The sequence below is a fragment of the Emydura macquarii genome, unplaced genomic scaffold, assembly GCF_026122565.2.
Source record: "Emydura macquarii macquarii isolate MOO-44397 ecotype Brisbane River unplaced genomic scaffold, CSIRO-AGI_Emac_v2 contig_1146, whole genome shotgun sequence".
Lineage (NCBI taxonomy): Eukaryota > Metazoa > Chordata > Testudines > Chelidae > Emydura > Emydura macquarii.
In genome coordinates, this window is record NW_027131283.1 from 18,310,545 (window position 1) to 18,382,633 (window position 72,089).

Below are 72,089 nucleotides of genomic sequence, written 5' to 3' on the forward strand. Positions count from 1 at the left end.
ATGATTAGCTGTATATTTGGCACTCTTGTCATCTCCTCTCTCCCAGCCTCCAATAGGGCTTCTCCCTTCTAAAAACCATACCGTGCTATATTTTAAGGGGAATCATCCACTCTATTCAGTGCCACATGCATTAGCCCATTTTACATTTCCTGTCCTCCAAGGCCCTGTGTTATGGCAGCCTTCCTTCTCAGGTGGGTTAGATAGAATCCCTTTAGATCTTAACAAGGGCACTAGCAGGTTGCCTGGAGGGGCCATTGCAGAGACTGCCATGTAAACGTCTTGGGAGAGAAGTAAGAATGAGTACAGAATAGATTATAATAATTGAGCATAGAGACCCGAAGGGGAGAGCAGAACAAGAAATACTTTAAAAGGTAGTTGGAAAGATAGCAAAAACTTTTTTTTTTTTTTTTTTTTTGGGGGGGGGGGGGGGGGGTATAACAGCAACAAAAAAAAAAGTAGTTTCCAAAATACATAAATGGAACACTCATAACTTGTGAAATCACCAAATGCCCTTGCTGGAACTGCAAAATATTTAAGTAAGAGGTATTTGATTAAGTTGGTAGGCTTCGAATTTTTCAAACACCTTGTGAAGTTAAGGCTAATTTGCATACATTTTATTGCAATTTCAATATGTGGAAAAAACCTAAAGCTGTACTACAGGTACAGCTTTTTAAAAAAAAAAAATTAAACAAATTCATGAATTCAGCTCCAAACATTCAACAGTAGTTCATTAGCAAAACAACATTCAATGATGGATTTTACTCATTGCTAAAGGTAAGATTTTGGCACTGTTTTTAGTAAAAGTCATGGACAGGTTGTAGGCAATAAACAAAAATTCATGAAAGCCTGTGACTTTTATTAAAATAATGGGGGGGGATGACTGATAGGGAATGCCTGAGGGGCAGGGAATGAGACCCCCACACCGCACTGCGGCAGGGGGCAGGATCCAGCACCCACTGCCCACAGTGCCTGACACTTCTGGGGCCAGCAGTTCACAGCTCTGGGATCCCCCCCCACTGCCTTTGGTGGCTCAGAGCTCTATGGCTGGGAGGTATGGGCATCACTCACCACCCACAATGGCTGGGAGTAGTGAGGCCCCCCCCAGCTGACAGCTCCTGCCCTGTAGCCAGGGGCTGAGGCGGAAAATTTCATGAAGGTCTCTGGAAGTGATGGAATCCGTGACAATCTTATCCTTACTCATTGCTTTTTTCTAAACTCACTACTACAAGACCCAGTGCAGACTGGTAGTAAGTAAAGAATTTTAATGTCAGTTTTCCAGAGCCACAAGAGAAACCCTATCACTTGAGACATTTAGAAGTACACAAGACAAAGCTGTGGAGAAGAAGGGCACAGGGATATATGAGTTATCCCATTACATCATTTTTGTCTCCAACTTCTAGGATTCCATGAAAGTATTTTTCATCCTCTTCACTGGTTTTTTCCTCCCACCCCTATCCTGTATAAACCTTTATCAAGCTGACACTTAGATGGTTAATTTTCCTAAATAGAAACATTCATCAGTATTACTCAAGTAAGGTGATGATAACTTTGTCATCTTTTCCTTGCCAAAGCATTTCACCTTCAAACTGAACCAGCCCATATTTTCTTGCTCTCAGCAGGATTCCCACTACTTTATTGGAAATAGTCACATATGTTTCAAACAGCTGTTGGAATGTCACTCTTACATTTCCATCTTCTCCTTTCTCCCCAATATTTCTCATGATCAAGCATAGCTCTTCCACTTCCTTTCCCACATGTTTGTGGGCATCTTTCCCTCTTTGCTCTGTTTTAGACCCTTCAGGGGGTCTCCCATAGATGGAATCTCCTCTCTGGGCACGCACATTCTTAGTCACAGGCCTGCTATCATTGCTGAATGGATTATGTCTCTGATATTCAATGCGATCCTCTGCCCAGCTCTGCCAGCTTCTCCTCAGGTCATCTATAGCAGTGAGTTGGGTTCTGGTGGCTCCAGCACTACACCCTTTGTTTTCCTCCATCTCTCAAGAATATTTTGTGGCATCAAAGTAGGAGTCAAAGCAATGCACTGCTGGAACAGCAGCTTCCTATATGTACTCTCAGCTGTGGAGGAAAATAACACTTTACATACATATAGCTCTTATTTAAAGATCCTTGAGTGCTTATATAAAACATAACAATAATAAAAGATGAAATAATGTTTCTGGGTCTTTTCATCTTCTTACAAATCCTTTCATGTCTTGTAAGAGATCTATCCCCCAAATTCCCCTACCTCTGCTTCTTTCAAATGAACAACGGTATGAACTGAAAATCATGGTCCTGACTCAAGCAAAAGTCCTGTTGATTTCTATGGGAGTTTTGCCTGAGTTAGGGCTGGAGGCTGAGGCCAATGAATACAGTAAAAATCTGAGTATTTCATTATGTCTGCTCCCAACTCAACAACAATCAAGAACATAAAAGAAACCTAGTTAAACAATTGAAGTCACTAAAATAATGCAGGTCCACAAGTTAAACAAATTAAACTTTTGAGTCTGTTACAAGACATACATTTCCTTCAGTTTCCACACAGGTGTGCCATATATCTCAGCAGGCTTGGAATCAATACAATATAGCCTTTGTGAAATACAAATGTACTATAACACTTACTCACTTTTTCATGCAATTACACCTTTTAAAAAGCGTCTCCTTTTTTTTTATTTTGCAGCGCAGACCATACCCCCAAACAATCTGTTCTGACTCTGGTGCTCTTGACCAGTTCAACGCAGCGCCCTGCTGACGGACAACGAAACAAACCAGTCATCAAGCAACAGCCCACCAATCCGTGCTAAGAGGTGGGGATTGTATCTCTTCTACTTATACAGTTTTAAGGTGGACAAAAGCAGCCATGCTCACAACATTCCCAGAGCTGATGTTAGTTACTATTTATAGATAACATTAGCCCCTGAGCTGTGGTATGCTATCCACTGATCCACAGTGTAATCAGAGGGGGTTCAGTGGTCACACAGACTGAAAATGAAAGTGAATCCCAACAAATTATGGTGTTATCAACTACAACTCTGCACTTCAACTAATATTAATGTAAGACTAGAGTAGATGGCACTCCCTTAATAGGATTGTGCTGTACAGCAAAGCCTCAGATGGCTTCTGAGGAAAATGTGCATTGCAGCACTGCAGTCAAAAAGTTTTGCATGGTGGGAAATGACATTGCAATCTGACATTTCCCCACCCCATACAGGGACGTGGGCTGTCCTAGATATCATTGAAAAGAAAAGAAAAAAAAGACATGGAACTAGCTCATGTGCAGCAGTAATTATTTGATGTACAGAAAGATCATTTGTAGTTGTCCCATTTATAGAGAGGGATCTGTTAGCACTGTATTACAGCCTTTTCTTTATACCAGCCTTATACTTTGGCTATTAAAATTAACTTACTATGTCCATACCATACAAGAGAAAAGCTGTTGGTGATTCCCCCGCAGATGGGGTTAGAGCTGGTAGGTTAATTACTGTTTTTAATTTACAGTAACACAAAACCTGATCAGTTTGATAACTAAATGCATGGAAGGATGTTTTGTATGGTCTCTTATAACTTAAAAGTTAAAATTTCATGGCCATTTGTCCATGAGTGGACTGCAGTGTTGCTTCTACTTAACTCTGATATAGAAATACTTCATTAATAATAAATTAGAATAGCATTCCCAAATTGCTCCAGTGCCTTGTAATGTGGAAACTTCAATATCAATTATAATGAATTTCTGCTCATAATGTATTTCTGAGTGGAAAAAGAATGACCTCACTAAAACATTTTCACAATAAATTGTTTTGGAATTATGTGGGGGGGATTTTTTTTTAATAACACAATGGTTGTGAAATATAATTTAGAAAAACAACAGTATTAGTTCAGTCACTGTTCAGCAGAAATGCTTCGAGGATTTCTCCATTTCCGTTCAAACTCGTGATCATTATATGATCCCATGACACTTGCTACAAAAGAAGGGGTATTAATTCCAGTGTTCTGGTCAAATTCCAATTTGGGTAATTACATACTGCTTACCTAAAATTCCCCCTGTAGGCTGAAATGAGGGATTGTTCTTCATTTCCCCTCCTAAAAACAATTATGTAATGTTGTTGGTTTAATATGGCTGTCATATTCCACCCCCAAAACAGCTACTTTTCAGTAGTACTGTGAGGAAATGTTTATATATAAAATGTAATATGTTTCTGTTATGTTAAAGTGGTTTGGATTCTTTCAGGATCAAGCATTCTGTATAAATCATAGCTATTAGATGTGTAGTCACAATCAGAGTTGAGTTGCACATTCATTACAGAGACTCATATTGTGCTTTTGCTTGGAATCCACAGTCAGACAAGTTGAAAATATGAAAACAAGATGTTATGAGATAATACTAACATGACCTGTGTATGTGTTCACATGCATGCAGCTGGTACATATTTTAAAAATACAATAGAACTATAAAAGCTTTTCTAGTGCTGTTTACATGAGGTGTTAAAAATTTTAAATCTCCCCCCAAAACAAGATTGGTTAATGTTTGTTCAGTCTCCTAACCCCTGTTTAGAAAACAGTATGACTGGAATACAGTGAAGTATTCAGAGGTCCTGACAACAGAAGGCAACACACTCCAAAAATGAGAAGCATGTGAAGAGAAAATCATCACTTCAAAGAGCTTAATTTTAAACAATGGGACAGGAAACTCCTACTTACATGATGCCAAGACAGAGACTAAATGGCTAAAAAAAATCTCAAACTGGTCGGATTGGAAAAATAACAGTGGTGACCTTCTGCTCAATCTCTTCCTGCAATCCCAAATTTTTTCACCAACCCCAGATTAGCTGGATGTTTCTGCTGAAATCATTAGCAGTGAAATAGTTAATAACATTGAAAAACAATGTGTTAATATTCAGTTTCAGCATTAAGATATTGAGACAAAGGCAACAGCTGACATTTCTCAAAGTTCTGTCTGTAGACTCAAACAGACAGTAATGCATCAGTTCAAGTTTGGAATATTTTCTTTGAGATTATAAGGGCTAGACCAGTGGTTCCCAGCCTGTGGCCTGGGGGCCAAAAGTGGCCCACGGGGTCTTTCTAAATGGTCCGCCACTCCCCTCCTGCTGGCTGCAGAAGGGATCTGCTGCCTAAAGACTCAGGTGAAGCACATTGCCGCGGGGCTATAAAACTGGTGCAGATTGCTTGCTACAGCCAAGAAGGTAGATCAGTGCTCCTCTCCCCTGGCTGTTGCAGGTAACAGGGCAAAGTGCTCCTCCTGGGTCCCTAGGTGCTGGTGTTAGAGTCAGAGGGAGGGGAGCACTGATTTCCCATCCCCCTGGTTGCGGAAGGAAGCCACTGCCTAGGGATCCAGTTGGAGGGCACAGGGCTACAGGAGGCATGCAGTTTCCTTGCTGTAGCCAGGGGCACGGGAGGTCAGTAAGGAGGCTGCCTCCTTGTTGAACTCCTTCTGTATGGCTGCAGTGGGGGTGGGCGATGCTGCTGGTGAAGCAGCCAGGGTCTACCATGCTTGAGGAGGGGCAGGAGTCTAAAAATCAGTGCCCTCGGGTTTGGTCTGCATTTAGCAGGCCACCCACCGTGATGTAGCTGCCAGGCCATGTGTTTCAGTTTGTAGTGAAGGTCACTGATCTACACTAGTGCTTTGTCTGTGAGTGTGTGACATACGGTGAGTAGTTTGTAAATGAAAAATAATGAATGTAAAAATGAGCAGTCGCATCAAAATATTTACTTTAAATATGTAGTGATTTGTAGTGCTTAATGGTGTATATGTCAATACATTTTTTGAGTTGATAGACTGGTGGCCCTTCAGGGTTGCAAAAATTATATTTGTGGCCCTCGAGCCAAAAAGGTTAGGAACCACTGGGCTGGACATTTTTAAAATGAAAGTTTGAATTTTGCAGAAACCAGTGAGGTAACCAGAGAAGTTCTAGTCTGGTGTATCAGCCAACACCAGCTCTATCCACCCCCTGAACACAAATATATAAAGAATGCAGTCCATGGAGTGATTACAAGTCATGAGCAAGATCTTAACATCTACAGGGAAGGCTATCATAATCCAACAAAAAAGCTGCAAAACATGAGTTAAGTACTGAGTCTGCCTAGTGCTAATAAAAGGCTTAGTAAAATCTGGATAAACTGAAACTTTCAGTCAGCAAAACAGACACACCAGCCGGTAGGGAATTACAGTAATCACATATAGATGTTGAAGGGGAGAACCCCCACAAAGGAGGACAAATCTTCAAGAAAAATACAGAAAGCATATCTGCCTTTTTTTGTCCACTGGGTCTTCATAGCAGTCACAGTCCTGAGTATCTCTCCATTTTTTCCATCTCCATTCACTTCCCATCTTCACAACTCTATGTAATGGCTACAGTCCTCTTTGGTGTGGAAAAATGGATGCAACTCCCTTCAGAAACTGTTGATGCCATCCGGTCTATCTTCTAAATTGTGCCACTCCTCAGTCAGCTGGAGGGGTCAATTTTGAGCAATGTGAGGTACTCCTGCCCTTCAAAGGGGCAAACTTCTTGCCCCCAGGAGTATTTCCAACTGCTAAGGTAGTATAATTTTGTAACATTTGCAGGAAGATTTGTTGATGGGGGGAGGGTGGAGGGAGAAGGCAAAGGGGGCAATTGCCAAGGGGTCTGGTGATTTTAAAAGGGCCCAGATCCTGGACAAGACTAGCTCCCCATCCCCCCTCTTCTGCCCGTGGCTCCCACCCACAGTCCACCCCCACTCTGGCCCCTCCCTGCTTGACCCACTCGCTGCATCCTTCCCAACCAGCCCACTTCCCTGTTTGGCTCTACTCCTCTCTTCCACACCCCTCCTTCCCTGCTTGGCCTACTCCCTGCCACATCCCTCCTCCCTGCAAGTCCCACCACCACTCACCATGTCTGTCCCCACTCAACCCTCCACCATCGCTCGCTGTGTCCCACCTCTCCTCCCCCCCCACCACTGCTCATCCTGTCCCTCCCCATTCAGCCCCCCTGCCATCACTTGCTGCTTGGGGGATGGGGGAGTGTGGAAAAGAGGATGGGACCGAAAAATGGGTGGAGAGGGACACACTGGTGAGGGGTCAGGCCTGGGGCGGACTGGGAGCAGGGCCTAGGGCAGACTGCAAGTGGGGCTGCAGGCGGAAGACGCGCTATGGGACTGTTTTGCCCTGGGGCCTGGAATTCCTGTTGGCAGGCCTGTTTCCACGCCATGCCATTGAAGTGAGTGGCGCTGTACAAAGCATTTAAAGACAGTGCCATCCACAAAGAGCTTAAACTTTGTTTATACTAGGATATCTTTACAAATATTTCTCACCATTGCTTGTAACACTTGTTTGAGGGCACTGGTGTTAGCAATGCTGGGAGCCCTAGCATAGATTGTTTGCTGGTTCTGACAGCTGTTATCAGCAGAGCATCAATTAAATCTGCTCAATGCAAGTCTAATTGACCTAGTGCTGAAAACAGCTGTCAGAATCAGAAAACTGCAAATGGGTGGGACGTTTCTGTAACAATTCCCTTGGGTACAAAGGGCTTAAGAGAGATAGACATGACTTCCATAGAATGTGAAATGGAGGCCAGAAACGGAAGCCAGGTCTCTTGCACTGCCAGAGCACTCACTACCTATGGACCACAGATGCTGCCAAAACTATCTTGCTTCTAAAAGCCTTTTATTTCCTGGCAAGTCAGAACTGGAGTGGAGAACAATACATATATATAAAGCATTTTCCATACTCAATGTATTTTACAAAACAATAGATAGTGGTAGTAAAACAACAACAGAGGCGAGCTTAACAGCAAGTGCTCTAGCGCACTGGTTCTCAAACTAGGGGTCTATGTGGAGGTCACGAGCTGTGAGCCCCAACCCCAGCCAGGCTCGGGGTTCTGAGCTCCGACCCCAGTCAGGTGCAGGGCTGTGAGTCTCCCTGCTTCCTCCCAGCGGAGGAACATGGGGGGAGGGCAAGCAGTGATACACAAATACCGCTCCCCCCCTACGGAGTTGTGTGAGGGAGAGCAAGGAGCTATGCCAGGAGTCCTTGCATCCAAGTCACTTTCCCCACCTGGGCTGTGCTGCGAGCATCAGGAACTGCCGCTCTCTGCCCTCCCATTATGCAGCACAGGTGGGGAAAGTGACCTGGATGCTAGGACCCCTGGCATTACTCCTCACTCCCCCCACACAGCCAGCTATGGGTGTGCAGCGGAGCAGAGTTTGAGGAGGGAGCGAGCAAGCAGCAATACCAGCCTTTCGGTGCATGCAGGTCAGTTTTCTCAGGTGAGAGTGGGCACAGGGATGTGTGTGCAGGGGTTGGGGCAAACAGGGCACAGTGCAGGGGTTACGGGTGAAAGAGGAGTAGGGAGCCCATGGGGGCAGGGGCAATTGGTGGGGGCATCCACAGGCTTGCTGATTGAAAGGGGTCACCCATACAAAAAGTTTGAGGACCACTGCTCTAACGTAACCTTGGACATTACAACCTGTTTCCCTGAGATGGGGAGAGAGCGCTCTCGGCCAGGGCACTAGGGATATCCCACAGCTTTTTGAAAATGGCAATTGGATCTTTAGGGCCTACTTGGATAACCAACCAGGAATAAAAAGAGGGATCTCAGCTACATACGTTGCCTTGTACAGCCGGCAGGCGCTCGGGGGCACAGCCCATCTTTTTGTTCTGTGTTTGTACATTGCCTGGCACGCTGGGGACCCGGCTGTGACTGGGCCTCCTCGCTGCTGCCACAAGACAAGAAAAACCTCTTTTCTGAAGCTCCCTTTCCCAGTGCTGCCCTGCATCCAAGGGGATGCCCCTTCGTGGCACAGCGCCGCCTTGCAGGCCCCCCGCCCTCAGCTCCCTCCATGACTTTCTTTGCAGGCAAGACAAGAGTACTCCAAGTAGCACCCCTCTTCTGGGGGAGTCAATGTATTAAGTCCTTCTGAATGCCACTGCCTTCGGCCCTTCCTGCCTCAGGCCTCCAACGTCACCCTCATCCCAGCAGGGCTTCAAGTGCCTAGTCCCCCCGCCGGGCCAGCCAGCGAGCGCCTCTCTGCAGAGCCTTTTCCACCAGCCTCCTCCTGCCCTGGGCACTGCTCGGGGGGGGGGAGGGCTGCCCGGGCCCCTTGGGGCTGTGCACGCCGCCTCCCCAATGGGCTGTGCCACGCTGCACACGTTCGAACAGGCTCCCCGGTCACAAGCCCGCCCCACAGCGCCGCCCCCCCCCCCCCCCCCGTCAGCTGAGGGGTGGTTCGAGCCTAGGCCAGGGGCAGCTCCTGGGTTAACACCTGCCCCTCCCCCAGCTTGTCAGTGCGCCCCTAGCAGTTCGCACCCCTGACTGTGGCGTCACGGGACGCGAACGGTCCCTTCCAGTGGGGGCCGGGGCTGGCCCCTCCTGCTCGCGCTCCCGTCAGATTTCCATTGTGACGTTGGCCGCAGCGGTGAGCCCGTAACGGGCCCAAGCGAGGGGCCAGACTCGCCCCGCGGAGGGTGGCAGGCACCAGCCTGGCCCGGCCAGGAGACGCTTCCGCTTCTTCAGCCTGCAGCCGCCGCCTCACCCCAACCACAGTCAGACACTGGCGGCGCATTGGCTCCGGCTCCGGCTCCGCCCCCGCCCTGGCGGCGCATGCGGGGCTGAGCGGGGCAGGCGGGGGCTCCTCCTCCTCCTCCTCCTGTGTTGTCCCGCAGCCGCGCGCGCGCGCCAGCCGACGCCGGGGCCATGGCGCGCGGGCCGTTACCGCGCTACCTGCTGCTGCTGGCGCAGAAGAACCTGGAGTTCCGGCTGCCGGTGAGAGGCGGAGCAGCCCCGGCTGGGCGGCACGTGCCTCCGCGGGGGCAGCCGGTCCCTGCTGCATCCCCCGTGCGGGCGGGCGGCGGGCGGCTTGCAAAGCGCAGCCCGGCCCTGGGGGCCCGCTCCCTCCTTTGCAGGCGGCCCCGGCCCCGCTCACAGGGGCTGCCCCTCTCTCTTCCCCCTGCCCTGTGGCGGGGAGGGACGGAGGGTTGCTGTGGCTCTCTTTGCGGACTGCGCCGTCCCTCCCGGCCTGGCCTCGAGCTGGCTTGTCTGCGCGGCGGTGGCTGTGGGCGGCTGGCCCCACAAGCTGGCCCCACTTTTCTGTATGTTAGTGGAGGGAATCGTCCCAGCTCTGCCCTGCCCTCAAATGAGGGTGGCCAGATGTCCCGATTTCATAGCAACAGCCCCGGTATGGAGGGTTTTTCTTAGATAGGTGCCTGTTACCCCTCCTCACCCCCCACACTCCTGGCCGGTCTTTCACACTCCCTACGTGGTCACCCTAGCATTAAACCTGAACCGAGCAACCAGGTCTATACATCCATCAGTGGTTATTAGCCAAGATGGTCAGGGACACAGCCCCATGCCCTTGGGTGTCCCTAAACCTCTGACTACCAGATGCTGGGACTCAATAACTGCCCTGTTTCATTCATTCCCTTTGAAGCACCTGGCACCAGCCACTGTCCGAGACAGGATGCTGGGCTGGATGGATCATTGGTCTCACCCAGCATGGTTGTTCTTATGTTCAAACAAACATGGAGTAGTTACAGGACTACAGATGTACCATTTCTATTGAGGTCTTGTCCCTAGAGGCATAACTGGTTGCAAAAGCTGAGCTCCAGGATTTACTCTCCTATAGTAAATTGGATTTAATTATCCTACTGAATACTTTTCCCAGATGTTTTATTGATGGGTGGTAGCTATCTAGTGGCATCTTTCAGGCATAAAAGTTCTGCAGAGTTGTTTCTTGTAAAATTTTTATGTCTGATCTGGAACTCTCTAACATGGTGTTTGAGGCCCAAGTATGTATAATTTAGTATGTACTCAATTTCTATGTCTCTATAATAAAACTTTAGTTTGTTTTAAGTCTTCAGAAATCCAGGGTGGTCCGCATAGAGCCTATGCATTGTAGCATGTTTCTATCTATTGAATGTTACTTTAGGGACCATTTTGCATAGTTGATAGTATGACATCCAGATGTTTTTAAAATTACATTTTAGTTTCATGGGAGTTCTGTATTTCAGGACTATTTCATCAAAGTTGATAGATCATTGATTATATATGCATTGAAAAGGGTTGGGCTAGGGTTACAGCCCTAATTTTTTCTCCTTACTTGCATAAGTCTTTCTGTTTGTATATTCATTTTTCCCAGGCATTTGATTGGACTGAAATATGGATACTTTTTTCTATGTATTTAAACTTCAGTCCAGGCTGCCCAATTGAATCAAAAGCTCTTTCAAATATATTAAACGAACAAATTTTTCTTTTTGAATGTTTGTTAATGAGTGTCTGTAGGGTAAAGTTTTGGTTAGATCATTTCTTAGAATCCATGAGGATTCCAGTTTAATTCTGGATTATTTTGTTTTTCGTCATTATCTATATTTTTAAAGATGCTAAAGGATAGTTTGGTAATGTTACTGCCATTGCAAATCTCCCTGTAGTTGGTAAGGTTGAAAGTATCTCCACTCATATATGTTGGGCTAACTAGTGTACCTGGCTATGTCTCAAGGAGATGTTCAAATTGGAAGCTTAAAACAAATAACTTCAGAAGGGTTATTTTTGCTACAGTGTTACAGTATTTTAATGATGTTAGCAGGCTGTGTCAGTTCTTAGGTTTGAGTTTCTGAAGGTTTTGCTTCAGTTCCTGTATTGTTTTAAGGAAGGACTGTGGATCTATCTCCTCTTTTACCAATGTAAAGCCATCTGTCCTTGCTACCACTCTTGAACTGAGAGACTATGTGAGAGAGGGCTGGGGGCTCAGCTATGGTAGGTTTGAATTCTGTATTTGTATTGTTGTTACCATTATTTATTATTGATAGGGGAAAAGGGGTGAGATTTATATAGTCAAATTTTAGACACTAAATAGGCAAAGCAACAAAAACAGATCATGTCCAGCTGTCTTACGGGATATGTCTACACAGGGGTAAAAAACCTGCTGCTGTCTCAAGTCAGCTGACTCAAGCTTGTGGGGGTTGGACTACAGGGCTGAAAAATCATTGTGTAGACATTTGAGCTCAGGCTGGTGCCCAAGCTCTGAAACTGTGCGAGGGTGGTGGTCCCAGAGCTCAGGCTCCAGCCTGAACGTGGACATTTGCATAGTGATTTTTAGCCCCATGAGCTGGAGTCAGCTGACCCAGGCCGGTCATGGCTGTGCTATGGGTCTTTTATCCCTGTGTAGACATATCCATAGATGCATATAAAAAGAGGGAGAGAAAAAAATATACATAAGAGTGTATTTTTAGTTCTACTGAATATATCTCCATTGGCTGTTTCAGGACACAGAATGTCTTGTCTTCTCTTCAAACTTCTGTACGAGGTAGGACTTTTAGAGATGATTAAGGCCACTTTGAAGTGTGGAAAGCAGCTAGCACACTGTGGGCACTATTGGAAACAAATAATTGTAAACTGTCCTTTTAACATTTTTAGGAAATGTCACCAACCCGTGTGTAATATCTATTCACTACGATGATCATAATGAAAGAACTAATGGCATTTTATTCACCATGTGCAAGCTGGCAAGTAACTCACTTTTGGAAAACTCTAGCATCCTCTTAATTGCTACGGAAAATAGAAGGGGAAAATGGTCACAATAGCAGTCTTATTAAAACAGCATTATCCAGTGATTTTTGGTAATACTGAATGAATGACTTCTTTCTCTTTTTTTTTTCATCCCCATGTAGTTCTCAGTCCATAATAAAAAGTAGGCATAAGTGTTTATAAGGACAATCTGCTGAGCATATAGGTAATCATCTGTTAAAAATGAATGGGAAGTTCATCCTTTCAGGATATTTATTGATATGTATAGATCTCCAAGAAAAGTATCTTGAGAAACAGCAAAAACATCTGAGATTGAAAGTCTATTCTAGTTCATTTTTCTCTTGGTCCTTAGTACTTAGTGGTTGCTCTGGCATCCATAATCTTCTTGCTTCAGTTTACAGTCTCTACTTTCAGTTACTATGGAAAATGCATTCAAGCTATCAAGATCACTATAAGCAGAAAGAATGGATGAATGCCTTAAGAGGAACTTGCCTCACTAATAATGCCCTTGAATGTTTCTCTATCTAGGCCCATCACCCAACATTTATTTATAAGAGGAAACTATTATAGTGAGTGCACAGCCTTGTTAAATATTAGCAATTTCAAAGAGAGGGAAGTATAAAAATGTAGAAAACTGGAGCTTGATAAATCTGTTAGGCAAATTTATGAACCTAGTCCCATTGTGCATTGGATAACTAATCAATGGGTTACTATTACCAGAGAGTACTTTTAGGGCTATAGTGTCTTACAAAAATTGGCTCGTTCACAAATGGAATATTTAAGTACAGTTTAAGTAGTCAGTTGCTACCACAATCACAGATTTTTCTGCTCTCTTAAGATTTCTAATAGCTGGGTCCTGCTATAAATTGATATTGGACATAAGAACTATCACATCATTGTTGAAGTCTCTCTGAAATGGTGTTTCTAATGTAGTATAAAGTTATCCTCTATTGTAGATGTAGTATCTGAAATTATGGTATGGGAATAGTACTTCTGTTTTCTAAAAAATGTTTTGTCATACGTTTTCATTGTAGGAGATAAAGTCCTTGCTCTCACTTTGTGGTGGACAATTCAGCAGTCAACAAGAAATTCGTATAAACGTAAGTTGAGGCGAAATGTTTTACTTGTAAATATGTATATGGACTACTTATGATAAATTGATTTGACTCTCGTATATTCATTTTGAGTAGCTGATTACATTTTAAAAATGCTTGGAGAAGAGGGCATTTTCCAAAAACTGTCTTTGGTGAAGTTTGCGGAGGCCTTACACTCAACTTCATGGCATTTCTGTGTGTGTTTGTATGTCTGTAACGCAAAAACTTTTGAGATCTGCATCCAGTGAATCCCAAAATTTTAGGGAATGCTCTAAACATCAGTGGTCAGAATGCTATTGATTTTGTGGAGAATTAGAAGACCAAAAGGTGGAAAATGTAGGACATGTGGTGCCACTGCTATAGTTAGCACAGCCACAGCTTCAGGCATCTGCAATTTTCTGTAGATCACACAACTGTTGATGGCAACCATTAACACCTGCCAGCATAACAGTACTCCTGTGCTTCCTCCCAGTAGAGTTTTAACATGTTGACACCCTAAATGACTTCTCTCCCAGACAAATAATAGTATGGGGGGAAGAATGGGGAACCTTGCTATAAAGGACATAGGGGGACACACACAGCCCCTGACAGGGAAGAGGAAACTGAGAGACCCAGGAATAAGGGGAGGAGGGGATGGGGAGGGGGCACACAGAACCCCCTAGTGGTGGAAATTGGGAGAACCTCGTATTGGAAATGGGGAACACAGAACCCCTGCCATGTGGGTATGGAGGTGCATACAAAGCTGCTGGCATTGAGTGGGGGGGAGAAACTGGTATGCAGGGGAGGGAAATAAGGGGTGTCACAGAGTCTGGAGCGGCTCACAACCATGAGCACCAACCAAAGGGCAAACTTTCAAAAAGCAGGGCAGAAACCGCAAACTAGTTTTATGTTCTATAATTAGATTTTACCAGTCCAGTAATAAGCATGAACTAAAGCAATATAACATTCTTACCACAGAGTCACAGAGAGTCCCCTGGGGCATTCCAGTCTGTCTTGTCACCTAGGCAAGATGGACTATGTGATAGATGATCATTTTACACCAGAAATCACAATAATATTCAGGTTACTCCCAGTCCCAAAGGACCAGTTACTTACCCCAAGTAATTTAGAATCGGATCTCAAAGACAACACCTGTAGCCAATCCTGTAATAAATTTACTGAAGATTTATTAACTGAGAAAAGAAATAAGAATTATTTACAGATTAAAACAGGAAACATATACACACAAATGAGTTAGTCTTAGATTTTAAAATGGTAATATAAGATTCTATAGGGCTGACCTATGCCAAGCAGCATGCGGATCTCTTGCTTGTGTTTAGGAATCTTTGCCTCTGAGAGTCCAGACAGTATAAAGAGACCCAGTTTATCCTTCTCAGAGATTTTTATCCCCTCCTCACCTCAGAATCCAAGCTGATGGGATGAATTCATGCACAGGCCTCCCCTTTCTGGAAGGAGTGAAGAATGCAGTTTACAAGGTCTCTGTCCTTTGCTACACACTGCCTCATTTGCCTTCAGTAGGCCATCTTCTTAATTAATGCTGCTTTTCCTATTTGGTGAGTTACACAATTACAAAGGTTTACTATGCAACCACTCAGTATAAATTGATACCATGGGATACAGATATTATAAGTAGTATTAATAGATGTGGCATCCTATAAGCATTCCATAAAGTCTAAACACATTCTTGAAACACTAATATCTATTTTAACTATGCTAACCCACAGGTAAGACAGACTGGATTCTACCTGTGCATTTGTCAGTGTTCAGTGAGGTTCAGTTATTATTATACTCTGCATGAGCTGGCACCTGATCTGCCAGCATTTGGGGGAGGAGCACACAAACCCCTGGCAGAGTGGACTTGCAGGGCGTCCCTGGAATTGAGGGATGAGAGGGTAAAACACAGGGAGCTTGTAGGGTGGAATGGAGGGATGCAAGGATGGTGCAGTGAGCTTGGCATACACAAGCTACGACGTGTGCAACCCCTTGATTAGTTCCTACTGTCTTTCAAAAATAAATCTTAATGCAGCATTTTGTTGCTACAATGTCTATTTTCTACACCTTCATGTAATGTCTCAAGATCGAATTGTGGAAGGGTTTGTCTCCTTAGTTGCTGTTCATGTTATTGACTATAATCTTAAAAGAAATAGCACCATCTACAGGAAGTCTGTTGCTTCTTTCTAAAGCACGTGAACCATGAGAATAGTTAGCCTCTGCAGTAGCTGGAGTCCTGTTTGGATTTGGTGTTTTGTCACTAAATCTAATGTGTAATCTTATCTAGAAAAGTGAAGCTATTAAATTTTAGTCTTAGCAGTTACTCAAAGCAAATCAAACCTTAGAAGTGGAAAATAGGTAAATAGGTGCATAGACAAGTGGAAAAGAGGTAAATGTACATAGGCAACTGTCAGGTTATACTTGTGTGGGATTCTTTGAGGAAGGATGAATAAACAAATGGACAATCTGTTATTTTGCCACTTGCTAATCAGAGTCTGCATGCGGACATGCATTCCAGCTACTCCTGTTTGACCTCAAACTGAATATTACATCCTCATATTTATATAACAGTTACGTCAGAGCCAGAAAAAGAGATGTTCTGGTACCTTTGGTTGTGTATTGTAATTTTATGAAGATAATCTTGATTGCATAGTGCATCTTGTGATATCCTCTTCTTAGCACTGGGATTTCTTTTACTGTCTTTTTATTTCAGTCTCCATTTTGGATTCTCAATATTCCTTCAGAGGAGATGGCAAGAGAACTAATGAAACGGACAGTATGTGCAAAGTAAGAGTTGCAAATTATAATGTACAGCAAGGCAATGTGTTCAACTATTTTATGGCAAATATGGAATCTTATTCTTTAAATTTCACTGTTGAAACTTTGAAAATGTGTACACATTGTTGAAATCAACTCTGACTGGTTGAAAATAATCCCAGTCTTTATTTTTTAGTTTCAAGTTTCTTTAGCAGTCTTATCCTGTGTTCTACATTGCAGAGTACAGTACGTATTTCTTCATGCTAACAACTTTGTGGCAAAGTTGTTTGGACAGTTTGGTTGATTTGCATCATGTTAAATTAGTGACATTTTCAAAGGTGAAACGGGAGAGACTTTTAAATCCATTTGGGTATATTTAATTTTTTTACATCATTTGTAAGTGACAGTAGATTCTGTGGTGATACATAAGAGTTAAAAACTGAATTTAAAAAAGAAGGGGTGAGGAGTAGCTGCTTCCTGTCTTCAGCCTACCACTCCTGAGTGCTGAATCCTATGGAGCTGCAGCAGAGATTCTTCCAGTGGGTCCTAGGGAGTGGGAAGTGTTCCAGGGAGCTAGTCCTCTCCTCCCCTAAGATGTGGTCGTCTTGTTTTGGCTCTGGTGGTGGGTGCAGAGGGGAGGATACAGCCCTACGTGCTTTACAAACTGCAGAAGGGTGAGTCCATTATATGTCACTTTGCAGACCAGACTCAATGGTATGGGGGCTGAAAAGGAGCCTGGTTTTTTTGACTATCAATTGCATCATATATTGAGTTTTATCTATGCTGGGCTAAAAGTCCACTCATGCAAATGAGCCTTTATATGGAAAAATATAGTTGTATTTCCTCTGGGAATAGATTGTGCTTTACTTCAAACAACAATGGGAAAAGAAACTGAGCAGGTAAGGTGTTTTCAGCAAAATGTTTTTTTGAAATTCACCTAAGTGATAATGATCTTTTATAAGGGGTGCTTTCAACAAATGTATTTCTAATATTTAAAAAAAAAAAAAAAAAGAAGAAGAATTAAGAATATCCCTTAGAAAGAATGAATCTGGTATAGCTGTTCATTGTATTTTTTTCACCCATCGTGCCAAAACCCATTAGTTTTAGTATAAGGTTGTTGGTTGTTTTCCAGGTTGCTAGCAATGAAAGTGTTTAAGTACTCTGAAGCACTATTAAAAAAAATGATAACCGGCAATAAAAACACAAATTACATGGTCTTTGCCAACAGATAGATAAGTAGGTAAGATGTGGGCCTAATGACTTTTTATAAATATCCCTCTAACATTAAATCAAAAAACAAAGATTAATATTCAGTTCTGCTTAATGCAGTTTATACTATCAGCTTTTACTCTATGAGAATTTTAAAATCTCACAGTAGATAGAGAAGCAGATGCTGTGAGAAGAAATAGCAGACTGTTTAAAAAAAAAAGTCCTATTTTCCAGGGGAAATGCAGATTACAAATTTATCTTTAAATAACACTTTCAGGAACTGAATACATTAATAAAATGACTTATTCTGAGTGGCTTTTGTTGTTACTTAATAAAATATAGCTCATTTGCATGTCAGTTTGAGTGGACTAGAATCTTTGAGCACTTTGAAGAATTTCCTTAAAATGTCAGATCCTCATCTTTGAAAACAAAGTGCTGCGCCGTGACTAATCCTCAGACATTTCATAAGAATTTTTAACATTTGGTGACTGCAAATGCACCATAAGAACATATAGAAATATATATGTTATTAAGGCTCCTGGTATTGAAAAAGGGATTTCTTACATGAAAAGGCCACTGGAATAGGATATTTGAATGTTGGGAGAAAGGCCAAAATATGGTGTATTACTGTGCCTGTTCCAAAGTAGTTGTCAGGGTAAGGTGTCAACTCACATAGCTTCCAGGAGGATTTTTTCCCCTTAAAACTGACAGTATAGAAAGCAAAGGAAATTCATAAAAAATTGATGGTGGTGATGCTTGTGATCAGTCTCAAAATGGCATAAGACAGAACATGTTAAAAATGAGACAGAACTTCTGATGGTAGCTGGTCCCTTATACCTTGGGCATTGCAGCACAGTATGATGATGCTCAGGAGCAGTGAAATGATACCTAAACACTTTGAAATAGGTAAAGAACAGAATTTCAGCCTGAACGCTCCTTCTTAACTTTTTAAAGATGAGTGAATTTTTGTTGGTGAATCATACCTGATAGCATGGTAGTAATTAACATCGTTAAGTGAAGGATATTTTTTAAAGATCCCATAACATAGGCACTAAAATTTGCATCTCCAGCATGTCATGCAAGAGAAGGAAAGCATCACTGAGACCCCAATTAAAAAAACAAAACAAAACCCTATTCAGGGCAGCACTTAACCATGTACTTAAGTGCTTTCCTGAATCAGGGCCTGAATATGTTGAGTAAGAAAACTCAATGTGTGAAATAGGGTGTTTATTTTTTAAGGTATCTTTTCACTGACGTCAATCTAATAATCATGGAATTTCCAGGTCTATATTTGAATTGTGGGGTCAGGGAAAATCTGCAGAGGAGCTGTACACATCTCTGAAGAACTACCCAATGGAGAAAATGGTATGTATATAAAAATCTAGGTGATTAATTTCACAGTTACACAGGGTAGCATTGCAATTTGTATTAACCAGAAGGTTTTTTTCTTTATTTTAGGTTCCATATCTACATTCAAACTCAACGTACAAAATATGTATTCATGCATTTAACAAAACACTGACACAAGAGGAGAAAATTAAAAGGATAGATGTAAGTGGATTTAAAACAAAATCGTATATGCGACTTCATGTATTCATACGAGTACTACAGTGTTAATACATTTACACTTATGCTGGGATTTTCAAAAGGGTGTAAGGGAGTTAGTCACTCTAATCTTGTTTGAAAGTGAATGGGAGCTGTCTGCCTAACTCACTTAGAATCCATTGAAAATCCCACTGTTTGTACTTTTCCCAATAAATCTCACTTAAAACTATTTTATGAAGAAAACCAAGTGTGACTGTACCTATTTTACAGATGGGGAAACTGAGGCACAGAGGTGTTAAGACCAAAATGTTCAAACTTGGATGGCTAAAGTTAGTCAATGGATTTGTGGACACAGTACCTTTGGAAATCTGGCCACTTACTCAGATGCCTTTACTTTAGCTATTTGTGTTTGGAAAACATTGACTTAAGTGGCTTACCCAAGGTGATACAATGAGTTAGCTGCAGAGCTGGGAGGAGTCTTTTGATTCCTGATCCTGTGCACAATCTGCTGGACCATGCTGTCTCCTTTAACTAGAATAGTGTTTTAATCAAGAAGAGTTGCTAAATGAATGCTAATTTTTGTATATTCCCATGGTCTGTTAGAGAAATAGTGACTACTTTGCTATGGAAAATGTTTTGCAGTCTTTATTTTATACATCTTGCAGAAATTTTCACTGTTAATGGTGATTCTTATTTTTTGTGGTGATGGGTTGCAGTGAGGAAGTTTGAGCAAAATTCCTTCAACTGTTTTTCACATACAAGGGAGTTGGAGGAGAATCCTTTTTTCCTCATTGTGGCTAGAATATTTTTTTAAGTGGCTTCTTGAAAAATGGCTGAATTTTGAAACTAGACACTTTGTGTAGCCATATTCCTTACTGAGAACTGGTACCTTTGGCTTGACTTGAAAAAAAAGTTTTAATTTGAAAATTCCATATTTAATATTCATAGTAGATCTCTTTTAAAAGTGAGCAGTACATATGTAATAATAAACACAATGGCTCCTGACCTATGCTAAATCCAAAACCGTTCAGATTTAGAAAGAAGCTAAAGAGTGCAATCTCAATCTTTTGTTCCCTTCCTGCTTTTCTGGTAACTTTTATTGTCTTATTAAAAGATGAGTTTTGTTTTTCTTGTCCTGATTATTTAAAAATTTGTCCCAGGAAGTCGAGAATTAATTTTTCCAACTTATATAGGCTCTGGAATTTCTGCCATTTGATGGGAAAGTGAATTTAAAAAAGCCAGAACATATCTTTTGGATTCTGGAAGATTATGGAATGGATCCTAACAACATTCCTGAAGAGCCTCTTCATTCATATTTTGGTAGATGGGTGAGTGGTAAAACTATATCACATTTTAGTAATTAGCATAATCAGAAAAGCCATGTTCTAACATCATTTACACTTTCTTTTTTTAGAAATTAAATTAAGAAAATTTAAAACAGAATTTATCATACCTTTATTTTTTAAAGCTTTTTTTTAAAAAAAATTGCTAGTTGTTTATGCCACTATATACTGTGTAGTGCAATGATTGCGCAGAATTCTGGGAATCCTTATTGTGAGTAAGAAAAGGCAGGTTAATTCATCAGTCCAAACAAAAATGAAAAGATGAAGGTGTCTATGAAAAGAGATTAGACATTGGGGCCCAGTGAATTGTTGTGCTACTGTACATCTCCTTTACAGAAACTGTGCCATTTACAGATGAGGTGTAAACCTGATGAATCTGTTTACTGGGTAGTTCTCTAACATAGGGACAAGTCTCTGCAAGGTGCAGTATTGGCTTAATAGTACTACACAGCCTCCCTGCATTATTCCCAGAGTAAAGGGCAGTGTGTGGTGGGAGATGGCTGAAGCACCATTCTCTCTAGCTATTCCGGGCTCTCTGAACAACTTCTTGAACCTATAAGCAGCTGGATCCAAATTAGGGCATCTCTGAGGCTGTTCTAATCTGCCCTAAGGACTCAAAGTGACCTTGGATGACACCTAAGTAGGAGGAAACAAAGAACGGTAAAGATATTGTTCTCTCCACCCATTTCCCTTGGGTACTGTGCTTGCAACTTGGGACCTCAGAAGTTGTTGACTCCGTGTAGCTCAGAAGTTGATGTTTGTAGAGCAGAACGTTGCAAGTGTCAGACATTGACACCCATCTACACTATGTGGGAAGTACTGCCATTTTTAAAAAACTGGTTGGGACGTGCTCATGTGATCCATTTACAATAAATGTGATTGATTTGTGTTCATGCAGTTGCATCTTTCAAAATATGTCCATGTTTCAATCACATTTACATGTCCATATTCCACTGTGCTGCCTACCTAACTGTATTTGTATCAGTGCATCCTGAGAAAAACTAATCTAGTCTCTTGTACTGCTTCAGTAAAGATAGAGCATCCAGAGATCATGCTCACAGGTAAGACCAACAGCACATGGGGGAAATGCATTCTGGGATGTCCTAGTGAAAGACAACTAGAAGGCAGGAAGACCAGCCAAACTGTTTATGTAAACATTGATATCTGGACAAGACTCCTAACCAAGTATTAAGATCTGGTTACAAGAAGACAATTGTGATAGCCTGAGCTACTAGCAAGAGTGATACTTGATTCTGTCAGTTATCAAGAGTGTTGTCCACCTCTGTCACTAATGTAGAGAGGGTCTTGAGTTGCTGCAATGCGGTGAAAGGCCTAAAGTTATTGTTCTCCCATCTATGCTGGTTTTTAAATAATATTTAAACATAGTAGAATCAAAAACAGGTTTCTTTGGTTTGGCCAGCCAGTTTGTATTGGATCAAATAGTGCTGGCACGGTGGTAGAATAATGTTCTAATATGGTTTGACTCTGTCCATGATTGTTCGGTCCAAACCGTGTTAGAAACAGGATGATTGAAATTCCCATTAAAAGTGTGTGCTATTTTTCAGCAAGTTCTGGTTTGAAGAAAGTTTGCTTTTAACATGCTGAAAAACCGGTGTAGATAGGACCTTAATATAGAACTAAAGTGGCCTATGTTTGTAGCCATGCATTTTCATACATTAATACCTTTGAATTTCTTTTAAATTTAACTTCTGAATTTTCTCGATGTAACAGGGTGGCTTGCCCCTAAAGGGTATGTCTGCATTGCAGCTGGGAGCAAGCCTCCCATTCTAGGACTACAGACTTTTGTGTTGGTGGTGCTCACACTAGTGCATTAAAATTAGCTGTGTAGACATTGCGACTGGGGCTGGAGCTTGGCTAAGCCTTCCCCCAGGCTTCAGCCTGAGCTGCAACGTCTACAAAGCTATTTTGAGCTTGCTAACACAAGTCTGTGGAGGCTCACTCCCAGATGCAGTGCAGACAGACTTTTGAGTGCCAGAGGCCTGGGTCCATCCGTCCCTAGTTTCTAAGGAGGCACATCTGAACAGGGACCAGCTGATTCCCCTGTAAAAAGTAACAGTAAATGGAAATGGGAGTGGGGGGGAGGCTAAGAGAATTTCAGGGACTGACCGAGAAAGGAGGCTATCTGGCAGTGGCTTTTGGAGATACCTGAGCACAGGTGCCAACTTTTATTTTTGCTGGTGGGGGGTAGAGTTCTGGAGGAGGGCTGGGGAGGACATGTGACTGGACACGTGACTCGTCACATGATTTATGTGTCTCGCAGTAGGCCCCCCCCCACCCATGGCTGTCATGCTCTCCCCCACTCCCTGTCACACTTACCGGCGGGATGTATGTGTGTGGCTCTGTCCTCCTCCCTTTTCCCTCCCCTTGCATGTTTGGCTGTTCTCCCTGGCAGCCGGGCGGGGAGCTGCTTCCAACCCTGGCCTTCCCAGCCACTGCTCTGCAGCGTGGCGGCTGCCTGCGTGGGCTTGGCTGGGGGAGGCGGCTTTCCCTTCCTGTCCTGGGCTGGCTGCTGGTACAGGGGCCCAAGTGAACTGGAAACTTGCTGGGGAGGGGGGAGGAGGAGGTGGCGGCTGTGGTTCACTTGGCCCCTGCCTCCGGCAGCCAGCCTGGACGGAGAGTAGGGGAGGCTGCTTCCCCTCGATGGGCTCTCTCAGAGCAGCGTCCCAGCCGGCCTGGGGGGTGGGGAGGAGAGGGGCTGCTGTGGGATGCGGGCTCCAGGGGTGCTGCGCTGGCCTGTGTTCTGGCCGGGGCAGGCTGGCAAGAGTGGGGGGCAGGGCCTTGGGGGAAGCGGGGGGCTAGCCTCTCAAAGGGAAGGGATCCCCAGGGGAGTTGCACGTGCTGCATAGAGCAGAGCATAGCAGCGTCCCTCCCAGCCGGAAGTGGCCAGTCCCATGGCCACCTCTGCTCCTGGCATAGCCCGGTGAGTGTTAAGCACCCATTAATTTTTTCTGATGGAGGGGGAGAAGCTGTTCACAGCCCATTAGCTGATAGGCTGTGAAGCACCATCCCTGAAGGGTGCCTGATAGCTAGCCAGGCCAGCCCCTGTGGGTGCTGAGCACCCCCTTTTTTTTCTGGTGGGTGCTTGGGCACCCTGACACCCAGATAACTCGACAACTATGTACCTGAGTGCAAAGACTAAGGCCAGCAGGGTAATTGCTTCATAGTTTTTGTATTTTTATTTTTGGTTTGTTGTTTGGGAGGTGAGGGAGGGAAAGCCTTGCCAAAAGAACCTGCAAGACCAAGCTGTTTTGAGTTTGGTTGGGGAACCCTGCAAAGGAGGGAGGAATATTGAAAGCAGAGGCCTGCAGGGTGAACTCAGGCCACGAGAGGGTGCCCTGAAGGCAGCTGACACTACAGCAAGTGGTAATTGCAACTTCCCTGTAATGTTTTTTTAACCCAAAGTTATTGATGTATAATATCCTCAACCTAAAGTCTGTCTTGATATAGTTTTTGTCTGGGAATTGTACTAATAGGCCAACTCTGATAGAAAAATCTCATTTTTATTTTTTCAGTGGATTCAACTCAGGTGGCATATTATTCAATAAAGAATGCCTGATTTTCTGTGTGTGCTGTAGTGTAATTAAGGCTGTGTATTGGTCTACTTACCAGTTATAACCAAGGACACCACACTGACTTTTTTCTAAATGTTTCTACAGATTGCGGATGGGCAAAGGGAGCTTATTGAGTCATACAGTGTAAAAAGGAGGCATTTTATTGGGAACACAAGCATGGATGCCTGCTTGTCTTTCATCATGGCAAACCATGGGAGAGTAAAAGCAAATGATGTCGTGTTTGATCCATTTGTTGGAACAGGTATTTTTTTTTTCTACTGCTGAAAAAAAATGGAAAATTGGGTATTGCTTGCTTTATAGATATATTGTGTGTGAAAATAAGTTCTTTAGGGGAGGGACTATCTTTTTGTACAGTGCCTAGCACAGTGAAGTTCTGGTTCATGGTTGAGACTCCAGATCCATGACTAGATGCTATCACAGTACAAATAACCAAGCAGTTAATTTTTTAATTATTTTTATTTCCCAAAGTCCTGTAGGGCAAGTGTTTATAACTGCAGAAGTACTAGGTAGGTTTGCTGAAAATGTAGAACAAAGTATCTTCTCAATTCTTTATTTACCTTGAGTAAAATTTTTAAAAGTGCCTAAATCCCATTTCATAAGTCCTTTAACTGCTTAGGAGCCGAAGTCACACTGACTTTCAATGGGACTTAGGTTCCTAAATGACATGAAACTTGCAGTTAGATTCCTAAGGTCACTGTAGGAACTTTTAAGAATGTTGAAGGAGAGTTGTTAGGATGATATTGAAGGGAGGAGAGCACCACCAGCTGCACACATTAGTATGGCAAATATGGGAGCATATTCTTTGAGTGGAAATAATAATCTCTTCCATGTGTCCTAGGGGAACGTGATGACAAAATTGTGCACTGCTTTCTCTGGCTGAGTTTTTTGCTGACAAGTCAGTAGGGGGAGCTTTTATTCCATTTATTGAATCACTTGTGAGGCATGCAAGTACTTTTTCTTGCACCTTGTTTGAATTTAAAAGGGAAAGCCTATGTTTCAGGATTTGCCATTTAAGTGCATAAGAGTAGATTTAGTCAAGGTAATTATTTCTTCAAAGGATAATAGATGAAGGAGGGCAGTGGATGTTTCTTACCTGGATTTCACTAAGCTTTGGTCAGGTGTCTAGAAGGATATAGGGGAACAAGAAATAATATAAAGGTATCTGTGCTAATGTAGTGGGGAGGGGAAGGAGTGTGCGTTTAATTTGGCAGGAAGTGTACAGAGAGTTAATGGCAGTAAGTCCTCATGGAGAAGTTGAGAATGGGGAGGAATAGGCCCTACAGTGCTGGGACTGATTCTCTTTAATATGTGTAAATGTGACTTGAAAAATATACTGATTGTATGACATCAGTGTTTTCAGATGATAGAAAGAGTTTGTTTATTTCTTGTTTTGTACTTTGATACAGTTCATGTGCAAACTCAGATTTTTCATTCCACACTATAATATCTTCAGAAATATCTCCCTTTTTTGTGTGCTTTTTTTCGTCACAGATTGGTAGTACTTTTTGAAAGGTCAAGGAAATTCATCTAGGCTTCTGTTCTGCTTCTCTCTGCAGATTCACTTAATTACAATATTTGTGTTTAAATAAAAAATAAACAAGTTACAAAGCAACTTTTTAGTGGAATTCATTCTCTTAGGAAATCAAACTTGGAGAGAGAATTGGGCGAGGGGGGGGAAAGTTAGATAGAAGGGAAAGAATTCATGTAGTAATGGTGGAAATACAGAAGTTAAAGACAGTGTTATGTTATCATCAATTTTGTTTTCCCTGTGATTGTTTTAACGTGAGTATTTGATATAATAGCCCAAAACCATATATAAATGTTTGAATTACAAAGATGTATTTTGATAACATTGGACACTCACTATATGAAGTCTTGGAATTAAAGATATTTACATTCGTGGGTGATCTCTGACAGTAATATATATGCTGTCAGGGAGTGCTTGGTAGTATATGTGCGCACACTAAAATTCATTTTGCTCCGTGGGTGTCTGTTTCACTTACACCTAGTCTCTTATTGGGGATCCCTAAATTGTAGATTCTTGGACTCAAGCCTGTAGGAGCCCTCCTGGTTTCTTGAAAGGCAAGAAAATAGTATTGCATCATTAGAAATTAACAGTATCTTAGGAGTGGTGCAGTGAATATGGGTTTGGGGAGAGTGACATATAAAAGACTCCAGAACTTTGAAGAAATGCAGTGTTTATTTCTAGTCAGATTTCTTTCTTAAGTCAGATAGTTGGCTTTATTTTTCCCTCCTGTTTTTTCCCTTCTTTTATGCTAAAAAGGGAAATGAACAGTTTAGCAAAACTCTACTTACCTGAGGCAAATAGCCTTTTTTTGCTGGGAAATGGGGGGTGAAATGAGTAAAGTCCTAGCTTTTTCACAATGGTATATGAGTGAACAGTTAGACTTTGTTCTTGAGATGAGAAACTTTCTTGACAAGGCCTAATTAAGAGATTTAACTCCTTTTTTTGTATTGCAGAATTTACATGTACTCAGGCACAATGTATGGACACTCCAGCTGTGTGAACTTTTCTAATATTTTTTTCTCAAGGTTGTGCAGGAACAGGTCAGAGTGCTTCTGTGAAACTGGAAGGAGAAATGGAGTCTTTTATATGAACACCATACATTGTCCTAGACCTAGACAACTCGCTTCTGTTGTGTAGGGCATATAGTTATTGCCATTGAAAAACACTTGTCCTGCTTTCATTTAGCAAATGGAAGCTGCTGTATAACTTGTAAGTCCTAGGGTTGTGGGCTTTTTTGTGCCTCATTCAGGAGGACAGTAGATTAACAAAACTCCAAGGGGGATAGCCACCATCACTTCCCTACAGAGGAGAAGGGGGAACAGCCTGTAGATGTCTAGAGTTCTTAAATGTTCTTATCTTTCATTGGGATTAATGTGCCGCCATCATTCAGCTGAATTTTTTTCAAGGCTTAGTTGGGTTCTCTGATGTTGCGTTAACTCACTGTGTACCTGTTTTACATAGCATGTCAAGAGGCAGACCAAATTAAGATGTTTATCTCTTTTATACACATTGTTATAAAACATGTTTGATCTGTGTGAGGTAAAACAAGAGACTTATTGAGTGGTCAGTTCATGTTTCCTAACTTCCTTTTTTGCAATAAAAAAAAATGTATTAGATGGACAAAGTACTTTTTCTTGCTCTCTTTATAGGACTGAGTGGTATATCATACTTGGGGACAGGGCTAGCTAAATAGGTCTTGACTCTCTGAAAGCACTGCCCATCTGTTATAAGGGATTACAGTTGAAAAGGGAAATGGGTGACTCCTCTAGTGTGAGTAACCTTGTTTTTCCCTGATCCAATTAACAAGAAAAAGTGGAGGACAATTATTTTTTTCTCCTCATTTTTACTTGATTTGAATTTATTAGTTTATAAGTGGAAGTTTTTTTTAAAAAGATGCTCTGAAATGGCATATTTAGCATGCATATTTAATGTGTATTAAGAACACATAGATGGTGATGGGTAACATTTGTTGAATATAGCTGTATGAAACTCTTCAGATTATGGCTAAAGTGAAAATCGGTATTATAATCACAAAGGGCCAGATTGTGAACCCCTTATTCACACTGGTGAGCTGTTGACTCTCATGGAACTGTCCAACTCGCTAAAAACGAGATTACCTGTATTCATAACCACTCATCAGTGTGATTCACAGGTTCACAGTCTGGTCGATGGTGTATAAGGCCTTATGCTATTATGTTAGGCTTACTCTCATGGACATCTTCTTAATAATAATCTAAACCCAACAATGCAATTTCTCTTTGTAATTACAGTCCTTCTCTTTGTTTTGGAAGCTGTTCAGGGCAGACAATCCATTTTATGTATCATTCAGCTGTAGCATGATTTCAAGGGCAAATCATACTTGAGGTTTTTTACTAAACTAGCGGATCACAACAGTAAGGGGAAACAAATACTTAGTTTTTGTTGTGTGTATATAAGTAAATTAAGTGCACCACTGACATAGTAAAACATGAAATTGTATACACCCAGGAAAAATGCTAACTGTCCACAGTCATATCCATCACAATAACTGAGAAAATAAACTGTCTTCATTCTGGTCACACCTAGATACCTTTAAAGATACACTGTCAACTTAAAATCTAATTATAAAAATGAGTTAGAAATTATTTCAGGTACTGAATTTGACACTGTCAGTTGTGCTTTTTACATTACCTTTTCCTAATATTTTAGTTTCTCTCCCTTGTTGCTGTGGTGAAGCATTCCCACAAACAGGGACATTAAATGTACACCCAATGCTGTGAAATGGACAAAGTAAACTAGAAAAAACTGAGAACAATATTTTTCCTACTCTAATATTTTACTTTAAGTAACCTTAGGGATAAATTGTAACAATAGAAAGTTTTAAAAAACTATCAGATAGAAGTGATTTTTAAACTGATATCCCTTTAATTGTCTTATGGTAGCCAGAGAGAAGAAGACAAACCAGCTCTTCCTTCCTGGTGTGGACCATATCCTTGGGGGTGGGTGGAGGGGTGTTTATAGGGGTGATGTACAGTAGGACTCCATCTCTTTTTAGAAACTTTCTCCACACTTTCAGGCATATCACCAGTACCTCTTGAGCTGCAGGGGAACACTGCTACCTTTGACTGTTTCAGTTTAAACCCCTCGCTGAATCCCAGATGTTCAGCCTGCTAGTTTACAGAATCATAGAAATGTGAGACTGGATGGGACTTTGAGAAGTCATCAAGTCCAGCCCCTGCACTGTGGTAGGATCAAGCAAACGTAGATAATCCCGGACAGATGTTTATCCAACCTGTTTTTAAAAACTTCCGAAGGGGGTGAATTCCACAACCTCCCTTGGAAGCCTATTTTAGGACTTAACTACTCTTCTAGTTAGAAATTTTTTCTTAAAATCAAACCTGAATCTCCCTTGCGGCAGATTAAGCCCATTATTTCTTGTTCTACTTTCATTGGACATGGAGAACAATTGATCAGTCCTCTTTATAACAGCCCTTATACTGGAAAACTGTTATTAGGTCCTTCCTCAGTCGTCTTTTTGCAAGACTAAACATGACCAGTTATTTTTAATCTTTCCTCATAGGTCAGGTTTTCTAAACATTTGATCATTTTTGTAGCTCTCCTCTGTATTCACAAATTTGTCCATATCTTTCTTGAAGTGTGGTGCCCAGAATTGGACTCACTACTCCAGCTGAAGCCTCACTAGTGCCAAGCAGAGCAAGACAGTTACCTCCCGTGTCTTACATGACACTCCTGTTAATAAACCCCAAAATGATATTAACCTTTTTTACAGTCACATTGTTGATTCATATTCAGTTTGTGATCCACTGTGACCTCCAGATCCTTTTCAGCAGAACTATCACCTAGCCAGTTACTTCCCATTTTGTAATTGTGCATTTGATTCTTTCATTCCTACACGAAGTACTTTGCACTTGTTTATTGAATTTCATCTAGTTGATTTCAAACCAATTCTCCAATTTGTCAGGGTCATTTTGAATTCTAATCCTGTCCTCCAAAATGCTTGCAACATCTCCCATCTTGGTATCCTCTGCAATTTTTATAAGCATGTTCTCCATTCAATTATCCAAGTCATCTTGGCTACTGCAGAGTGTCATCTTGTGAAGATGGCCCACATCTGATGGTTTTCATTCCATCACATTTTAAGGCAATACATTTCAGTATATAGGAGTGGATCCCTGCCTTGCAGAAAGGGGACCCTTGTGAGCAGACCCTATAATCAGCCTCCAAAGTTAAACTAAGGTACAATGAGGAGAATAAAAGGGAAAATAGTTTTGGCGTAGAGGGGACCTCACAGTAATACTATATCTAGCTATAACTAGAAATGGGCAACTGCCATCTGACTCTAACCCAGACTGATACATGTGTTTTCAGACTTCTCATGTTGCTCAAAACAGATTCTGAGGTAGCAGTATATATGACAGCAGACAATACACTTTATCTTTTCTTTGCAGGTGGCCTTCTTATATCCTCAGCACATTTTGGAGCATACGTATGTGGTACTGATATAGATTATAACACTGTCCATGGATTAGGTATGTTGTATATTTTCTTTCTGGACAACTTAATTCTAACTCTTCAGTATTTAAGTATCTTTTACAGCAAATACTAGCAGATCAGGGTATCAAAGCATTCCTCTTCACAAGGTTTGTTTAGTGAAACAACTGTGATTTACTAAATTCTTTATGGATATATTCTGGCTAGGCAGTATTCTGAATATTAAGGATCAATAAGATATAAACATGAGTTTTTTTTTTTTAATGTTTAAAGTTTTCTAATACATATAACTAGTTTAACTGCAAATCTGACAGACCATCTGAGTGATGTCATCTGGAGTTGCAGTGCCTTGTATGGTTCAGTTTAGTGATAGGATTAGCAGGTAGATTAGTTTGGTTAATCGTGATTCCCCAGAGCCAGTGGGTCATAGGGACAAGCATAGAGTGCTTCTAATCCAAATTTTGTGAACATGACTGAAAGGGGAGGAGTTGGGCTTTGAGATGGGTGTTGTCTTTGCAGTGGGTTGGAACTCACTAGTGTTCAATTTAAAATATTTTGGTTTTAATACCAGCTTGTATTGGCTGTTTTGTTACTAAAAACTGTTTAACTTTTTTGAACTTTTTATTTAATCTTTATTGTAAGTTTCCTAGTTATATTGATAGTGCAGTTTAAAGTAGTGGAGTTCAATATTGTAACAATGTGTTCCTATTGAGATATTATGCCTTATTATGGCACAGGTATGTATTTCCTAACCTGCAAAGATTCAAGATGAGGGAAAGTTATCTTCATATTAAAGTTAGATACATATGTTTTCTCTCTTCCTGCTTAATCCTTGGGAAGTGCCAATTGACGCTTGAAACTCAGGTTTTAAAGAATCCCCTTTGTTCTTCGAGTGATTACTCATGTCCATTTCATTATAGGTGAGTGCACATCACAGTTCCCAGAACTTTTTTCCCCTTAGCAGACCCCGTAGGGCTGGCTCTGGTGCCCCCTGGAGTCCTGCGTGCATGCCGCGGTAAATAAGGCACTGCCGGCCCTACGCCCCCTCAGTTCCTTCTTTCCGCCCATGATGGTTGCTGGAACTAGCCTTGCTCTCTGCAAGTGCCATTCCCCTTGTTTGAACTCTGTTATTCAATGCAAGCATGACGGCAGCTCACCAGTAACTCCTACCCACCTCTAAGATATTGCTTATTAGTCACCTATAATGGAATGGACATGAACAATCACTCGAAGAAGAAAACAAGGTTACTTACCAGTAACTGCTGTTCTTTGAGATGTGTTGCTCATGTCCATTCCACAACCCACCCTGCGTCCCCACTGTCGGAGTTGGCAGAAAGAAGGGACTGAGGGGGCGTAGGGCCGTCAGTGCCTCATATACCGTGGCATACATGCAGGACTCCAGTGGGCACCAGAGCCGGCCCTACGGGGTCTGCTATGGGGAAAAAGTTCCGGGAACTGTGCACGGAGGCGTGCACTCACCTATAATGAAATGGACATGAGCAACACATCTCGAAGAACCATTAGTTACTGGTAAGTAACCTTGTTTTTTCTGGGTTAAATTAGGATGAAAGGTTAGCCACTGTTAGTTTCCCAAAGGGATTAAAAAAGCCCATACCATTGCTAGTATTGGTGGCACCATCCTGTTTTGTCATACAGTAATTATTTTCTTAACAGCTTTCAAAACCCACAGTGCTGACAATATTTTTGCTACTATGGAAGATTCTTGTGTAGATTAAATTGGATTTATGAATATATGGTATTATCTGGTGTGTGCTAGCATAATGTGAGTGCCTTGTAAACATTAATAAACTTTCCTCACAATATCTCTGTGAAGTAACGGAGATTTATTGAACTGTTTGTCTTCTCATTTGTATTTATGGAACAAAAAAGCTGTGAAATAGAAAAGTGTGAATATAATAACTTACGATACTTCAGAGGATCCAGATAGCCACTTGACACGATATGTAGAACAAATCTGGTGGCAAGAGATCTTAAATTGTTTTTATTTGAGGCAACTACTCCTTATGTCTCCTGTGAAGCACTGTGAAATCTACTGTTGAAAAGAATAGAGGAGCTAAGTAATATTCTTATTTTCTAAAATAAATAATGGAAAATCAGAACACTTTGGCCACATCTAATTTGCCTTAGACCAGTGGTTTTCAACCTTGTTTCATTTGCGTATCCCCTAAAAAGTTTCAAATGGAGGTGCAGATCCCTTTGGAAATCTTGGACATAGTCTGCGGATGCCAAATTGAAAACCATTGTCTTAAACTATGTGTTTTTTGTTTTTTTTCCCCCTTGCAGGCAAGGCTAGCAGGAAGAACCAGAAGTGGAGAGGACCAGATGAGAATATCAGAGCTAATCTTCGACAGTATGGTTTAGAGAAGTACTATCTTGATGCACTAGTTTCTGATGCATCAACACCTATATGGAGGAAAGGAATGCTGTTTGATGCAATTATTACAGATCGTAAGTTGATTAATGTTCTAGATATGTATGATTCGTAACAGCCTAACTGTGGTATCCAAAAGATTATACAGCGTAGGTGCTGGTTTGGCACACAATCCTGAGACTGATTAGCACAGGGTCATCAAGTCTTTGCCTAACCAAAGGATATGTTCCAGGAGCTAGAAGACAACACATAGAGCCAGAATGTAATATTTTTATGTTGAGTGCAACCTTACTACACAGTAGTCCCATTGGCTTCCATAGGACTACTTGTCATGTAAAGTGCTATTTAGTATATGTAAGGGCATTGGAACTTAGCTCTTAATTTGTGTAAAATGAAAAAGATTGCTTCTACCATCTTGACATAAGCGTGGCCTGCAGAGACCACATCTGCTAATGGAATATTTCATGCTGAAATCTGTGATATCCACATTAGAGATAGTGAACACCCTAGGAAGCATTGTAGAAATCGGGGCTGCATTTTGACCACCTCTACATTTAACCTAAGTATGTAAATACTTAATGAAATATGGACCACTGTATTAGAGCGCAGTTTATTTAACTACAACATTTTGTTTTTTGTTTTGTTAACTTTCTATTGAAAGAGTGCTCCTATTCAGAAATATAACACTCTTATTGTCTCCTATGCCTTTATTGAGTCATGCTTCTTTCTGAAGTGACTTCATCTGCATTAGGAGAGGTTTCTGATAAATATGTAAGTTGTATTGCGCTGCTTTTGGGGCCAGATTCAAACACCATTGAAGTCCATGGAAAGGCTCTGACCTACTTTAATGGGCCTTTGGTTAAGGCACTGAAGTGCTCATTGAATTGCTTTCAAACAAACTCTAATTTATCTTCTGCACACTTGACCACCAGCAATGTTAAAAGATATGAAAGGTTCTCTGCTCTTTTAAGTCTCTTTATTAGAAACTATTTGTGATGAGCAGGAGACCTAAACGGCAGCACAGTCTACTAGACTAAAAATGGGATGGGGAGCCAGAAAATCCTGAGCTCTAATATGACTCTGCCGTGACTTGCTGTGTGACCATAAGCAGATCAGTTAGAACTTTGTTCTGTTGCACTTGTTCATGGCGACAGTTACTTTGGTTCATGAGCATTGATTTCATTGGGACTGCTGGCCAAGCAAGGTAACGCACAACACAAATAAGGATGTTTGAATTAAGCCCTTAATCTCTGTGCTTCAGTTTCCACGTCTGTAAAACGGAGATGATACTTTTCTAATGCCGTGTGATGAGTGTTAGGAAAGCTTACAGAAGTGTTGAAGATGAATTAATGTTTGTGCAGCACTCTTTAGCTTTGCAGAGATATGTAAGAATAAAGACTTGTGTAGTATTTTTAGCAAAAAAAAAAAAAAATGTGAAATGTAGACAATTACAACAGTTTTGAAGTATTGGTTACAGATTTTCCAGGTGCATTCATAGGTTTGTTCTTCAGACTTGTAGTGGGATGACTGCTTACTGAGAACCTTCTTGCGGCCAGGGGTCACTTTACAGGCACCCTCATCCCCTAGTCTCTTTTTTCTGGCTAACAGCACCGCTGCCTGGGGCTGGTTTAATAATAGAAAAAGTTCAAACAATTCTGAGTCCTTAATAACAAAATGGTTGAAACAATCATCAGAGTCCCCAAAGTAAAGTTCATAATGACAACACACAAGTTTGTATTCAGCCCGAGTTCTTCCACACACACAGCTCTTCCTCTGTCCCAGTCTGCTCCGCCCAAAGCTGCCAATCCCAGACCTTTCTGGCTGGAGCTCTGGCCCTGACTTTCTTCTCCTGTCAATGTTTACCCCCTGTCTTGAGGGAGAAGCCAGTGTGTATACTACTCTCCAGAGAGCTGCTTCCAATGGGCTGAAAGAGAAAGGAGCCCTGCACTATAGGGGCTCCTGATCCCAAAGTATTTTGCAAAATGATTGATAGATGTAGTGAAACAACTGCACAGGCAAGCTTAACAGCCATAGCAATAGCTCAGAGGTAACTTTGGATAGTACTGCTTGTTTCCTTGAGATGGGAAAGAAGGCTGTTGGCAGGGCACTAGGGATAACCTATATCTTTCTGAAACATGCAATTGGAGATTTAGAGTTGGAGCAAAGACCGCCTTTTTTGTTCTTTTTGTTTGTATAGTGCCTAGCATACTGGGGTCCTGGTCTATGACTAGGACTCCTAGATGCTACCACAATACAATAAAAATCTCTTTTCTGAAGCTTCCGCTTCAGAATGTGCTGCAGCATCAGTCTGGCAGAGTCCCATCCTAGGGCATGCCCCTTCATGGCACAGTGTGGCCCTGCAGGCACCCTCTCCTCAGTTCCCTCAATGACTTATTTGCATGCCAAAGTATGTAAAGTAACACCCATCTTCCTGGGGGTCAATTTATTGGTCCAAACCCTTCCTGAGGTTTTCAATTTCACCCTCATTCCAGGGTGTCTGATTCCTAGTTCCCCCTCCAGTTACCTCTAAAGCAGTCAGGGAGTGCTGTCAGATCCCACATCAGCGCCCAGCCTCTCTGGAGAATTAGGCCATTTCCCAGGCTTTTTCCAATCCAATCTTCTGGCCCCCTCTACCCTTAAAAGGATCTTTAAACCCCATTACAAGATGAAACAAGGGAAGGAGATTAACAGTGTCAAAGTGTTGTTGGAAATGTAAGGAAAAGTTTTTTAGCCAACAAAATCATTTTAAAGAAAAATAAGCCTTCAGCATCATATTAAATAGTTTTTAAGTGATTAATGTGCTAGTGCACTTGACTATAAAATATCTTACTGATAAGAGACCTTTTTGAAATAGCTTTAAAAAGTGATCCTTTGGATCAAGATAAACTTCTTTTAATGGATACATCTTGAAGAAGTTAATCATATAAACTCTTTGCAACGGCTACCACATGTACACTATTGTAGCATTCCATGAAATTATTTGTGTAAAGGATGAACTCCTGATCTCTATATTATGTACTTATTCTGCATAGCTCCATATGGCATACGAGAAGCTACGAGAAGAACTGGTTCACAAAAAGAAATAGTTAAAGCAACAGAAAGAGGGTAGGTAAGTCTTTTTATTCATTGTAAATATTAATGTGTTAATGGAAGGCCAACCACAGTTTTAGAAACTTAGTTCATTGCTATCCTTTAACCAAACAATTTTTAAAAGTACCACCTTCACTACATAGTTTGCAAAAGTTACTATCAGTGCCGGTCTTCCTAAAATCCTCCTTTTTGCCTTTCTTACAGTCTTGGCAATGCAAATTTTCTAAATTCTAAGTCCAAAACTCCCTCTCTTATATGTACAAAATAGCTTCTTGTCATCATCCTTGTCCTTGGACAGCTGTATTAATCCCCTGAGTGCTCCAACATCCTGTTCAAAATTGCCTACCTTTGTTTTAAACCTCTCCATATACCATATCTTTTAGTTTCCCTTGCCCACCTCACCGTACTCCCCTACAATAAGCATTCTCTGTCCTTGCAGACAATCTCTCGATTGCTGGTATGACAGCCTTTTCTGCTGCTTGTCCTTGATTTTCTGCTATTTTCAGATCTCATCTCAGAATGTCTTTTCCCCCATTGATTCTTACAATCACTCTTATCGAAGACACTGTACAAAATAGTTGTATTTCAAAAGTGATTTTAGTTGAGTAACTTTCTCTTTAAATATTAGGGGTAGAATTTGCAAAGCCACTGTAAAAAAGTTTGATGCAGATTTCTCATTAATTTCAGAGGGAGTTAGATAATTCCCTTATCTGGCTTTGCAACTGTCAGATTGTTGTTCAAAATATAACATTGTGGATGTTACCTGTTAAATTTTTTTAAATACTGTTTAGCACAGAAAATCACATCTCCATTTCCTCGAACTATCATCTGAGTGATATCTTTTTTGACCTGTTAAACTTTGCGGCAGAGTACCTTCTGATGGGTGGAAGATTGGTGTACTGGCTACCAGTTTACAAACCTGAGTACGTACTCTTCTAAATGTTTTGATATCTAGTATGTAGTAGGTAAAAATTAATATTCTAACCTAGCCATAATTTCTTCCAGGGTGGAATGTCTCTAGAACTTCCAACTGGAGTTTGGGGGATTCCTAGATTTCCATATTTTGAAACTAGGTGAGTGAGGGAGTACAGAGTTTGAAACGTTTGTTGAAAGGAGAGAGAACCACGTACTTCTAGTTAGAAATCAGAACTTTCTTGAATTTTGCAAAAATGCGCATGCTGTTGGTAAAGGAATGATATGTGACTGGAAAACTAGAATACTGGAATCCAGTGAAACTTCAAAGCTAAATGCACACTCCTGTAAGAGCAGGCAGTATTAGTTTGCTTTCTTATTGTGGCATGGCCCTTTAAACAGATAAATTCTGGACAATGCAATTCCCTAGGAGAGTTCAGAGGTCAGATGGCCAAGAGAAATCATGACTGTCAGGCTATACAAGAAGCTGTCTATGGCTCAGTTAGGAGGGGACAGACCTGCAGGGAACAGGAAGTGCTGGCTGTTCAGCTGACAGGTCTGGGTTAGGACTGTGGTGGGCTGGGAAAGCTTGGCAGGGGTCAGATGGTTCCCTGTGAAGAGAATGAGCTGGGGTGGAGCCTGCCAGAAGGCCTTGGCTAATGAGGCCTGAGAAGGGTTCAGGAGGAGGTAGGCTATGCTGTAAGTGAAGCAGGACCCACTGCTTCTCACAGCTGTTGGCTGGAGTCAGGAGAGGACTATGCTCCCTTGCCTCTCCACTGCACTACCAGGAAGGGGTGATCTGACACCCCTACCATGAAGAGGAAAAGGACTGTTGAGTCACAGGGCCTGGGGAAGGCTGAGAAAAGCAGAGAACCCTCTGTCAAACAGGGCAAGGAATCATTTTGCTCTAGAGGGAGGGCATATGACTTAACTGAGTAGGGAAGGGCAGTCATGCATCAACATGGGTGAAAGCTTTAGCCTGTGGAGCATGAAAATATGTTGTAGAACCAGGAGAGCAAACCTGCACTAACAAGGCAGAAGGACTATTAAGCCTGGGAAGAGCTAGAGAAACTAGTTTGGTTTGGATTTTTGTGTCCTTGGAAGGGGAAATAGTGACCAAGGGTTAAACCCCATTCTGTCCATCTACCTGGGAAGATTGTAGGTCAGTTGCTGGAAGAGGGGGAAACTGAGCCACAGACGTGGCTAAATGCAAGGAGAAATAAGGACTCAGTTACAGGCTATCAGACAGACAATACGTGGAAAAAAGGAAGTATTTTCTTCATTTTCAGATGGGAACTGAGAGACAGAGATTGACTTGTCTAAGGTAATACTGGAAGTCTCTGGTAGAGCTGGGAATTGAACATGAGTCTCTTAAGTCCTAGTCCAGTGCCTTAGCCGCAGAGTTACACCTTAACTTCTGGAGTTACAACACATCAGGGAAACTCTCGTTATGTCACTAAGATAACAGAAATCACATTCTGAATGGCTAAAAGGGCCTGGGGCACTTTCAGTTGTTACCTGGGTTTCAGATCACATTATGTGCAGCAAAGACCTCAGCAACTGGCTGACTAAGAGGAAGTGTGGGGAAAAACAGTAGCGGAGTCTGCTATTCCAGTTTGAGTTTGTATGTGACCCTTTTCTGGGCTTGTGGTCATAAATCCTGGTAGCTAGATTAATTTATTAATGATTAAAATGTTAGTTTTGTATTCATGGGACAGTGTTAGCCAAGAGTGTCCCTCCTTTTCTCTGCCAGTCTCATTATGTGAAATGCTGTATCACATAATATTTGCCTAAGCTACTAAACTCTCTTTCTTAAAAAAAACAACACCCCAACACTTGTCTTTTTTAAATTATAAACTATTCAGGGCAGGGCCCATATCTGTTATATATATGTACTGTGCCTACCACAATGGGTTCCTAATCCATGACTGGAGCCCCTATGCACTACTGCAATACAAATAATAACAGTAGTGTGTCCTGTCAGGTATGTGTGCATAAGTGAGTCTCTGATTCAACATTTGTGTTCTACATACTAAAAGTTGCATGAGACTTCTTACCACTTGTAATTCGTTCTCCTAGTTATCAAAATAATAATTTCCTCCTGTCACACTATCTAGAGTGACTCTCAACTGTGAGTGCCTGTCTCAGGGCAGACTGTCAGAAAACAAGAGCAGACACCCCAAACTACTGGTATGTTCTGTAATTAGATTTCACCAAACCAGTAACAGATGTGAACTCCTGGATCACTATACCTGTCTTACCATGGAGTCACGGACAGTGGCCTTAGCCTCTCCAGTCTATCTTGCCACCCAGTCAAACTGAACTTGATGATAAAAGGTTATTAAAATAAAAAATCAGTCCACATCAGGTTACTCCCAATTCCAAAGAATCAGTCACTTATCCCACATTGATTAGTATTACTGATTTTACACCAAAGACAACGCTGACAGCCAATTCTATAGTAAACTAACTATGGGTTTATTAGCTAAGAAAAAGAAATGAGAGGTGTTGAGAGGTTAAAGCAGGTAAAATACATTAACAGGTGGATCAAAGTTTGTAAGTATGAAATGATAGCAAAGGTGTAATAAACTGCCATTTTCCAACTGTGTCTCAGGGTATGCAGAATAACCCCGGTGACCTCTGTCTTCTTGTTCAATTATTCCACCTTGTTAGAATCCAAACAGTCCAGAGATAGAGAACCATTCATTGAATCCATATTTATAGCTTCTTCTCCAGAAAACAATCTGAACAGTGTCTTTACCCTTTGATGACGATGAATAGGAAATGCAGACACAGTCTGTGAATTCCCATTGTTGAACACGGTGCCCTCGCTTTGAAGCTAGCATTCTTCTTCTTTTACACTTCCAAGGTTCCAGTCACGTTTGAGTGGTAATTTAGTTACAGAAATATACATAATGTAAAAGCCTGCCATTACATTATAATAGAAAGAGATAAGTGAAAACAGTACAAGTAACATGCCATTAGTTTTCATGAAGTTTTAACACCTGAATACACTCTTACATTGACACACCTTTGATCTAGAGTTATTTAATTACTGGGGCATACATAATGTAAATGTAATGTAATAGTAAGCAGGATACAGACAAGTGAAAACAATACAGTTAACATCTCTTTTTGATCTATACTAACACACAAGTGAATTGGCCTGAATATGCTATAATACCTTTTAACACTTCTTTGATCCTTATACACAAGTGATTTGGCCTCTGGCTTTGGTTTGAGCTGGTCTGTCAGCATCACATCTCCCAAGTGCTATTTTTGACAAGCTCGAAACCTATGATATAAGGGTTATGTTTTCCAAGGTCACAGTTTTTGTCACTCCCTGTGTTGCTATCTGTCCAGGCTAAGACCAGCCAACTGGGCATTTGCCTTTGCGCCATCTGCTCCTGTGTTCAGGCCTAGTCTGCCTCACCCACTCCTTGTCTTGCTTGCTCTGCGTCCTGCACTGCTTTGACCAGAGCGCTGCATGTGGAGCAGAAGGGGTAACCTCGTTGGTGGTTGCTGCTGTCTCCTGCACTGGTCTCAGACTATGTTTGCTGAAACCATTGCCCTGTATCTGTTTCCCACAAGCAGACTAGCAATAGGGGAAGATAAAGAAGTGGCCTGTTTTCTACTTCTGAAGCAAGGGAGAGAAGAAACCTTCTTCATTTAAGGAACCAAGGGAGAGACTACTATCAGCTCCCTTTCCTCAAGTGTTTGGATTCTGGTTATTTTTCATGCCTTCTGTCCTCCAGAAGGTGTGGCATGTTGCTTTGGCTGTCATTTTTAATTTAATTTTTCTTTGGATTTCAAATCACAAGAACAAAAATAAAACTAAATAGCAATTTACCTGCTAGTAGAACATCTCCCTTTCCCCACACATATCAAACCCACCCATCCTCTGGAGCAGCCTGCACAAATAAATATGCCTTTCAATGTGCCCTGAACTTCAACAGATCAGAGCTATCTTGGACTGGGAGGAAGCTAGTTTCAGAGCTCAGAACCTCTCATGGATAACTCTACTGCCAGACCCCCTTTTTTATAAATCAAGGGGTCTCCTGGTCAAGCACATTTGCTGACTGCAACTATGGTAGTGTAGCAAGAAGAGAGAGCAGTCTCATAAAAGGGTCTTGAGTTTTTTATACGTCAAAACCAACACCTTAAATCCTTTGATTGAAGCACAGTGTATTGGGATGCTACTTCGGGCAGCAGATAGAAATTAAACAGGTTTGGGAGTTCTTGAGCATCAGGATAGTGCTCAGTGCAGAAAAATGGAGAATAAAAATGCAGCTAAACAGGCAAGAAATTTATTGCTGCCTTGAGCTTTGCACTGAAGAGACAAACATTAGTACAAGAATTATTTAGGAGGTTGGAACTTCTGTCATTGACATTCCATTTTCCACTTTTCTGTAAAATCTTGTTGCCACTTGGGTAGGTCTATACTTAAAATGCCACAGTGGTTGCAGCTGTACAGCTGTAGCGCTTCAGTGTAGAAAATACATATGCTGACAGGAGGGCTTCTGCCATCCACCTAGCTAATCCACCTCTCTGAGAAGCAGTAGCAAAGTTCACAGAAGAATTCTTCTGTTGACGTAGTGCCATCTACAGTGGGGGTTAGGTTGGTATAGCTAAGACTTTTGGGGGGTATGGATTTTTCACACCCCCGAGACATAGCTATATCAGTGAAAATGCCTACTATAGACCAGGCCTAAAACAAGTCTAGTTCTGTTTTGGTTTGGTTTGTTTGTTTATACAGACAGGTGGAACTACCCTTATTTAAAAAATACTACAGTGTTCTTTATTAATGGCTCCCAGCTCTGTACCAGCATTATTGCAAAGGTTAGTTTCTGTGATTATTGTAGCAGGCTTTCTAGTACAGTTGAAAGAAGCAACATTGGCCACATGGTTCATAATTTTTCAGGCAGCTGTGCAAAACTGTACACATATATTCTGTCCTGAGTGGCCTCATTACTGTAGTATCTGAGCAGCCTCTTAATGTATTTATCCTTACAACAATCCTGTGAAGTAGGGGATTGCTATTGTCTTCACTTTACAGATGGGGAAACTGAGGTACAGAGACTAACTGACTTGCTTAAGGTCGCACACAAAGTGTATAGATGCATATACATTTAAAAACAAAAACAAAACAAAAAAAAATTTGGAGAGGTACCATTATAGCTGGCAGTACGTGGTGGTAGGCACTGTTTTTGCATTCCTCCCTTCCCACCCTCCCCCACCACACACACACACACAATTTATTTACATTGATACATTCAGAAATGCCTCTTTGTCATAGGTACTTAAGTACAACTTGCCCTTCATGGGATGTGGGGAGATTAATTTTTTAAAGACGGTCTCATCTGCATGGTGAAGATGCCTCATATTCACACTGTCCTTTATTATATGTTTATAGGCTGTTAGCTGAGTCAGACGTATCCCCCCACCTCTCCATTAATCTCTTTAAAACCTAATTCAGCTTCTAGCCTTTTGAAAAATAAGGGGTGGATGCCATTCAGGAGATGTAGATTCTTGGAACTTAGTTGTCGTCTTTATTTGGGTGATGTAGATGTAGTTTTTCTGCAAGATAGGAGTTACTTAAAATATTGTGGAAGCCTACTCTTTACCCACCATTATAGAAGTTTTAACTGAATTAATTTTGGCACATTTTGTCAGCAAGCCAGTGTTATGACCATCTGACAAAGGGCTATCAGAACAGATTTTCTTCTTTAAAATGTCTTTCCTATCTGACAAGGAAGTTCAATATGCTGCAGTCTGTTTATAACACCAGCCTCTGAATCCAGGGGATTTCAATGACTGTTAAAGAGGTTGTGGTGTAATATAGCTTGAAGTCCAAGTATAATAGTCCCATTGGGGCATACTCGATAGATTATCATTGGATGCATGTAAAATACTTTTAAAAAAGCACAGTTTCTGATTGGATGGTTGGAGGAATTTTTTCATGATACTTGAAATGATGCAGGCACCTATACATAGAAATATATGGCTGGAAGGGACCTCAAGAGGTCAATTACCCATTTGCAAATATATGTAGAGAGCCCTATGAAAAGTATTCTTCCTGTTTAGAGCTAAGTTCATCTACACCATCTTTTTTTTTTTTGTGTTCCAGAAATATAGAATATATGCTTATGATTTCTGAAAACATTGTTTCTAGAAACTTAGTATGGCTATAACACGTGTGGAAGCTTATAGTGTAAGCCAGTTTGAATAGATCTGTATGACTTGTGTTTCAGATGCACATGTTACAGTTCATAGGCTTACAGCCTTCTGACTGCTTATTTCTTCCAGATATACAGAAAAGATTATTCCCTGGCACCCTTGTCTGAAACTTATTAGTAACTGTGAGCAGATGCTTTCCAGCCACACGTCAAGGCGCTTGATAACCATGGAAAAGGTGAAAGAATTTGAGGTAAATTGTTCTTGGGTGTGTTGTGTGAAGTAGCGGCTGTCAGATATGTGAAAGGTTTGAACTGCAAAAGGGAATGTACTGTATTACCTCCACCAGATTTGGTATTCAGCACTTGATTGTCAACTCTGCTGCTGTTGAGATGTTTTTATGATTGGAATTAGAGGATTTGAAAAATGCCACATCTTAAAAACAAAAAACAGGACAGTACTAAAGTCTGACATTGGTTCAGTGATGTGGGGGCCTCTTGAGAATGGTATTTAACCTCCAACTCTCATTCAGGAAAGGGGAGAATTTAAAAAAAAACTGTTTTACTTAGTAGTTTTCCTTCTGAGAAGGATCACAGTATGGTATCTGCAGGTCTCCTTATCCTCTCATCTCTTCCCCTTTGTTGCTTAAACTGTTATAGATGACCAGCAAAAAAGAAGTCTGGAAATATAACATTAGGAAAGAGATACATAGACATGGTAGGAAATAGGAGGCAGGTTAATAAGTAGGACATTGTTCTTAGCTAAAATGTGTAGGAGGTGAGTAAGTGCTTCTGGTATTTTCTTAATTAGCTGTAAAAAGCTATTCTTTTAAACAATGGAGGTGGTTTGAAGCAAATTAGTGCTTCAGCCTGATGGTATATGCTAACAACCCAGCAAGCTTCCAGTCTGGATTTCATAATGCAAGTGATGACTTAAATTGTCAAATAGCACTTACACAGTGTAACAAATTGTATAAGTTGTTCAGAGCAGGTGCTGTTGACTTTGGCATTAATAAACCATCGTTTATAACAAACTTTTGCAATGTAACTCTTCCCCATGCCAATTTTATTTTTGATATATTGACGTTAGACATTAATAGTGTTCTTGGACTACATATTCTAATGTAAACCACTTCTTAACCCTTCAGTTTATAGGCTTCAGTCTATTGTGTTTTGTTCATCACTTACTCTTCAGTATGTATATTCTTAATTCAATGGTTGAAATGCTTAGTTTTGAGCACCTGATGTTAGCTGGCAAATTTACTACTTAGTTAAAACTAGCAGGTGCCTCTGCCCAGGGGTCTAGAGGCTTTTTATATAACTTAAGGACAATGAAAGGCAGTGTACTGTTGCTTGTGAAAAAGCACATGTCTAAGTAATAAGTGAAGCTGTGTATTGTTTAACTCCTTCCCTCAGCAAATGCATACCTGCTTTTGAGTGTTTTTGATATAGTATGTTTGGCCTCATACTGCTTAGTTCCTTTTACAGGGATCTCTTAATCAGCATTGTTCCTACTCTGTGTCATATCAATGTTTTGTAGGGACATTATGGTGTCCAATAAAAACGAAGATGTGACATGAAAAGAAGCTGTTTAGGAGACTTGGAGGTCTGCCCAGTTGTCTTGCTGTTTGAGTGAGTGAGGGTATTTTCATACTCCAGCATCTAGCATACTTCTTCAGGCATTGTTCAGTATCATTTCATTTAATTAGGAATTAGTTTTCTAATGTATGTGAAAGATGATGCATTTTTATAAAGATAGTGAGTTTTAGATTATACAGCATAATCATCATGCAGTATCCCCAGGAGTTATTTATACTAGTAATGAATACATGTACATTGCATATATTTTACATACTGTATAAACACTAAAATCCGGATTCCACGGAAGAAATTGACCTTTTGTGAAAACACTCATATGCAATAGGGTTTCACTGAACTGGTGTTGAAAATTTCAAGAAATTAGTGATCTAAATAACCAAAGTAGAGATGAATCCTAATAAAAAATATTCATTGATATATACTTTTATTTCATCATAAGCATAAAGACCACGAAACATCCTAGTAATACACAGCTTGAACTGTTTTTATCTCATTCAATTCAATAGGAAATCCTTTTACAACTGGTAGATTTTGTTTTGTAAACTTGCAGTAACATACATGCTTACCCAATACAGATTGGATGAAGTCTGTACAAAAAATGTACTGTACTGGCGCACAGTGGGTGGGAAATTTTAAAAGGAAACATTTTGAGGCTTACTTTGGACCATAGTGTCTGTCATTAATTACTTAGTTCCTTCCCCTAAATAAATGCCTATTTAGAAAAGCTGGACATGCACAAGTCCATGGGGCAGGATGCAATGCATCCAAGAATGCTGAGGAAGTTGGGTGATCTGATTGCAGAACCATTGGCTATTATTTTTTAAAACTCTTGGCGTTTGGGGGAGGTCCCAGATGATTGGAAAAAGGCAAATATAGTGCCCATCTTCAATAAAGGGAAGGAGGTGGATCTGGGGAGCTACAGATCGGTCAACCTCGTCTCAGTCCCTGGAAAAATCATGGAACAGGTCCTCAAGGAATCCATTTTGAGGCACTTGGAAAAGAGGAAGGTGATCAGGAACAGTCAGCATGGATTTAACAAGGACAAGTCATGTCTGACCAACCTCATTGCTTTCTGCGATGAGACGACTGACTGTGGATGTGGGGAAAGCAGTGGACGTGATATACCTTGACTGTAGCAAAGCTTTTGATACGGTCTTCCACAGTATTCTTATCAGCAATTTAAAGAAGTATGGGTTGGATGAATGGACTATAAGATGGATAGAAAGCTGGCTAGATCATCGGGCTCAACGGGTAGTGATCAACGGCTCAAAGTCTAGTTGGCAGCTGGTAACAAGTGGAGTGCCCCAGGGGTCGGTGCCAGGGCTGGTTTTGTTCAACATCTTCATTAATGATCTGGAGGATAGGGTGGATTGCACCCTCAGCAAGTTTGCGGATGACATTAAGATGTGGGGAGTGGTAGATACACTGGAGGGCAGGAATAGGATACAGAGTGACCTAGAAAAATTAGAGGATTGGGCTAAAAGAAATCTGATGCAGTAGTTCAGAGTCCTGCACTTAGAACGGAAGAATCACGTGCACTGCTACAGACTGGGGACTGACTGGGTAGGCAGCAGTTCTGCAGAAAAGGACCTGTGGGTTACAGTGGACAAGAAGCTGGATATGAGTCAACAGTGTGCCCTTATTGCCAAGAAGGCTAATAGCATATTAGGCTGCATTAGTAGGAGCATTGCCAGCAGATCAAGGGAAGTGATTATTCCCCTCTATTCGGCACTGGTGAGGCCTCTTTTGGAGTACTATGTCCAGTTTTGGACCCCCTACTACAGAAAGGATGTGAACAAATTGGAAAGAGTTGAGCGGAGGACAACAAAAATTATTAGGGGGCTGGAGCACAAGACGTATGAGGAGAGACTGAGGGAACTAGGCTTGTTCAGTCTGCAAAAGAAAAGGAATGAGGGGAGATTTGATAGCAGCCTTTAATTACCTGAAAGGGGGTTCCAGGGAGGATGGGACTAGGCTGTTTTCAGTGGTAGTAGATGACAGAACTAGGAGCAATGGTCTCAAATTGCGGTGTGGGAGGTCAAGGTTGGATATTAGGGAAACTTTTTTCACTAGGAGGATGGTGAAGCATTGGAATGAGTTACCTAGGGAGGTGGTGGAATCTCCATCCTTAGAGGTTTTTAAGGTGCGGTTTGACAAAGCCCTGGCTGGGATGATTTAGTTGGGGTTGGTCCTGCTTTGAGCAGGGGGTTGGACTAGGTGACCTCCTGAGGTCCCTTCCAACCCTAATCTTCTGTGATTCTATGAAATGAGTATGGCTGCATTGTAGGCAGGTTAATAATAGCTAATTAATACCTTATGAATCTGTATGAAATGAAAACAGACAAGGTGGAAGAATAAGAGGAAAAGGAAGTAACATGTGGGAGAAGCAAAGTTTGGGGGATATCAGGGGAGTATTCACTATCCTTGGTGATAAGGATCTAAAACTTCTTGTTATTAAAGAGGGCTTTTAAAGCATGAAAGTGTCTCGTAGTTTCTCCCAGGGTTGGAGGGATTTGGTTGGATGTGGATCTCTCCAATGTCTCAGTGAAAGTCTTTGTACAGGATAAATGTTATTAGAGCAAGCGTTTTCCATGTAGGGCGATATGAGTGTATCTTCCTGAAGGCTGATGAGGAGGCAGAGTTTAGAATTTGACACTGCAGAAATATAGTTATCTATGTGAAAGCGCCATAGTATGTCTGACGGTGAGGCATATGAATGGCTGCTTCTCTAGCAGATGTAAAATCTGTGACGTTTGTGTCATATAGTCTGGTTGGTGTCCAATAAATTTGGTCCAGTCTTTTGTTTTAGGTTAGATATAAATTGAGCCAAGTTGAAGTGCACTTGACGTTGCACCAGATTAGTTTCCAAGTTTCATAAGAAATCTAGTTACATGACACAGAGAAGAAGGAAACAAACAGTTTTATGTTGTCTATATTTGTATTTTTCTAATTCCAAAATGGAATCAGCAGGAAACGGTGTAACTACAAATGTAGATAGGACAAAACAATTTCCAGCATTATTACAGGAAGTATTCTTGAAACTCCAGCTCTCTTCTTTAAAAGATTGATGTGTTTTTAAATTCCTGTTGTAGTTAGTTTGGAGGGATTTTTTTGGCTGCTCCACTTTTGGTTAAAATAAAACCCTCTGGCTACTAGTTTTGGGGCTTGAGTCAGCCTGTAAAATATTTTGATGACTGTATACTCACTTCCATTACTATTCTGTGTCTGGTGTTTTTAGAGAATAATTCATATCTATTTCGCTGGTGATTGTTCTTGTTCTGAAGCTTTTACTCTGTACTCCTGACAAAACATTGACAAATCTATAGAATTCTAGAGGAGAGGTGCTGTTGACCATACTCAAGAAACATGCCTACAAATTGCATGTCAAGATGGGCACAAGAATTAGACTGAAAAGTGCATTCTGAACAAATGACTGCCCGTGAAAAGACTTAGGAGCAAAGTGTTGATGGATTTGCAAAGCTGAAGGTTTCCAGCACCTCCTTGTCACATGGTCACTCTAGGCATCTTTATTGGTGTTGAGTTTTTCTACTGTATTTAGCAGCATCAGTTGCTAGACTTGACCTTGTTGTCCTTGGTTTTGAACTACTTGGTGATGTTTATAGCTGTCTAAAATTTGTACAAGTGGTTTCTATAGCTACTGTCCAGTTCCAGATGTAAAACACAAGGAAGCTGTGATAAGGGTAGGAGGATTTTTTAAAACCAAACCAAACATGAGATTACTCTGAGGCTGAACTGAGGCCCACTAGATTCAGCATAGGCTTGTGCATTACATTTGATATCTGCACAGATTTTAAATTAAACACAACTCTATTTGTAAACTTCAGTTCTTTTCTATCTTCCCCACCTGTTTTATTATGCTAGAAATATATTGCACCATTTTTAGTTTTGCTTGTTGTGACAAAACTCTTCCTTTATCTTCGTAGGTCCAGTGCTTTCTTCTAGCGGTAGGTCAGGGAAAACTGCTTCACCCCTTAGTGTTTTTCCACCCTCTAGTGGTGGGCGAGGGTAATGAAGCCTTTCTAAGATGGCCGTTCCCTGCTGTGTCCCAGTCCTGTCTCTGGTTCTCAGAGGCCCTTGCCTCTTCGTCGGGGCTCTTGCCCCTCCAGTGAATGGCGGGTAGGGGAGGCCCAGTCCCACCCTTGACTCCAGGCCCCAGCCCAGGGACTCTACAAGTAGCAGCCTTGTACTGTGGCTTCAGGAAAGCTGCTAGCTTCCCTGGGTTACTTCCCTGTGCCCCTTGACAATGTTGGACCCTGCTCTTGCCAGGTGAGGCTCTTGACCTCTGACAGCCCTAGTGAGCATGGTAGTGCCGAACTAAATGTCCATTTCGATCTTCTCCTTCTGGCAGGGTCTTTTCCCTGCGGCCTCCAGGCCTGGGAAAGGTCCTTTAGCCTCTTTGGGCAGGGTTTTTTTCCTTCCCCTAGTCTTTGTACCTGCAGGGTTCTCTTCTGCTAGTGTTCTGCTCCTTCTCTGAAACCCTCCTGGTTTCTGACAGTGTCTTGCCTGCTCACACACACTGGTAGCTCGCCTCACTCTCACAACTCTAGCTACACCCTTTCTCTGGAGGGGAAGTTTTTAACAAGTCCTAGGCGGGGCCTTGATTGGCTCCCGGTGTGTTAACTAACCTGGAGTAACCCCTGCTTAGCTACCAGGGGAAAAGGGATTTGCTGAGCCTGGGGCTGATATATTGGCCTTCTAGCGCTCTCCGGTAGCCATCTAGTATGACCCTGTCTGTCACATTATATAGAATAATCTAATGTTAAATTGCATGATCAAATAAGTTGCAAGCAGTTAGGTGGTTTTCACTTTGTGATCAGGCTTTCATTTATCATAGGATGCATCATAAGTTATATGTGGATAGAACTGCAGTTTAGTTGCAAATTGGTGCCATAGAGGAGAATATAAATGTATCACGGTCCTTATCAATGATGTGGAAGAAATCATTATCAGAGAATGACAGTAGACTAAAGGATGTTTTAAACCTGACTCTTTACAAAGAACTTTCCTGAACTGCTATCACAGAGGTGATAGATTTAGTCAAGTTGCTGTCCACAGTTCATTGTTGGCCATTCTTGGTGCCTAACCCAAAGCAATGGCTTCTAGAGAAACTTCACTTGCTTGTACAGAGTAACCAGTTAAATGTTTTACCTCTAATCCCAACTCTGTGCAGAGTTATAAAGGAAACAAAATAACAAAACTCTTCCTATTCTTTCCATTCCCCTCCAAATTCAAGGCTGGAGAACAGTACAAAAAAAGAGGAGTGGAAAATATCATTGCATTGGAATTAGTAATGTTAAGAAGAGGAAGAGGAATTTTAAGGTGATATTTAAAATGCTAAAGTTCAACTCTTGTCCCTGATTTATTGCTTTGCTTAAAGCATGGGAGCTAGGGGAAGAAAAGGCGCACTATTTGAAATCTGCAATGGACTATTCACTGGTACAAGAGGATTTGACATCTACACTTTAATTGTGTGAAATCTTTTGTGCTGTAGATTTTATTCACTAGTGTGACCCATGCACCTACTGTAGGCTGTATATGAAGAGAGAGCATCTTACAGATTTGGCAGAGGTACTCTTGCAGGATTAGAGTTTGTATAGACCTGCTGATTTCAGCCATTGTTTGAAAGCATATTTTAGTTATGTTATTCTGCTCATTGTAATTACCTAACATCCAGCAAAAATAATATTAGAGATTAAATTATTTCTAAAAGATCTTGCATGTATTTGTCATTTTATATGGCTAAATGTAGAATATCACTACTGTTCATATTCTACCCATTCAGCTTGTCGTTAGGTAACTGGTTGTCACGCTTCATGGTATGGGACGCAGTGAAGAGTGCCAATTTCAGGTCAGACTGCCAGAAAATAAGGCATGTATCCCAAACTGGTGGTTTATTCTATCATAAGACTTCACCAAGCCAGGAACAAATGTGTGCTTCCAAATTACTGTACTAGTTATTATGAAGCCACAGACAGTCCCCTTCAGCTTCTTCATACAGCACTCAGACAAACCAGACTTCTGTGATAAATGATTATTAAAACCAGAAATCACATGTTAGGTTCTTCCAGTTCCAAAGAACCAGACACTCATCCCAGGTCAATATGTATTTCAGGATTTCACGAAATACCATGTTGCAGCCAATCTTTAGTAAGCTAACTAAAGATTTATTAATAAAAAAAGTTATTAAAAGGTTCAAATGAATCCTATACATTACAGTTGATTTCAGAGTTTGTAGATCACAATAATAGCAGTGATGTTAAATCTGCTAGCTTGCAATACATCTCTCTGAATCACCCAAAAGATTGTGGGTTCTCAGTCCATTGTACAAAGCTTCCCTTTGTTAGAAATCATAGTCCAGAGATGTAGAGCTGGAAAGACGCAAGGATTTGATGTCACAGTCTCCAGTTTATACCCCCCCACTCCATGTGCATGGAAAGTTGCTGTCTCAAACATGGAGTCAGGGATCACACATTGGTGTTCTAGGCAAAGATGAAATAGGCAACCTAAATCACTGACCTGCCTGTTTAGTATCTTAATAAAACAAAGGAAATGTTAAAATAGGTTTTAAATATTAGTATCTGAGTCTGAAATCAGGAATGAATTTGATTTTGATTATTCCAATTCTAGTTCTTCCCCACAGAATTATATCCATTTTCACTGGTAAATTGTCAGATCTCAGAACAGGTCAATGTTCGACTTCTCCCTTTAAGAAGAGAGCAAACCATAATTAGAGTGTTTGGTCAATGAGTGACTACTTTCTTTAATCTGTTACGGATTTACTCATGTTAGTTTTCTCCAGCTCTCTCTCTCTCTTCTCTGTATTCATATAGGACTTGTTAGCACTTGTAGTTTAATGCTGTTCTATTTGTATGTTTACATGTTACATTTCCTTAGATACCTTTTGGTTTTGGTAGCTTGAGGTAATGGAGAACCTCTGAAACTTACTGGTAGAGACAAACTATACACACATACACAGGCATATATCTGTATATATATATATATATATATATATATATATATATATATCTATATCTAGTAGACTTGGAAGTTGTACATGTACACACAAACCAGTATTTCAAATCTTAGTTTCAGTCTTTTAAAATACGCATTGTAGTTTTTCTTAGTGTTATGTACGCTGAAGCCAATGGGACTCCTTGTGGTAACAAAGTTCCAATTGTGCAGATTGCTTTTTAGGATTTGAACCTAGAGCTGCATAATGGGGGAATTCTGTAGAATTTGACTAGTTTAACATTGGTACAATCTGCTGTTGAAAAATACTCCACATTAGTATCAGGATATTTAATATTAATAAAAACAAAAATCCACTGCATCCGATCACCATATGGTATTGACTAAGTATTAAAGACTTATTCTGTTGTGTAAATGTTGCCTTAATTTAGTTTCATTTAACTGTTTGCATTTATGTGACAAAATCTACTTTTCAGACACCCTCATTTCAAAGTTGTGAGGGGGAAAATAACTCTCTACTGAAAACTATAAACTGATTAATGAATTAACTTTTAACTTGCTGCTTTGTTTTAAAGTAAAGTACAAGAGCAAACCTCATATGTATATACAGAAGAAACACTTGGTGTTTTCCTGGACTATTAGGTAGTTTTAGTGAGGTTTCTTTTACCAATTCAAGCATTGCTGACAAGCGTGATCAATTCTGTAGCTGTCTAGCATTTATGGTTAGTGTAAAGTAGCCAGCAAGTTTATTCCAAAGCACAGCTGATTTGTTTTACTGTATAATATTGATAATATTTAACAAGCATCTTAAAATGTAATTACGTGAAGCCAGTGTATTTTGAACAAAATCTCTTGGCCTTAAAAGCCAGTAAATGGTTAAAATGAGATTTTTCATTTATGTGTGTATATATGTATATTTATGCCAATTTAAGAAACTTTATTCTTGGCTAACATAAGATAGATATAGTTTATAAGGTTATCAGTCAAAATGTTAATATCATTGCTGAGTGAATACTGCAGAAGACAAAACAAAACACCTCACCACCTTCCACCAATATCTGTAGTTTTTATATGAATTCACTGTGGCCATTCTTGTGCCTCTTTTGTGTTTGCTTTCCACAAACATTTGAGTGATTAAGTGCAACTGGTAGCAACATTTCCAGAAACCAAACTTTAAATTGCTGTCTGAGGCCTGGTCTACGCTGCCGGCAAAATTCGGCGGCAGTCGACGGGAGTTACGCAAGCTACACAGACTCCCATCGACTTCGTAACTTCTGTTTAGTGCGTCATTTACACTGCGCTGCGCCCGTGGGAAATATGTACTCATCGACGCAGTGCTATGCTTTTTGCGGAGGTAGTTTTATTAAATTGACTTCTAGATCAACTGAGCGTGTCTTCACTGCCACTCAGTCGAACCGGAAAAATTGATGTGAAAGCAGCAAATTTGCTGTCATCAGTGTAGACAGAGCCTGAGTACTCATGGTGGAAGTGCTTGTCCACAACTCCAGTCCAGGGACAGCTGCGTGCTGCTGTTTTGATCTGAGAAATTGCAATTCAGTAGCACAGCTCACTTTTCAAATATCTGGTATCAAATACTCAGTAAACTATTAGAGATTGATGCACAGAGTGGAAAAGGGCAAGAAGATTTGAATAATGAATACACTTGAAATGATCTATTTGCAGATATTCTTGGAGCAGAAAAGTTATTCATGTCAATTATTCATTGCAAATTATTTCTCAATTCCATTTAATATTGAAATTTGTAGAAGAGTATTGATATTTCTGTAAATTCTGTTGAAATTTGAGTTATCTTTGAACCATTTAACAAAAAACCTCAGAATGACTTTTATAGTTTGACTGTTTACTTTCATTTGCATTTTTTTGAATGAGCTTTTGGGACAAATCATGATAATATGTACTTAAGACTAACTTCTGTACTTTAATGCCATACAGGACAAAGATCAGTATTCTCACTTGTTGGATTGTCAGTATTTGCTGTACAAGGGTCACAATTCCTTTCGTGAGAAGTATTTCAGTGGTGTGACAAAGAGGATTGCCAAGGAAGAAAAAGACAACCAGAAGTAAAAAAACCAAAAACTAAACAGATTAAAAATGAGGAAAATATGAAGATTGTATTTCTTTGTAAAGACATCTGGATTCTTCAGAAAGCAAATACTGTTTTTAATTTTTAAAAAGTCACAATGAAAACCACAACATAGGTTAAGAACAGTTCTTTTTAATTAGCTTTGTTTATAGCAGATTTATTGTACAAGTTTTTTGAGCCTTATTTAATTTATATTTGTACTTTCAAGTACTAATGATGATTGACTAAAACCATTATTATTATTCTTTTACCGTTAACTTTTACAGAAAATAGTAGTATTGTTTGGCTTCTTAAACTGTGAACATCTGGATGCTTTAGAAACACGTAATAGTGATCAAAGATGGCTTATTAGGAAGATTGCTTTCATTTTTTTTCTTTTTTCTTTTTTTTTGGTAACTGATACACAATAAAAACCAACAGAGCTTGTTGTGAGTTTTTAAAATTGTGTTGCATGCAACAGATTCTCATGTGAATTCTTACTGCCATATCCTGGGCCAACTATGTTTAAAAACAAAAACCCTAGGAGCTAAGGACCTGACAAGGCTTGGAGACGTTATTAAACCCCAGAAAGGCTGTCCACATCCGAAGTGCACTTGTACCTTGGATTTGCTGTCACATTCCTAAACCTTGATTGCTTGTCAAGCCAACTGTCTGCACTTTTTGATTCAGAAACTGAGAGTTAAAGCAGTAACAACAAAAAAGCCTATTCAGCTCCTTTTGAAATTGAAGTTGTATTTCTTAATGGGAAGACTTTGATAAATCTACATTGTATCTATCATGAAAATATCTTGCTTGAAAACCACTAGACCCATTAATTGATTATATTAATGGCTTTACTTGCTTTATGTGAGCAAATATACCTCAGCAAGGCATTGGTGAATCTATCTATTCGTTCCAGCCAGATAGAGCCCCATTTCTTAATTTACTACAGGTTATTGTGGTCCCATAATAGTCTATGTATAGTGGTGACCTACAAAACACCAGTGACACCTAGGCAGGCACGAGTCTGCATCTCTTCAGTTCATTGACTTATTTCATCTTCCCTTGTATTATGACTCTGAGGGCATGCCTATACTAGAGAGTTTACAGCAGCACAGCTGCACCAATGTAGCTGTGCCGTTGTAAGCTCTCTAATGTAGCTGCTCTGAGCTGATGGGAGAAAGCTTTCCCAGTGGCTTAACTTACAGCTCTGTGAGCAGCGGTAGCTATGTTGGTGGCAGAAGGTCTCCCACTGATAAAGCGCTGTCCACATCAGTGTAACTTATGTCACTCAAGGCGGGGGAGGAGGAGATTTATTCACACCCCTGAGCAACATATGTTATGCCAACATAAGCTGTAGTGCAAACATAGCTTTATTTCAGCAGAGAGAGATCAAATTTTCATAATTTTGTCTGATCTTCTGGATCTAATTTTTGGTATTTGGGGAAATTCTAAAGTAGTGATTTATTTTCTGTGTTTCCATTATAAGCTACTGTGTTTTAAAGTCTGCAAGTGGGCCATAACATCTGAAGTAGGAGTAAAAAACTTAAGCCTAAAAGTGTTTTTTAAACAAAATTTGAATTGGCCATTTTAAAATACTGCACCAAAAAGTTTACTGCTTTGAAAAGTTGTCTTTAGGTAATTGAAATGGCTTTAACTTTAGCAATAAAATTTGGCATTTATTCCTTATTTTAAAATTTAAATAACTCAATTTTTCCTCTTCATGAGTAGATGCTATATTGATGTATTTGCTGTGTGTTTATCATTAACTCTTATTTTCATGATGAAAGTTACACTGAGAAGACATGATTTAAATAACTGTACAAGATACAAGGCAGTGGAGAATCAGGCCCCATATGTGTGAGAGAACACTTTGGTTTGATGTCCCCTCTCTCTACTTGTCCCAAAATGTTGCTACTTCAGGCAGGACATGTAGCATCTGTTTAGCAGTCTGACAGACTGCTAATATCCTGTAATATCCTGAACAAACTATGGAATTAAGAGAACTCTTTATTGAGTTAAGTCAGACCTTATTGAATCAGGGTTAATGCCGTTGGGGCACATTGTATTTAAAATGCAATTGGGTATATGTTGTTGCATGGTTTTAGCAAAAGGGGGTTGCTAATGTAATTCCTCTGATATCAGCCCTTTAAAGCCACCCTCCAGGAGAGGTTTTCGTATACTAGTTCAAACAGAATTCTCCAGAGACCAACAGAAAAGAAAAAGAGGATTTTTGGATAAATAGCCTGGTTTTAAGATGGCTCAGGGCCTCCTTACTGATTCAGCAGACAGGTCCACAGAGGGCCTTAATCCTTTGGATAGGGTTAGAAGGACTGGGCCTACTGAGACAAGGTCACCAGAATCTTTGTAGAAGTGGTGGAGCCCAGGCCAAAGTGCCCCTTCCCTCTCTGTGGCTGGCTGCTCTGGCAGTGAGCCAGCTGTGCTCTCTTCTGGTGCCACAGCAGCCCCTGGTGGGCAAAAGGTGTAATTGCAATGCCTCTCTGGCAGACTCTATTATTCTGTGGAGGGGTGGGGGGAAATCTGCAGGGGACATGAATTCTGCACTTACATTTCATTTGTTAAAAAGTGGCCCCTGGGCCCTCTTAGTTCTGGCGCTAGTGTACTGAGACCCCCCTAAGATTGGGTGCTTGTTCTGATTGGAAGCTGTGATGAACTTATTACCACAAAGAAAACCTGTGGGAGGGGTGCTGAAGGACTGCTTCTACCAGAGCCCCATGTTAGAGGGATGGTGTTTGGTAAGTTTATGAGCATGTATGTAGGTTCTTCTATTATTTTAATGTTTTTCTCTGTAATGCTTTTACCTTAAAAATAAAGTAGGCTTGCAGAGAACTGTGTGATAATATTTAACTGTAGCAATTACACCAGTTAACTGTCTTTAAAGAGAAAGCAAGCGTGTGTGTGTGAGCAGCCTGTCTTGCTTGGAATAACAAAGTGAAGGCAGGAAATTCTGCAGCCTGGGAACACGCTGGTAGAAGGGTATGAGATGGGGGTCTCTACCCAAGAAAGGCAGTGGCTGGGAGCTGGAGGCCTGAGAGTGGGTGTGCTTGCTGGACCACTGAGAAAAAATACTGGTGCAGTTGCCCTGAACTGAGACAAGCAGTTCACACATCACAGTTATTCAGTAACTGAAGAGCATCACTTTTCAACTGAAAGTACAAGTGGAATTTTGGCAGTGAATTCAGAATATTTCAAAATTTAAAAAGTCAGCTCGAGGCATCTCCCTACCACCCAATATCTGTTAGGAGCATCCTGGTTGTCTAAGCTGTTTGGTCAATTTTTTCCTTATCTGACATGCATATAGCAGAATCTCCAATTATGTACCCGGTGTATGGGTGCTGCAGTTCTGATGGTTTGAATGTTGTGATGTAGCCACCATGCTCTCTGTAATGAAGGATCCTTTCAAGTTTTGTGGACTGGTGTCTCCTCTCCTGTACAAATGGATGAGTTGTCCTTTCTTGGAAGAATAAGCCATTAACAGCAGAGATTTTTGGCACCCTGCACCCAAACTGACTGTATCCCATCTCTTCCTCAGATTCCAGTTAGTTTCCTGCCCTTGGCTTATCATAGATAAATAGATTTGTTACTCTCCTATTATAAATGTAAGGGGATTGTGAAAACTTTTGTCTTTGACTAAGGGGTCATCGATCTGGAGAAGTTGAGAAACATTCTTCTAGACAGAAGAAGCGCCAGCGTCCTCATAGAATGTACAGAGAGCTAATGAGTGCTGGCTCTTACGGAAAGAAATCTTGGTGTTCTGAGTCTCTCTTCTTCCCACTCACCACTGGTGGTTATTTCTTCTATACCCAGGACATTTTTGTGATCTGTGGATTATGAGCTAGAGGAGTCTGGGAGGGTAGCGTGTGTGTATGTGTCACAGTTGAACAAAATAAACCCTATATAATGCCCTCTCCCCACCAAGTATCAGGGACAACAATGTCCTTCTACAGGAGGGGAGACACAGGAGGGGACAGTGTCCAGGCTGAGGCTACTGCTTTATACAGTAAGTGCTCATCAAACTCTCCTCCCCCTGCCAGTAAGCGAGCAGCTGCTGGGCTCAGTTGTCAGGAGTCTGCAGCAATCTCCATTCAGCGGGGCCCCCTGCTGGGCAGGTAGAATGCTGCAAGGACACTGCTGCAGCTGGCTTAGTTCCCTTCATGGCTATGTTGTCATCCTCCCCTTTCTGGGAAGCTAGGAGTGTCTGATAGCTGGGGAGGAGCAGGAGCCTAGTCTAGCAGGGACAGAACTGAGCATCACCCCTGGCAGCTCTTTCTTTCCCTGCCACTGTCCTGCTGTAGATAAGTCCACGGGGGCAGAGGGTTGCTTGTTTGGGAAAGAGAGAAGATGTGGGCGTGTTAGGGAGAAGAAGATGAGTACTGGGGAGCTTGGGAAGGTGTAAACGTTGTGAGGACAGGAGCAAACCTGTGAGAATGAGATTGGGGCACTTGGAAGGCAAAACCAGGGTGAAAACATCCCTAACTGCCCCCCAAATGAAATGAAAACCTGAAATAAGTCCATTTTGGTTTGAACCAAATAACTTTGGGGGTGTTATTTGTGGTTCTCAGCTCTAGCTGTAACCAACCACAGTAGGGCTGAGCCTTCCCCATACACAGAGAACTTGTGGCCTGAGCTAATTTCAGCTTTGGGTATAGTTAATGTAAGCACCACCTCTGTTCTCCTACATTGACGCACAGCTCTGAATTGCCCATCTGCCGTACTTTAGATGGACCTGGCTGTGATTCCAACCCTTGCCCACATTGCGGGCATTAGCTGAGAACTGACAAACTTATAGCTGGGGATCAGACCAGTTCACCTGTATGTTAGTTTTGCTCAAATAGGTATTAGTCTTATAGAAATGTATTTAGACACTCTGAAATGTTTGTAAATTGCTGCATGCATTAATCTCACTTGCCATGTCTGTATTCCATGCTATAAGAAAATATGTAAGTTTCTTGCTTTGTAATTTTGAAACTGTTTGCTCTGCGCTTGTGAACTCAAGACATGGGAACTGTTCCCTGTGCCTCCCATCTAGGACTATCAAAATCAGATGGGCCGTCAAGGAACTTCGCAAAACAAAGGATTGGTTAATGGCCCTGTTGCACCTGGGAAATGCTACGTGCAAGGAGGCTTGTCCTGTGGGCTTGGAAGCTGAACGAAGGAAATGCAGCAAAGCCACAGGAAAATTTTCCATCTTTTTGGCTGTTTGAACTCTGAAGGACTAAAGACTGTAAACTGAAGCCAGAGAGCCCCAGGGGCTGCCTCCTGGATCCGCCCTGAAAGACACTTAGAATTGGCATCACTATGAATTCTTTCACTCATAGTATTTAGATGGTAACTCATTTGTATATATGTTTTCTTGTTTTAACCCAGAGGCCTGAAAACTGTCAGTGTGCACCCCACAGAGGGTGCGGCGGGGCTTGGACCAGCCCCCATGGGTGGAAAGGAAGCACCCACCCAGCTCTGCTCTGCCCCACCTCCACTCCAGCCCCAGCCTCAGCTCCCAGCTGTGGCCCCGCTCCTGGCTGTGCCCTGCTCCTGGCCATGTCCCAGGCCCCAGCCCCATTCCTGGTCCCAAGCCTTGCGGCTACAGTCCCAGTCCCCCCCTGGCCCCAGCTACAGCTTGGGCCCTGGCTAATGACCCCCAACCGCAACTTGGGCCCAGTTCCTGACTGCGGTTCCTGGTGGTGCAGACCAGGCAAGGAGGGGCATGTCCCCAAAAGTTTGGGGACCACTGCTTTAACCTGTAAACAACTCTTATTCCTTTTTCCTAGTTAATAAACCTTTAGATGATTTGTTACAGGATTGGCTACAGGTATTGGTGCAAAATCAAGAGTACCAATTGATCTGGGGTGAATGATTGACTGGTCTCTTGGGCCTAGAAGCAACCTAAGTGTGATGTGATTTTTGGTGTAAGTGACCATTTATCACTAGATCCAGTTTGTCTGCCTGGCAAGATTGACTGGAGAGTCTAAGGGGACTGTCTATGGCTGCATGGTAAGACTGTTAAAGCGATCCAGGAGTTCACATTGTTACTGGCTTGGGAAAATCGAATTCTTAGAACACATCACTAATTTGGGGTGTCTGCCCTGTTTCTGACAGTTTGCCCTGAGATAGGCACTCATGGTCGTGAGCCACTCCAGACAGCGTGAGGCTGGTTTTTGTTAGTATATGTCCCAACCTTAGAGTTACTTAAACATATTTCTGGTTTTCGTTAAGAAATACATATTTTAGTGGGACTGATACCTCAGTTCTGTGGGGTTGTAGCAGTGACAATGTAAGCACATGTCATTTAATGCTCAGCTGAGGACAAATGAACAGGAACACCTATCAATCTTCCCTTCAGCACAATACATTGCATCTGTCCCAAGATAGGATTTTTTTCTCTGAGTTATGGATAGGGCAGCTGCCCAGTACTGAGGTAACTCCTTAGTGAATTCCTCATCATTCCCCTTGGGATTCATTGCAAACCTGGGGCTAGATGTTGCTCCCTCTGAAAACAATGGAGATTTTGCTGTTGACTTCATTGGGAGCAGGATTAAGCCTCTTGATATTAGTTTCAGAAGACCAAAAGGCATCTACGTTTGCTGCCCTCCCACCATCTTTTACTGGATGCAGTAAACATGGTGGATAAATTCAAAACAGGATGCATTCATTCAACTATCAAAATACTTTGTGTGGTGAGTTTGAGTGAGTACAGATTTTTGGCAAAAGAGGTCAAAATAACCTTTGTGTACATATACAGAGTTACTTGGGTAATTCTAGGTCAATTGGAAGGGCATTTATATGTCCTTATGTATACAGTCTCCTGCACTGAGTTCTGTTTCTATCTCTGACATGAACTAGTGTGACCTCGAGCAAGGTCACCTCTCTGGCCCTAGTTTATTCATATATAATTTGAGTTTAGTTACTACTTCATAGAGGTGTTAGTGGGCTTGATGTCTGCAAAAAAGCTTTGAGATCCTGAGGCGAGAGGTGCTAGGTAAGTGCAATATGCTGTATATGGTAATAATCATGGCACGGACTGTGGCTAGAAGGAGTCACAGCCAACATCATGGTCCCTACCATTTAGGACATCCACTTCTGTCCCTAGTAGAGCTGATTTAAAAAAAAAAAAACACTTTTAAAAATAAAAAGGTTGCAGATTGAAAGTTGTTAGTGGCTGTTCAAAACCGGCAGTAATATTAGACAAGTTCTACAGCTGGTCAACCTCTCCCCCTACCCTACTGCCATACTCCAAAAAAAAAAAAAAAAAAAGTTGGGGGAGGAGAATCAAATTTTCAAAGAAAAAGTTTCTCAAACTCAGAATTTGGGAAAACCTCAGCCTGCTCTAGTCCCTGTTCCCATTGGGAGCAACTATTGCATGTTTGGGAATAGAAGATAGAAACGCCCTACATAACCTCCTTGGGCCACTGAGTCTTGTTACTTTTGTTTCTTACTGTGTGCACAACCTTGGGGAGATCCTTCCCTGGACAGGCTCCTGCGCCCTTGTTCTCCTAGCTTATTCTAAAATACCATTTTCAAAAGGAAGGGATTTGTGTGCGTGTTTTTAAAGAGGGAGAAGACGTGTGTTAAACAATCCCTGTCTCTAGAGGGAATTGAACCAGTAGCTCTGAAATCCAACACTGAAGTTTCAAGACCCTGGGAGCACTATGTTACCTTTGAGGTCTTGCCTCTTCACAGGGCAAGTGTATGGCTGGCTAATGAGAGTGCAAAGTGACTCACGCTAGGGAGAGCTTCTGTCAAGATTTACGGTGTATTAAAATGACTTGCTATTAATTATTAGAAAGTAGGTCATTTTTGTTTATTAACACAGTGGAGCTGGTGAGCTGTGTCACTAAAGCAGTTGATAATGACAATGGCTCATAGGTAGGCTTGGAAAGATTACATTTGTATCAGTAAATGTTGTTAAGCATAGATTTTGCCATAGACACATACACTGATGAAAAATATTTCCATTGACAATTGAAACTCAAAGATAGGCACAGTAAGAAAAACGCTGCTTGAAAATTGATTTAAGGCTATTTAATTTGTATATTTTGACGTGATGTTGACTCTTTGTGTTGTAATGGCTATAAAGCTTTAATTTTTTGATCAATGTCTACTGTCATTAAATAATTGTCCTATCCCCTCCAATTGTCTGATTCCCCTCCCATAATTCCCCATAACTGTGAAAATTGAAATAGTATAAATCAGAAAAAAAAGCTTAAAAGCCATAATTCTGCACAACTCTGAAAATTTAAATTGATAAGAATAGAAAAAATGCTTAAAAATAAACCACTGTTATCCATTGAAATGATTTTAAAAAAATAGAAATAGAGAAATGTGCCATGCCTACTTGTCGGTCAGGTCAGTCTGACAGCTCCACACAGAGGTGTTTGGGTCTTTATCAACTCTAGAAGTTCTGCATGGTTTTGTTTCAGAATAGCGGTGTCCTGTGAAGCAATCCTCCCAACCCACAGTTTGAACTTGATAAACTAATTCTGTTTGCTGCAGGAAGTGACCTGCCAAAAATGACCTAGGCCTACATCATTGTTGGGAGAAAGGAAGTGGGGGGAAAAAATCCACTGTTTTTCCTCCCTTTAAAATTTAGAAAATTTCCCCCTTTTAAAATGTAATTACGTCACATCTAACAGATTTTGTGCCATTTCATAATAATTATGGGGTAGGCAAAAATATGGAACATTTTTAATTAAATCTGGATTTTCATTTGTTTTTTATTTAAAAAGAAACTACTAGTGCCAAGAATCTTTATTCTCCCCCCTCTTTTTTTTTTTTTTTGTATTTTCTTATATTCTTGGCAGAATTAATGACAAAAATCTTTCCAGCTGTGACTTTGCCAAAATCCTGTTCTGAAGCTCCTACTAATTTGGATTAAACTGGATAGTTGAAAGCCTCAAACAGCAAATCCTGGCAGTAGGTTTGCAGAGGCCCCACAACATCGATTTCAACTGTTCTTATCTTCAGGGAGAAAATAAATAAGCAAAATATAATTTCGTAATCACACAGTTGTTAACTCTGTCTTTTTAATGGGCTAGGGACTTCCAGCTGTGTGCAAAAGATCATAGACTACAAAAATCTGAATATTCTGTTTAGCCCCCTTTTGCAGGCGTTGCCTGTAATTTGCAAGGTGAGGCGCAGATTTAACTTGTATGATGCTGAAAGGTGTTTTGATACTTTGAGCCAGCTACTGTGTGCATCAGCATCGAAGCTGCATTTGAAAGTGTGGTTCTATTCCGAAAATGATTGTCTTGATGTGGCAATTGTGAGGTTTCAGGTTTACCTCACTGATTTTTTATTTTTTTTTTAGCCACAGGATCTTCACTAGTCCTGACTGCTGGGTACATATCTTCCTCCAGCAGTTCCAGGGGTAGCTGATGTTTTGTTGCCTGCTCCTCTTACTGTCCAGGATTTCTGCCTTTGGAGTTAGCCGCTGCGTGTGCTCCTACTGCAACCAGTAATTAAGTTAATTTCTTTTCAGTTGGGCAGACCATCCTCTGGCATGTTGCCTACATCTTTTCCCCTTCCCTCTAAGGGAGCTCTCAGTGAAGCTTTCAAGCGCATCACTGCTCTAAATCCCTGCAAGTCCTCGCTATGAGGTACACTCGCCGACCCTTGTTCTGTCAGAAAAAGGCCTTTTAGTGCCTGGGATGGCATAGCCTGGCACCCTATCCCTGTCCCCTTGGCCACTCCCCAGGCAGATTCCTCTCCTACTTGAGTGCATCGTAACGGGGTTGGAAGGGAAAGGCGGCTGCTCTGGGTGCCTGCGCAGGGATTCCCTCCTCTGCAGCTGCCCAGAGGTCAGAAGCATGTTCAGGAGGTAGGAGAGCAGCTCCTCAGAGACAGGGACAAGAATTGCAGGCTGCTCAGCTGGAATTCCTAAGCTACCTAAAGTTCTTTGTATGTGCACAAGAAAGATGTGAAATAAAAATAGCTCACAACTGTTGGCGGTTCAGATACTTGCAATACTTGGATACTTGCAAAGGAAATAGACCCTTGTGGTAAAGTCAGGCCAGATGACCACAAAAGGGTATACCAGGGCCGGTATGTGAGCCCAAGAATGCCAAAGGCCCTTTTTCCTGCAGACAGAGGAGAGATTACTGCAGGGCAATTAGAGACACCTGGACCCAATGAAGGGCTACTCCAGGTGTACTTAAACCCTGCCTTCCCTAAAGGGAGGAGGGGGGGACAGGGAGCAAAGGAGAGGAAGCTGCCAGAAGGTTTGTGGCAGCTGGAGGAGAAACTTCCCCCGGGCCAGGAGACGGTGCTTCTCTGCAGCCAGAGGAGCAGAGAAGGAGAAAACCCAGCTGGCAGGAGGGAGCCACAGCAAGGTACCTCCCCAGGCCCCGGGGGCATGCCGAGGGGAAGGAACGAAGGAACAAAAGACGTGTTCAGTCTGGGGGCAGAGTTACTGCAAGCCCCACTGATAGAGGAGACTGCTGCCAATAGGTGAGACCAAGGGGAGTTGCTATACCACACCCTCCATGTGGAACTTCATAGGAGGTTATATCATAAGAACGGCCATAGTGGGTCAGAATATCCTGTCTTCCGACAGTGGCCAATGCCAGCTGCTTCAGAGGGAATGAATAGAACATGTAATCAAGTGATCTGTCCCATCGGCCATTCCCAGCCTCTGGCAAACAGCAATCCCTGCCTGTCCTGGCTAATAGCCATTGATGGACTTATCCTCTATGAACTTTAGTCGTTTTTGAATCCTGTTATAGTCTTGGCCTTACAATATCCTCTGGCAGAGTGTTCCACAGGTTGACTGTGCATTGTGTGTGTATCCTTTGCCTTCAAGCTTCCACTACTAGCATTGAATGCAATGAGGAGCTGCCTAACCTGTAGCTGGGCACTGACTCCTTGCAGTCTTTTCCAGCTCCCTGGCACATACTCTTCCAGCTAGGCATATGTTTAGAAGGCCTTGTCTCTCCGGGCCACTATTAGAGGCTGTTTTTTCTTCTGTCTGCTGAGCAGACAGGAGGCAGATACCCGAGAGACTCCTCATTGCTTGCCTGGCCCAGCGACTCTAAAGGGACTGGGGAATGTAGAGAGCCTGAACCCTCTTCCACTACCCATGGTGTCTTGAGGTGGAGGGTGGGGAGTAGCAATGAGGAGACACAAAAGGGGAAGGCCAGTGCTGAGGGTGATCAATGACTTCAGGAGAGAGGAAACAATTTAGACATCTCCAACTTCCTTAAAGCGCCCTCAAGGGACTCAACATTGTGGTGCTCCATAGTTGGCGTTGTCTCACCGATTTCCATATTAAATGTGCTCAGTTTAAGATGTTTTTTCCCCTAACTGCTTACTCTGCAAACTCACCTTGGACTCTGAGGATCCAGCTGGGTTCTTTCAATCTCACAGTTCATCACCCGCAGTAAGAACTTTTCAGGCTAAATTGTGCCATCAATGAGACCTGTGCAACTCCATTAGCTCCAGATTATCATAGGATTGTAGGACTGGAAGGGACCTTGCAAGGTCATCTAATCCAGTCCCCTGCACTTATGGCAGGTCCAACTATTACCTAGACCAGGGGTGTCAAACTCGCTCGAGGTGACGGGCCGAAATCACAGAACCTGTACTTTGAAGGGGCCATACAATGCTCTCAGCCAAATATTTCAGGCACTCTGCCCATTTTTGACAACGCAGCATCAGTAGTTTTCGGCACTACCACTTCGCTGTGGGGACACTGACATTGCCACTTTGAGAGATTTCTAGGAGGGATACCCGCCGCTGAAAAACTGAGGACGACTTTCCCTTTTCGGCGGCAGGGTTCTGGATGGGAAGGTGTTGCCGCTTTAAGACTCTGGCCCCACAAATCTCTTAAAGTGGCAATGCAGACTTTCGGCGGCACCACTACTTACTTTCGGCGGCCGGGATCAAAGAGGTTCGCGGGCCACATAAAAAAGGTTCGCAGGCCAAATGCGGCCCGCGGGCCGTATGTTTGACACCCCTGACCTAGACCATCCCTGACAGGTGTTTGTCTAACCTGCTCTTAAAAATCTCTAAGGATGGAGACTCTCAACCTCCCGAAGCAATTTATTCCAGTGCTTGACTATCCTGACAGGAAGGTTTTCCTAATGTCCAACCTAAACCGTTCTTGCTGCAATTTAAGTCCATTGCTTCTTGTCTTATCCTCAGAGGTTAAAGAGGACAATTTTTCTCCCTCCTCCTTGTAACAACTTTTTATGTACTTGAAAACTGTTCTCATGTCCCCCATTCAGTCTTCTCTTCTCCAGACTAAACAAACCCAGTTTTTTCAATCTTCCCTCATAGGTCACGTTTTCTAGATTTTTAATAATTTTTGTTGCTCTTTTCTGGACTTTCTCCAATTTGTCCACATCTTTCCTGAAATGTGGCACCCAGAACTGGACACAATACTGTAGTTGAGGCCTACTCAGCGTGGAATAGAGCGGAAAGAATTATTTCTCATATCTTGCTAATACATCCCAGAACAATATTTTGCTTTTTTTACACTATTGACTTATATTTAGCTTGTGATCCACTATGACCCCCAGATCCCTTTCTGCTGTACTCCTTCCTATGGACTCATTTCCCATTTTGTTTGTGTGCATCTAATTGTTCTGTCCTAAGTGGAGCACTTTGCATTTTTCCTTTATTGAATTTCATCCTATTTACTTCAGTCCATTTCTCCAATTTGTTCAGATCATTTTGAATTTTAATCCTATCCTCCAAAGCACATGCCATCTCTCCCAGCTTGGTATCATTTGCAAACTTTAGAAGTGTACTCCGTATGCCATTATCTAAATCCATGAAGATATTGAACAGAACTGCACCCGGAACTGATCCCTCCAGGACCCCACTCGATATGCCCTTCCAACTTGTCTGTGAACCACTGATAACTATTCTCTAGAAATAGTTTTCCAACCAGTTATGTACCCACCTTATAGTAGCTCCATCTAGGTTGTATTTCCCTAGTTTGTTTATCAGAAGGTCATCAAAAAAGCCTTACTAACATCAAGATATGCCACATCTACCGCTTCCTTTTTATCCACAAGGCTTGTTACCCTGTTAAAGAAAGCTAACAGGTTGGTTTGACATAATTAGTTCTTGAAAAATCCATGCTGTTACTTAACACCTTATTATCATCTTGATGTTTGCAGAATGATTGCTTAATTATTTGCTCCATTATCTTTCCAGGTACTGAAGTTAAGCTGACTGGTCTGTAATTCCTCGGGTTGTCCTTATTTCCCTTTTTATACATTGGCACTATAGTTTCCCTTTTCCAGTCCTCTGGAATCTCTCCCGTTTTCCATGACTTTTTTAAGATAATCGCTAATGGCTCAGATATCTCCTCAATCAGCTCCTTGAGTATTCTAGGATGCATTTTATCAGGTCCCTGGTGACTTGAAGACATCTAACTTATCTAACTCATTTTTATTTGTTCTTTCCCTATTTTAGCCTCAAAGCCTACCTGGTTTTCACTCGCATTCACTATGTTAGACGTCCAATCTCGGCTAACCTTTTTGGTGAAAACTGAAAGAAAAAAGGCATTTATCACTTCTGCTGTTCCCATATTTTCTGTTGTTGTTTTCCCCCTCTCATTGAGTAACGGGCCTAGCCTGTCTTTGGTCTTCCTCTTGCTTCTAATGTATTTGTAGACTGTTTTCCTGTTACCCTTTATGTCTCTAGCTAGTTTAATCTTGTTTTATGCCTTGGCCTTTCTAATTTTGTCCCTACATGCTTGTGTTATATATTTATATTCATCCTTTGCAATTTGGCCTACTTTCCACTTTTTGTAGGACTCCTTTTTGAGTTTCAGATCATTGAAGATCTCCTGGTTAAGTCAGAGTGGTCTCTTGTCATACTTCCTATCTTTCCTACCCAGTGGGATAGCTGGCTCTTGTGCCCTTAATAAGGTCTCTTTGAAAAACTGCCAACTCTCATGAACTGTTTCCCCTTAGACTTGCTTCCTGTGGGATCTTACCTACCAACTCCCTGAGTTTGCTAAAGTCTGTCGTCTTGAAATCCATTATCTTTATTGTGTTGTTTTCCCTTCTACCATTCCTTAGAATCATGAACTCTACCATTTCATGATCACTTTCATCTAAGCTGCCTTCCATTTTCAAATTCTCAGCCAGTTCCTCCCTATTTATCAAAATCAAAGCTAGAACAAATCTCTATTATATATTATGCTTTTGGTTATACCTGCAACGGGTCCATGTGTTTACATTATTAGCTATAAATGTGGTCTGAGTTTGGCATTTAATACATCATAACATTTTCCCATCTGTATATGCTTTTTAAAAGCTACATTGTTTAACAGCCTTAGAACAATCATATATTAATACGTTGATTTTGCTGAAGTCCACCAATTGCAATATAGAAAATGTGCCATAAAGTGCCGCCTTACCTTTCTATCAAATTGTAACACCTAGATTGCCATATTAGGATACAAGAACATTCAGCACAAAACACAAAGGGTATTCAGTTATGCATGCATGACTTCCATTCCACTGGAGAATGGTACTTAGCTTTAAGACAATATTGGGTGTTCTTTGTTCAAGATAAGATCCTAATCGACAAGTAATAGTGTTGATGGATTGAAACTAACTCCATGATAAAGCAGTGAAGTCTAAAAAAAAAATCTAGATCTTCACTACATGTATCATTTTAGTTTAGTATCACAAAGAATTTTAAGTTCATTTGATTCTACAAGAATAGCAGATGGAAGAATTTTTAATCTTCCCTTTGATTCTTTCTTCATCCAACTAAGAGAATCACTTATCCCTTTGAAATGTATACCGAATGAAAGAGAGCTAGCCATTTAGTTCACAAATGCTTTCACCTTCCAGGACTACAGTGGTTTATTGTTTCCTATGATACTTTATGCCCTTTTGGTTCGTGGGGATCTGGTATGTTTGTGTTTCCCTAAGTGACACGTCCAATATTTCAGGGTTTTTTTTTTAATCACATGTCACATTTAGTGGTTTTAGAATTTTAAACCACATTTTAAGGGACAGATCTTTGAAGTATTTATGTGCTTAAAAATACAGAGGGGTACCTAGTAGGATTTGCATCAGTGCCTAACCAGGTTAGATGCCTAACTCCCAATGTAGGTCAGTACTAAATAGGTACCTAACGCACTGAGTCTGGCTCAACCAATCCTGAGTTTGTTTAGTTATGGTGGCTCCCAAAGTGTCACTGGAGGAATTCTGAGCAGAAAGCTTTTTCAAGTGAACTTCTCTGTGCAGCCATACTTTCCCCTGTTCACCAGTAGATGGTGGCAGAGAGCTCCTTACCCTCTAGAGCTTCATAGGGCTTATCTATCTATCTTAGGTTCTTATATGGCCCCTATTACCACAATATTTGAGCATCTCACATTCTTTAATGTATTTATTCTCACAACATCCCCATGAGGTAAGTAGGTATCCCCATTTTATAGAGGGGAAACTGAGGCACGTAGAAACTGTTTGTCCAAGGCCGCACAGGATGTCTGGTGGAGCAGAGGCTTGAAGGTCTTCCAAATTCCAGGTTAGTACGCAGACCACTACGTCATCCTTCCTCTCTGGGGTTGACCATAACCAGCTAACAGGGGCATTACCTATTAGAATTTTCTCTGTCCCAAGAGACGGGAGCACCAAGCCCTTTTGTATTGGCTGTGTTGTAGCATCTAATATTTTAATGAAGCTTTCTAGAAACTCATCCAAAAGTCTAATGCTATTAGATAATATGTACAAATCTAACAGGGAAGGACTGATGACCCGTGTGACGGCACTAAGCACAGGTGAAAGAATGAATGCCTGATCTGTAATTTAACAGAGGAATTCATGCTGGTATATGACATAAACATGCACAGCATATGGCATGTAAACTGTGTCACACAAGCAATATGCAAACTAATTTTTGATGAAAGTAACTTAAATATTTCTGGCCAATGAGTAATCACTGTACTCAGGTAAAAGTTGAAAACCTGTAATCTGCACCATTGATTTCAATCATTCAAACCTGTAATCAGTATGGGAGACATTCTTTACTCTCTCATGTTTTGTGTAGAATTAGAGAAAACAGGTCAAGACCCAAGAGGATAGGAGAATAATCCTTTATTATAGTGGTTATCTTCAAAGCTTGTCTCCAAGACCTTTCTCACAAAAAAAGACAAGCACATTGGGTTTTCCAAAGAAAACACTGCATGTCTGTGAATGCTAATGTCAAGAGAGATGAATTAATTTACTGAGCTTTGATAACCTCTGAAAACCACAAACAATGCAACTCAAATGGCCAAATGGCATTTCACTGGAACTTGTAAGTAAACTTAAAATAAGTGTTCTTATTACTCCAGTGAATGTCTACAGTGGGTTCTTCTTTTATCTTACCAGTACATCACATTGACCAAACCAAAATGATTTTCTGAACAGTCTCCTAATTTGGTTTTTATTTTTAACTTTGTTATTGGTGGCACTCCTTCTCAAAGAGTGACATGAGAATTAAAATGTCATTTGAGACTTACTGCTCTTCCATATCACCTTTGGGCAAGTTTTGCCAACTCTGAACTCTAGAGCAGTGTTGACACTCAGTTTCTCCAGACAGAATAAGCCATTCAGAACCTGTTCCATCACTCAGCAGAGCTGTGACAAGGTGAAGATAAACATGTCACAACATTTCAGAGGGCCTGTCTTAGCCTTCCTCACAGGATATAGCTCATCAGCACAAGAAGAGAGGACAACCAATGGGGTACCTCCAGCATATGCGCAGCAGATTATTTTCAAAGTTTTCCTTTTTTTTTTTTTGTTCTTCTAGAAATTAATTCCTAGTCTATGGTGATGGATATTTTCTATCTTAAAGATGAGAGGTAATACAATATCAGATTACTGACTTCTGGATATGGACAACCTCTTGCATCAGTTATTACAGCAGCTTGTGTTTTATGTGTGTGCTTCACTGCTAATGGGTATTGGTCTACTGTTGCTAGATGAAGTTAGAATAATAGACATTATAGATGGAAAAATACCTAATTGTCCATTCACTGATAAAGGCCAAATAGACCATATAAAAAGTGCAGGCAATATAGTCCATGGCAATTGTTTTTGCCATGCAATATTACATCCTCTTTTTTTTTTAGTCTGGGCAGAGAGCAGGAAATGTAACCATTTCTTAAGATTTTGCCAGTCTGGGTGTTTGCTACCCCAAATTTCTTTTTAGATACCAGGTGCTTTTTCTGTCCTATTTGGAGAGGGCAGGAAGTTTGAGTGGAGGAACACACTGTAAAATATTTTTACAATAGTGTTCATGTCCAACTTCTGATACTGAACACAGGATCAAGAATATTTGTTGTCATAGAAATTAAATACCCAATTCCACATGTAGCTTTATTTAGAATTTTAAGCTATGTAGTGCTGTAATTTGGGGTGGATAAGATGTATTCTTCATAATATAACAAATTGCTTTAAGAGCTAAACTCAACTCAGCCTTAACTATGGAGCTTTGTCTGGTACCCCCATAATTAGTGAGTCCATAATGGTTACACTTATATACATTCATATGGGCAACCACCGTCCCCCCCATAAGTTTTACTATCTTGTTGTTTTCTCTATCAGATTGATAATTACGTTAACATTCATGATCCCTTTCAATACCCAGTGTATGGTCACATGGCTGTATGAAGTTTGTATATAAAGTACATCCAGGGTTCTTTTTTCACATTATCCCACTACTGAAGATTTTTTGTTTCTTTCAATTCTGGAACTATGGAAGTAAAACAAGGTACTTACCAGTAACGGCTGTTCTTTGAGCTATGTTGCTCATGTCCATTCCATTATAGGTGAGTGCATGCCTCTGTGCACGGCTACCGGAACTTTTTTCCCCTTAACAGATCCCGTAGGGCTGGCTCCGGTGCCCCCTGGAGCCCTGCACACATGCTGCGATATATGAGGCACTGCTGGCCCTACGCCCCCTCAGTCCCTTCTTTCTGCCAACTCCAGCAGCAGGGACGGGGTGGGTCATGGAATGGACATGAGCAACACATCTCAAAGAACAGCAATTACTGGTAAGTAACCTTGTTTTCTTCTTCGAGTGCTTGCTCATGTCCATTCCATTATAGGTGACTAACTAGCAATACCTTGGAGGTGGGTAGGAGTTACCGGTGAGCTGCCGAAACCCACTTCATCCCGTGCCTGCTGGACGATGGTGTAGTGCGATGTGAAGGTACGCACCAACAACCAGATGGCAGCTCTGCAGATGTCTTGCACGGGTACTCTCTCCAGCAAGGCTGTAGATGAAGCTTGAGCTCTGGTTGAGTGCGCTGTGATGATTCCAGGAAGCGGCACCTTCGCCTGCTCGTAGCAGAACTTGATGCATGATATAATCCATGTGGAGATGCGCTGGGTGGAGACAGGTGAGCCTTTCATTTGATCGGCCACTGCGACGAAGTGCTGCGTCGATCTCCGGAACGGCTTTGTGTGCTCGATGTGGAAGGCTAGGGCCCGTCTCATATCCAGCGAGTGCCACCTCCTCTCCTCCTCCAATCCGTGTGGTTTGGGAAAAAACACAGGGAGAAAAATATCCTGGTTACAATGAAATTGGGAAACCACCTTGGGCAGAAAGGCCGGGTGCGGCCTCAACTGAACTTTATCTTTATAAAATACCATGTGGGAGTGCTCCAAGGTCTGCACTCTAATCTTGGGGACCCTCCTTGCAGAGGTAATGGCCACCAGGAAGGCCATCTTCCAAGAGAGCAGGAGCAGAGGGCATGAAGCAATGGATTCGAAGGGAGGCCCCATGAGTCATGAGAGTACCAGGTTGAGATCCCAGG

General features: G+C 41.4%; 1 protein-coding gene and 1 long non-coding RNA gene across 6 annotated transcripts; one reads left to right on the plus strand and one right to left on the minus strand.

The window, feature by feature from the left end:
* Positions 1–424: 424 nt before the first annotated feature.
* Positions 425–2,783, minus strand: LOC137152153 (uncharacterized). Its single transcript, XR_010919450.1, has 2 exons — positions 2,627–2,783; positions 425–2,079 (listed from the first exon to the last, which is right to left on the minus strand). It is a non-coding gene; the product is annotated as an uncharacterized lncRNA (long non-coding RNA).
* Positions 2,784–9,672: 6,889 nt separating this feature from the next.
* On the plus strand, positions 9,673–53,755 carry TRMT11 (tRNA methyltransferase 11 homolog). 5 transcript variants are annotated; one of them, XR_010919451.1, is made up of 13 exons: positions 9,673–9,755; positions 13,547–13,612; positions 16,311–16,384; positions 18,847–18,928; positions 19,022–19,114; positions 20,302–20,436; positions 24,129–24,285; positions 30,021–30,101; positions 32,368–32,532; positions 35,488–35,560; positions 36,337–36,468; positions 36,551–36,618; positions 42,764–42,831. XR_010919451.1 is itself a non-coding variant. In XM_067546714.1 (13 exons), the coding sequence occupies exons 1-13, from the start codon at positions 9,687–9,689 to the stop codon at positions 53,302–53,304; spliced, it is 1,380 nt and encodes a 459-aa protein (XP_067402815.1). In that variant the 5' UTR covers positions 9,673–9,686; the 3' UTR covers positions 53,305–53,755. The 5 variants fall into 5 exon arrangements, 4 of the variants coding, with proteins under 4 accessions (XP_067402815.1, XP_067402817.1, XP_067402816.1 ...); XM_067546714.1 differs by lacking the exon at positions 36,551–36,618 and adding an exon at positions 53,173–53,755 and having other exon boundaries at positions 42,764–42,884; XM_067546717.1 differs by lacking the exons at positions 9,673–9,755; positions 36,551–36,618 and adding exons at positions 12,276–12,291; positions 53,173–53,755 and having other exon boundaries at positions 42,764–42,884.
* Positions 53,756–72,089: the final 18,334 nt, after the last annotated feature.

Coding starts and splice junctions, on each gene's coding strand:
- TRMT11 (XM_067546714.1), top strand. CDS start 9,687: ATGGCGCGCGGGCCGTTACCGCGCTACCTGCTGCTGCTGGCGCAGAAG. Junction 24,286..30,020: donor TGATCCATTTGTTGGAACAG/GTATTTTTTTTT, acceptor TTTTCTTTGCAG/GTGGCCTTCTTATATCCTCA. Junction 42,885..53,172: donor AAAAGGTGAAAGAATTTGAG/GTAAATTGTTCT, acceptor AATGCCATACAG/GACAAAGATCAGTATTCTCA.